This window comes from Natator depressus, chromosome 13 (genome assembly GCF_965152275.1).
Source record: "Natator depressus isolate rNatDep1 chromosome 13, rNatDep2.hap1, whole genome shotgun sequence".
Classification (NCBI taxonomy): domain Eukaryota; kingdom Metazoa; phylum Chordata; order Testudines; family Cheloniidae; genus Natator; species Natator depressus.
In genome coordinates, this window is record NC_134246.1 from 26,084,142 (window position 1) to 26,153,873 (window position 69,732).

The 69,732-nt window shown below is 47.0% G+C and overlaps 1 protein-coding gene and 1 long non-coding RNA gene across 2 annotated transcripts; one reads left to right on the forward strand and one right to left on the reverse strand.

Moving 5' to 3' along the window:
- Positions 1-17,184: 17,184 nt before the first annotated feature.
- On the forward strand, positions 17,185-58,670 carry PIGU (phosphatidylinositol glycan anchor biosynthesis class U). Its single transcript, XM_074969754.1, has 12 exons — positions 17,185-17,370; positions 20,946-21,010; positions 22,376-22,435; positions 23,825-23,887; positions 25,832-25,941; positions 27,919-28,019; positions 30,720-30,817; positions 33,878-34,032; positions 35,207-35,350; positions 40,816-40,940; positions 43,754-43,896; positions 57,795-58,670. The coding sequence occupies exons 1-12, from the start codon at positions 17,241-17,243 to the stop codon at positions 57,906-57,908; spliced, it is 1,308 nt and encodes a 435-aa protein (XP_074825855.1). The 5' UTR covers positions 17,185-17,240; the 3' UTR covers positions 57,909-58,670.
- On the reverse strand, positions 29,807-36,178 carry LOC141997395 (uncharacterized). Its single transcript, XR_012641724.1, has 3 exons — positions 36,064-36,178; positions 35,182-35,561; positions 29,807-30,116 (listed from the first exon to the last, which is right to left on the reverse strand). It is a non-coding gene; the product is annotated as an uncharacterized LOC141997395 (long non-coding RNA).
- Positions 58,671-69,732: the final 11,062 nt, after the last annotated feature.

The window sequence follows — 69,732 nt, forward strand, 5'->3', positions numbered from 1 at the left end:
ATGTTTTCTTCTTCAACTCTGCCACGGGATGGGGTGGGGTAGAGGCAAGGGCTGCATCATGCTTGCCAGCTGCCATTTTAAGGTGGCGAATGGGGCTCAGGGAGAGGGTGGCGTACGTCGGGCAGGACAGCTGTGGAAATGCAAAAGGCAAATAGGTACATCATGGGCATGTGCCTTCCGCAGCATGGGCCTGAAAACAGTCGGTAGATGGGGCTTTAGCTTGAGACAGAGGTCGATTGCCTGGCCGTGAGTAGACACCATTTAAGAAAGGGGCATGGGTGGGAGAATGGACAGCGTGGGCTGAAGGAGGGAGGCAGGGATCTTGGACTCAGAAAGCCTTCTAGCTCATACCCATCTACAATGGCTGCAGCTGGGGGGGGCACCTGGGACAGAAGCTAGCAAACCAGTGCTGCATCATCATAATAAATTCAAACGTAAATAGTAAATTATTAAAATCTTTCATGCCGAGGGTCACTCCATAGGATCAGCATCCTCAGTCCCCATCTGGTTTTCTACCTGGGAATTGGGGCTGGTTGTTATGAGGCAGGGATTGGGCTCACCTTCTACCTGGCTGGCATCAGGGTCCTGAGTCTCAAACAGAGCCTGGCTTTCCAGGGAGATCTCTTCACTGGCCCCCTAGTGTGTATGCCCCAATGAGTCTTGTTGGTCATCCTCTGATGGGGGAAGGCAACCACAAGACTCCACAAGCGGCATGGGTGGTCCAGTTGTGTAAAATCTGGTGCAGCTCCCCCCAAAATAGACAGGTGACACGTCCCCTGCTGGACATCTCCCAGTTAGCCCTCATTTTCATGTTGGTGCTGCTGAACTGTTTGCTCGTCATCCAGCCATGTGGAGCAGCCCGGTTGTGGCCCCTCATGGATGTCTGCCTAGGTATGCCCACAAAAAGGTCTTTATTGAGGGGGCTGGTCACAAAAGTGTCCTGCACCTATGCTTCTCCTCGGGGTCTCAGCGCGGCTCAAGGTGGCTGCTCGAGGCATGTTGCTGGGCTTCTGGAGTATTATCACAGAAATCGTGATAAAACTAGAATCCAGGAGCAGATGGACAAAAATCTGGCTCTGCACCATCTTATAAACAGGAGAGGGGACATCTGGTCAACTTGATCCCAGAGCAAGGGAGGACGTAGAGGTAAATAGACACATCTGTAATCGCTGCCTGCAGAGCAGCATGGGATAGCCATTGGAGGACTGCCAAAGCAGTGCTCGGCAGCCTTGCACGCACACAAACTATAGACCAGATTAACTCACTTCACAGCCAAGTTAGTTCACTTTGAAAGAGGCCTCTAGAGCTTGCGATAAATGTGGGGTCAGTGCACTGCAATGAATTGGGTCATGTGAACGCAAATATTTTCAAAGTGTATTAATTTGGACAAGACGTGGATTAACCCCTCCCACCCCACCTTCCTGGCAAACTCTCAGTTACTGTTCTGCGAGCCAGGGTGTGACTCCACCGCACACCAACATGCCTGCTACAGCTGAGCTGCTCTCCGGGACTTTCACTGTGCTGGAGCAGGGTCTACGCAGGACGTCACTGGGCAGGAAGCTGGCCCGCAGTAGATTCACACCCTGGCTTGCAGCACAGCAACTTGCCATGTAGACAAGCCCCCTGTCTCTCTTTGCTTTGCTGTAGAGCTCCCCCTCTTCCTCATGCCTGGAAGTTTCCTGCTGGAGTATTAAATAAACAGCCCACACATCCTCCCATCTTATGCCCTCCACTTATTTTCCTTTTAAAAGACGAATGCATACTTAACACCAAATGATAGATCCAGACAAATCACCAGCTTCCTCGCTCCTCTATGTCTGGGCATTTTGTGACCTTGAGAAGGGTTGGTCTCGGCTCTCAAAGGTGTAGCCTCCCATTCTGTAGGTTTAGTTCAGTTTGGAAGGGTCCCCTCGCTATGGCTGTGGGGTGAGTACCATTGCTAGTGAAAGCTCATGGCAGCTGGGTTTGGAACCAGCTGAAGGAGCTTCCTACTCCTGCTCTACTGATCACTTTGATCAGCCGCACCCATGGATGGCTGCTACTTCAACCATTCTATATCCGCTCTGGCTTGGACCAGGGGACTGCTATCCCCAATGACAATAGCTGGAAGTGTCCCATATTGTCCGTCCTCCAGTTCTGTCAGGATTGGATCTCTTGGCTTAAGCTTGGCTATGCTTTGGGCTGCACTCTGGTGGTTTTAAGATGAGACTAAGACCTGTGGGATTTGGCATCTTTCTGCATTGTATTCTTTGAGGCGGGACAATCGGAGGAAGATTTCTCTCTCAAGGTGGCACCGTGGTTCTGGTCCGGCGGCCGGTAAGAAGAAGAGCTGCGCTTTCTCTGGTTGCTGAGGTGAGGTGAGGAGGGGCGCACAGCTCAGCGGAGCTAGGACTGAGTCTTTTTGTTGTAGAAGTCTCTTAGCGTGCTCTCTGCATCAGCCCATTCCCTTAGGGGGACTGGGAGGAATTGCGTTTCTGACAAAGGGGTTTTCACTGCCATGCATCTGTCTTCCAGCCAGGATGGCATGAAAGCTTGGAGGCCACATCTGGGCCCACTAAAAAGGATCAGCTATTGTTTCTGCCTTTTCTCTGCAGCAGGAGATATGGCTCCATTCAAAATTTCCCTTGCTGTTTTTGGACCTCCTCCCCACGCTCATAGCCCTGGTCTCTCTCTCCTCTCCCCCTGCACCTCTTCAATTTTGGGCTATAGTTTAGACACTATGCAAAATAAGGGCCAGATCCTGCAAAGAAAGCAGCCATTGCTCAGCTTGGGGTTAAAAGCAACACACATACGGCTTGCAGGCTCGGCCCTGAAGACCTATTGTACTGCATCATTTCAAAGAAAATCGTTGGCTCCCGGAGTTTCTCTCTGTATTAATGTCATTGCCAATTGTGCATCCACCTGGGGTCCACATGGCCTCCACAGTGCTCTCAATGGCAACGATGTCCGGTATCTAGAGAGAGACCTGGGCCAGTCAATCAGGCTTATTGATCAGGGACTTGATATGGCTCTACACAAAGAGAAGATGTACCACTAGTGCTAACGTTTTTCCGAGGAGCTGTTTTGTCCACTCCAACCCAGCAGGGCTTGAAGCATTCATCAGTGCTGTGGTCCCACCGAGGTGGTGGGTCATCATTGAAAGGTCCAGATGAGATAAAAGCCCCTTGTGATGGGAAGGCAGCACTCCAAAGCCATGGCAGGGCATTCAAAGGGGCTGTCCTTGGCTATTACTGCTGCCAGGAAGCCTTTTTTCCCCAGTGGCAACTAGCCAATTTTCAAAAATTTGATTCCCTTTCATAGCAGGTAACAGTTTCCTCCAGGCTGGATGAGGAGCAGGCTGTACAGAGGCTGGATGGAGATCACAATAACGCTCAAGCACGCTGCATGAAGGATCAAGTTTCAGCTTTCAACAGGTGGATGCCTTGTCTATGCTGATGAACACTGGACCCAAAATTCAGCATTGCAGCCCACCTGTGGGAGCAGTAGGGGAAACTGTAGCACAGGCAGGGCTCAGGCATACTGACCACTAGGCTATGAATAAGAATTTACCGCAACCAAGGGTTCATTAAACACCATGGTGCCGTTGTGGGAGCACTGAGGATGCACTGCAGATGGAGAATTAGCAGGGTGCTAATTAAGTGACTAGGTGAGAATTTGAAAGATGGCAGAGAGGCTGGTATTGTGATGTGAGCGCTTGTCAGAGCAGAACACTGAGAACACATTCAAGATGTGTGGGTGGGCTGAGGATGAGCCTGTGTGGCATTGAGGCAGCTTGAAGTTTTGTTAGCCTCCAACTGGGTATATGGTTCCAGAGGCGTTCTGATTTCCCTCCGCATTTCTTTTCCTTCCCATGGGAGATACAGCTCTGTCTGTCGCAGGCATGTGTTCCCATCCTGGCTTGTGAACACTATGGAAAAGGAACTTTTAGTTTTAACAGATGCAGTGCCTGCTTCTCTTCCATCAGCCAACTTCCCTTGGCATCAAATAAGAGCCCCACTGTGGCCAACGCTGAATTCCTTCTGAAGAAGAAAAAGATCCTATGTAGCTTAAAACCTTCATTTATGGTGGAATGGCACACACATCCCAGACATACCTTAACCTTAACCTTCCCTTCCGTTTCTGCTCCCTACATCCAGTGCCGTGCAGTGGATGACCCTCCACCTGAATAAAGGTTTCTACAACCCGGGGGCTGTATATCAGTGGTGAGCATAGTAGTTGCCATGCATGGTAATCTGCACTCAGGTACCGTGCTGCTGGGAGATCAGATAGACAGACAGACAAACAGTTCTGGGAACCTTCTGGATGAAAGATGCTATGGGAAGATAAAGTATTGTTACAACACTGGGATGACAGTCCTATAAATAACAAGGAGTCCTTGTGGCACCTTAGAGACTAGCAAATTTATTTGGGCATAAGCTTTTGTGGGCTAAAACTCACTTCATCAGATGCATGGAGTGAAAAATACAGTAATCAGTATACATATACAGCACACGAAAAGATGGAAGTTGCCTTACCAAGTGGGGGGGGCCAGTGCTAACCAGGCCAATTCAATTAAGGTGAAAGTAGCCTATTCTCAACAGTTGGCAAGAAGGGGTGAATATCAAGAGAGGGAAAATTACTTTTGTAGTGCTAACGAGGCCAATGCAATCAAGGTGAACATCGCTCATTTCCAACAGTTGACAAGAAGGTGTGAGTATCAGCAGAGGGAAAATTACTTTTTGTAGTGACCCATCCACTCCGTCTTTATTCAGGCCTAATTTGATGGTGTCCAGTTTGCAAATTAATTCCAGCTCTGCAGTTTCTCGTTGAAGTCTGTTTTTGATTTTTTGTTGTTGAAGAATTGCCATGTTGAAGTCTGTTATTGAATGTCCAGGGAGATTGAAGTGCTCTCTTACTGGTTTTTGAATGTTACAATTCTTGATGTCTGATTTGTGTCCATTTATTCTTTTGCGTAGAGACTGTCCAGTTTGGCCAACATCCATGGCAGAGGGGCATTGCTGGCACATGATGGCATATATCACATTGGTAGATGTGCAGGTGAATGAGCCCCTGATGGTGTGGCTGATGTGGTTAGGTACTATGATGGTGTCCCCTGAATAGATATGTGGACAGAGCTGGCCACAGGGTTTGTTGCAGGGATTGGTTCCTGGGTTAGTGTTTTTGTTGTGTGGTGTGTAGTTGCTGGTGAGGTACCCCAGAAGGGTACCCAGAAGTCACCTACTACAGGAGAGGCCCAACAAAGAAAGTAACAGAACGCCACTAGCCATCACCTTCAGCCCCCAACTAAAACCTCTCCAGCGCATTTTCAAGGATCTACAACCTATCCTGAAGGACGATCCCTTACTCTCACAGACTGTGGGAGACAGGCCAGTCCTCGCTTACAGGCAACCCCCCAACCTGAAGCAAATACTCACCAGCAACTACACACCACACAACAAAAGCACTAACCCAGTTTTTTATGTTTTTGTTAAAAAAAAAAGTTACACTCTGAATAAACTGCCTATTATGTAAATGGATTGCACAATACTGACCTGAAAGAGAATTATTCATGCACTGGGTAGTGTGGTTAAGAAGCGAGAGAGAGATGAATAGCATATTGAAAAGGTGTATTTGTGTTTGCAGGCTATTTAGATTACTCATACTTCGGTACTCCGCTCAATACCTTTCTTTTTCCATCCATCCCTTCCACTCACGTAATGCCTGAAAAACTAATTACATTTTGCTAATCGTTGAAGAATATCTTGATGCTCTGTTCATTGACTTTAATGGTGTAAGATCAGGACCTAACTAATGGGCTGATTAATTAGTCCTTCATAGCAGAATAATATAACCCCTGCTGTGATAGACTCAGGCCAGTTGGGTACAGCAGAGTATTCGAAGGCAGATATACTGGACACTGGATAAGCAGTTTTCTGTTCCCTGACTGACCAGAGCAGGGGCTGCTTCAGGCTATGGTGGACACAGGACTCCAATTAGCCTGCAAAGAGTCAGTTGAAGCAGTTAGGCTAATGTGAACACCTGACTCTAATTAAGGCCCCTCTGATACTATAAAAGGGCTCACTCCAGTCAGGCCAAAGAGAGCCAGGGAACCAGAAGAGAGGAAGTGCAGCTGAAGGGCTGGGTAATGAAGACACCCTCAAAGCACTGGAAAGGGAGCCCTAAGGTAAGGGTGAAGAAGGTGTTAAGAGAGAGAAGAGGGGGAGCTGTGGGGAAGTGGTCCAGGGAAATGTAACAACTCTGGCAGTGAAAGGTTGGCTGCCAACAGCTGCTACCAGTAGGGTCCCTGGGCCGGAACCCGGAGTAGAGGGTGGGCCCAGGTTCCCCCCAACCTGCCACTACAGAAACACCGTCTGGGAGGGGAAGACAGGCCCCTGTCAGGACAGGAAGCTAAACTGTTCTTGAATATAGCTCGTAGGGACAACAGAGACTGTGGGAGTTCTCTCACCAACCTTCTTGCCAGCTTATGATGAAAAGGGCCCAGTAGACTGTACCCTGGCCCTAGAGAGAGAAGGGCTACGTAGAGGGTCACAGTGAGCCTCTGAGGCTAGCATAAATTGCCTGGAAGTGCGGGACCCATGGGGACAAGGTCGGAACTCTGCCACACTGCACACACGCACAATGCAGGGAATGCACGACTTTGATAGCAGACCACTATAACTGCCCAAAGTGCATACAAGGACTGCACAGTAACAGTGTATTTTCATTTGGAACAGAAGAGTAACGAAACGTAACTTTTCGGAAAGATTCAGATTCAAACACTGAGTCGTGCCCTGGGATCACAACACCATGACCATCTTGCAAAATGTTTTTTTGAAAACCCTGGAGCAAGAATGTAATAGAAATGAAAACTCATCCTGTTCCAATCTGATTACCAGTGGGATTCCGGAACATGAGTGTGTGCTGTAACTTGCAGCCTTACCCTGAGCTGATTGCGTCTACCTCGGACACGTGCCTTACAGCTCTTGCTCTCGTTTACCCTTCACTTGTGGAACTGGTAGGGCAGTACAGTATTACTGCCTCAACTGGCACGCGCGCGTGTGTGTGTGACTTCGTTACCTGGAAAGGTGCCAATGGCTGTCCTCAGGTGAGTCTTTGATCCAGAGACACTCACAGACTTACTCAGTGAATGTGCCCCGGGCTCTGACAAATCCTAAGGGTACATCCACACTTTGAGATGGGGAGTGTAATTTCCAGCTCGAGGAGACAGGCCTGCGCTAGCTCTGATGGAGCTAGAGTGCTAAAAGCAGTGCACTGTAAGCGTCGAAAAGCGGCGGGTCCCAAACGCTTGCCTGGTGTCTCAGATGGGGATGTACTCCGGGCAGCCACCACCGCCCATGCTGTGCTCTATTTTTAGTGCATTAGAGCTAAACCTAGTGTGACATTTGAGATTTACCTGGGCCATTAAGGGGTTCAATCAACAGTGGCCTTGCAACTCTGGGTGCCTAGAGTGCTACACTGCTGTGGCTCACCGCCCTGACACCTATTGCTATCTGACACGCATGGAGCTCTCAGCAAGGCTTCCACTGCCCAGTTGCTCTTTGCGGGGGGACCTCAACAACCCTTCCATCCCCGAGATGTTCCCACAACATGTCCTTCTGCAGTGCACGTCCTCTCTCACTGTAGTGCTCCCAAAACCTTATCCAGGTCACGGCTCCTTTAAAGAGACGGTACGCAGCAGCCTTTTAGCTTAACTGGGGGTTAAAACACCCGCCCCTTCAATCATAGCACTGAGCTGGCTTACCGTAAAAGTCAAAGATGTTTGTTAACAAAAGGGCATAGTTTTAACGGGTACCGAGTAGAAGGAATAAGGATAGAGATGGTTACAAACAAACGAAAGTGAAAATATGCTACTAAGGCTGAAACTCAACCAAAAGAACTAGTGTCTTTTGTTCACAGACGTTTCCTCACCATAGTCAATCTTCCAGCATGGCTGGGTAGTCGTTAGCCAGGATCCAAAGGTAGAGTTCACAGTTCTTGGGTTTTTTTGTCTCCTTAGGGGATGGATAACTTTGAGGTTCTCTCCCCATCTCTGTATAGTCCAGTAAACCTTAGAAATGTGTTATCTGGGATACACTTCAGACGAAAGTTCCTTTCCTCTGCTGGGTGTAGACACCATGCTGGCTTCTCCTCCACTTGTGATTGGGGAGATTGGTCATCAATGCAGATGACCTTCCTGCAATCTCCAATACAAATGAATAGCCCGCTGTTCTTGGCCACATCTCACTTGGGGTGTCGGCCCTTTTCCTTTGCCTAGTTTAAACACATTTTAGTCACATATTTCCAGCACATCTGTATAATTCTTTGTAGGTTAACTGTACACACACCATGCAAGAATATGAATGATCAGTCAGTTATTGGTTTTCCAATGCTATATTACACGTCGCGTTTCGGTTAAATATCATGACCACAGTGTGTGAGGTGCACTGAGATGGTCAGACCAGCTGAGACTCGCTGCTACATACCAGGGAACTCCTTGCCTTCTGGCATTAGGGTGCCCTCAGGGTCACAGCCAGTATGTCTCCTTTAGCTGGAAATCACACCTCCAGCCCAAAGTGTTCACATACCACACAGAAGGAGCAATCAAGCCCCTTTATGTTGATGAGACAGCTACAAACAATGGAGGGACTACCCAAGGCAGACAGCAGGTTACAACCTACAAGGACAAAGCTAAAAAGTACAGGCCACCGACTTTCCAATGTGCCGGGGGGTGCTCGACCTTCCGGCTCTGCTCCAGGCCCTGCTGCCACCCCGCCTCTTCTCACCCCTGCTCCACCCCCTTCCCCAGAGCGCGACGGGTCCTCACTGCTCCCCCTCCCTCCCAACCTCCTGCACGCAGCAAAACAACTGATCGCGGTGGGTGGGAGGTACAGGCTGGGATGGGGAGGTGTTGATCTGCAGGGCCCCCCAGCAGGCATGAAGCGCTGAGGGGGGTGGGAGGGAGCTGATAGGGGGGCTGCCAATGGGTGCTCAGCACCCACCATTTTTTCCCTGTGGTTGCTCCAGCCCCGGAGCACCCACAGAGTTGGCGCCTACGCTAAAAAGTTCAGCGTAAACACAGCCCAACTGCATTCACAATGGTGATGTGAAGCCCTGTGCACCGCTGCGGGCACTTTTGTGTGTGGTTGTGTGGTGCATTACAGGCATGCTCGGCAGTGTTCACCAGTGCTGGCAATACCAGAGTACTCCCGTTTACACAAAGCTATTGGATTAACTAACTAATTCCTAACGAGGCTATAGTGAATAGCCTTGCCTACAAGAGCTTTAAACTGAGATCTTCCATTGGTGGTAGAGTTAGGGGGAGCCTAAATGTAGACCAGCCACTGGCATTTTGTCTGGGCCTGCAAGCACTTCCAGCATTCCAGCCACTGATGGTAGTAAAATGATTTTAACAAAAAGCTCAGTACATACCTAGCCAATCTGTGAAACTGCTCAAATGCTTTGGGACCTTGGGATGAAAGGCACCATTTTAATGTCCATTTTTAATAATACTGTAACATTCGTAGGTAGCAAACTTTCTGCATCAGAAAGGTACACAACAGATTCTTCGGGAGATGAAGCACAAAATAACATCTCCAAATGAGGGAGTTTTAAGGAGGAAGAAGTTGAACTTTCCTGTACATCTGTGGCAGGAAACTGGGGCAATTCCCAAAGTCTTGTGAAAAGAACCATGGGTCTTTAATAACTGCAAGGGACCAAGGTGTTGGTTAGCCCTGGGATCTCCTACTGGAGGAGTATCTGAGCAAACCTATGCTCCAGAAATAATGGCTGCATTTGTCATGAATTACTATTTTGACCTTTATCTCTAGTTGGCTTTTGTGCTCCAATTAAAGAAACTGCTAGGGGCATGATTTTCCATCTGACTCATGGGCTCGTCTCTGGGTTATTTCTATTCCCCCTCATCTCTCAGGGGCGAGTCAGTCTGTGCTTCTGCGCAGTGCACATGGTATATCTGAGGCTGTCAAAATCAACATCAATGTGGTGGGTTTAATCATGACGCTGTATTCTGGCTATCCAGCAAAGTAGGGTTCTTTGGCGATTGCTATCCAGGAAGCTGGTTCAGAATTGTGTTATTCAGTTAGCGACCAGGTCTAGAAAGGACAAATGTGAGTCTGATCAGAAATCTCGGGGGAACATGGTTCACAAATGTGAGCAAGGTGCTGTGCTGCAAACAAAACAGTCAGCATTTTCTACTCGCTCTTTACAGAATAAATCAAATCTGACTCCTAGGATATGTCAGCCCTGATCCATCCTTGGGGCCATTTAGTCCAGTATGCTGCTTCCAGCAGTGCCCATGCAATACCCAATGCTAATAGGAGGCAAACTCTACAAATTGCTTCCACCGCCATCATGATGCTCCAAGCCATCTCTGGTCCTTGGGAGGAACGTTTCCTGCCTGACTGAGTGAACTGTGTTCCCCCTGATGCATGAGAATGGATAATCCTTATTATTGTCTGGCCAGATTGTATCTGCCATTGTACAGGCACAAAAGGGGGAATGTAACCAGGATACAGGGAGCCATCTGCTCTTTGTACACCCATGTGGGAAGCAGACGGACTATGGGGCAGATGGGTGAGCTCCGTTAGAAGTGCTCCATGCCCCAAATGGGGAGTGGCTGGAGGTTTGCAGGTCCCTGCCTACCATATTATTATTACTATTTGTATTGTGGTAGCATCTAGGGGCTCTGATCATGAATGAGGGCCTCTCTGTTCTAGGCGCTGTACAAACACAGAACAAACAGATGGTCCCTGCCTCAAAGAGCTAACAATCTACCTTCTACACCCATTAACCCTTGTTGGCTCATGGTGGGGAGAAAGCATTCAGCACCCTTTTAAAGGCTCTTACCTGTGCTGACTTTGTCCCAGAAGCATTCTGCCTTTCTCAGCAACTGCAGAGGCGCAGAAATGGTGCATTTCTCCCTCTCCATCCCCACAAGTGGCCACAGTTCTACAATCTAGATCTCAGATTGTATAACTACAGTACGAATATTGTGGTCAGGATTTATAAATGCAGCCACATTATTTGACCGAGAATTCCACAGGACGACTGGATGGTATGAAAATAAGTATTTTCTTTGACTGATTCAGTATTTACCACCATGTGAAGTATGTCTCTGTTTTCTAACATATGAGTAAAACAGAGGGGCTGAGGTTTTTACCCTGTCTTTCATGTTTTTTTAATAGATTACTTAAGTCCCTTCTTCTTCTTGTTTCCAGACTAAATGATTGGTCTCCTAAGTTTTGGCAAAAGTACCAGAAAATGTAATCCAAAGAACATTCTTAACAAATATCCAGGAACATCTAACATCAGAGTTTTCCATTTGCTAGTTATAAGCCTCTAAATTAAGAAAATATATCTTACTTATTAATAAAGGGCAAACTACCCACCTTTATACATCGCTTCACAAAACACTGAGATCCAATCCTAAATCACCAGTGGTCTGTGGAAGGATGTAACAGTGCTTGGGTTTTGAGGAGATCTGAATAAAAATTGTGCTCTTTAGAATCATTTCCTTCAAACATGAAAAGGCTTGAGTACCTTGATTCAGCAAAGAAATAAAGGACATAATTTCCAAACCCCATACTGTCTCTGCAATCTAGAGATGACAGGAATTAAATGGATTACAGTGGCTGGCTGCCTGGCTGGCTGTAGCTTAGAGATCTCCTCTATGGAAGGTCTGCAGAATAAGGACACGATGCCACCTGTCATCAAAGCAGCAGCCATACACAAAGCTCTTCCAGCCCAGGTTTATCCTACAGGCAGGTTGTTTATCAGCATCTGAAGGATAAACTAGAAAGGGTGGGTTTGGGGTTTTTACCCTTATAGATTCATTTTCTGCGTGAGGCCCCTCCACCAATTTTGGAATGAACTGTTTTTTTTTCCCCCACTTCCTTGTTGAGATTTTGGTGCCCCTGGAAAGAACTTGCACTGCTTTTACCAATCTAACCCAACACTACCCGGAGACTCAGATGGGTTTACAGACTGGGGGGGTATCCCACTCAGAAACTGTATTTACATGTAAGACCAAAATGTTTCTGGATGTGTGAGAGAGAAACACAATGGGCTATGCCTAGCAGTACCCATACCAGCACCTGGACAGCAGACCATGGAACCTCTTGGACAATGGTTCCCAAGACTCTAAGCCCAAAGGCCACAGTTCCAGATGCACTCACATACTGGTGAATGAAGGGCTGGATGGAAATCCATGGTTGCTGCCTGGCAGAGCTGAACCCTGAGATGGCCTTGTCCTGAGCTGAGGGAAGCTATGTCCTTACTGGAATGAGCTTTCATGCCCAGGGTGAAAAGGGAAACTCAGCCAAACAGGTTTCGTTTGTCTCTGTGACCAGCCACTCATCTCTTGTTGACCTCAATACTTTTCCTCCTTTCTGGGACCTCTGAAGGGCACCTAGTCTGCAATGGTCTCTCAACCTGTGCAGAGAGCAGTTCAGTGCTCTTACCCCACCTGAGGTATATGCCCCAGAGTCTTGTTGGGTGCAATGGGGCCAGGAGGCAGACAGACGGCAGCTGGAAGCTGATTCCTCTGAGAATCTTGTTGAACATTAAGAATAGGGAGGGTATGTCTACACTATGAAATTAGGTCGAATTTATAGAAGTCGGTTTTGTAAAAAGCGTTTTTATAAAGTCAATTCTGTGTGTCCCCACACAAATGCTCTAAGTGCATTTAGTCGGTGGAGTGCGTCCACAGTACCAAGGCAACCGTCGACTTCCAGAGCATTGCACTGTGGTTAGCTATCCCACAATTCCCGCAGTCTCTGCCGCTCATTTAAATTCTGGGTAGAAATCCCAATGCCTGATGGGGCAAAAACATTGTCGTGGGTGGTTCTGGGTACATATCATCAGGCTCCCCCTTCCCTCCCTCCCTCCGTGAAAGGAGCTGTTCAACTATAGGCTGAGCAAGTGCAGAATGGTGGTAGAATGTGCATTTGGGCGTTTAAAAGTGCGCTGGCACAGTCTACTGAGTCGTTTAGACGTCAGCGAAACCAATATTCCCATTGTTATTACTGCTTGCTGTGCGCTCCACAATATCTGTGATAGTAAGGGGGAAACATTTATGGCGGATGGGAGGTTGAGGCAAATCGCCTGGCTGCTGATTATGTGCAGCCTCACACCGGGGCGGTTAGAAGAGTACAGGAGGGTGCGATGCACATCAGAGAAGCTTTGAAAACCAGTTTCAGGAATGGCCAGGCTATGGTGTGAAAGTTCTGTTTGTTTCTCCTTGATGGAACCCCCTCCCGCAGGTTCACTCTACTTTCCTGTAAGCTAAGCACCCTCCCCTCCCCACTTCGATCACTGCTTGCAGAGGCAATAAAGTCATTATTGCTTCACATTCATGCATTCTTTATTTATTCATCACACAAATAGGGGGATAACTGCCAAGGTAGCTCGGGAGGGGTGGTGGAGGAGGGAAGGACAAGGCCACACAGCACTTTAAAACTTATTGAATGCCAGCCTTTTGTTGCTTGGGCAATCCTCTGCGGTGGAGTGGCTGGGTGGCCAGAGGGGGCCCCCCCCCACTGCGTTCTTGGGCATCTGGGTGAGGAGGCTATGGAACTTGGGGAGGAGGGCGGTTGGTTACACAGGGGCTGTAGCGGCGGTCTGTGGTCCTACTGCCTTTCCTGCAGCTCAACGATATGCTGGAGTATATGAGTTTGATCCTCCAGAAGCCTGAGCATTGACTCCTGCCTTCTTTCAGCAAGCTGACGCCACCTACCATCTTCAGCCCGCCACCTCTCCTCGCAGTCATATTGTGTTTTCCTGCACTCTGAGATTGTCTGCCTCCACATATTTTGCTGTGCTCTGTCAGTGTGGGAGGACAGCATGAGGTCAGAGAATATTTCATCACGAGTGTGGTTTTTTTTGCCTTCTAATCTTCGCTAGCCTCTGGGAAGGAGAAACATATGCAGCTGGTGGAGGGAAAAAAAGGGAGAGTGGTAGTTAAAAAGACACATTTTATAGAACAATGGGTACACTCTTTCATTGTAAACCTTGCTGTTAACATTACATAGCACATATGCTTTCATTACAAGGTCGCATTTTGCCTCTTATTGAGGGTATGCCGGTTTGGTGTGAGAGATCACTCCCGCAGGGCCGGGCAACAGAATTCGGCTTGCAGGCAGCCATGGTAAGCCACAGTCTTTTGGCTTCTTTAACCTTCATAACATGTGGAAATGGTTTCAAACAGCAGCACCCTCATTTCCCATACGAAGTAGCCGCTGGGTTGGCCATTTAAAATGGGTTGGCAATTTAAAAGGAGGGGCTGCAGTTTCCAGGTTAACGTGCAGCAGAAACCCAACTAACCCCCTCCCCCACACCCAATTCTCTGGGATGATGGCTTCACCCCTCCCCCCACCATGTGGCTAACAGTGGGGAAGATTTCTGTTCAGCCACAGGCAAACAGCCCAGCAGGAACGGGCACCTCTGAATGTCTGCTTACTAAAACCACCCTATTTCAACCAGGTGACCATGAATGATATCACTCTTCTGAGGGTAACACAGAGAGATAAGGAACGGATGTTGTTTGAATGCCAGCAAACACCGGGACCATCCGCTGCAATGCTTTGTTCTGCAATTATTCCCGACTACGTGCTACTGGCCTGGTGTGGTAAAGTGTCCTACCAAGGAGGACGGAATAAGACTGCCCTCCCCAGAAACCTTTTGCAAAGGCTTTGGGAGTACATCCAGGAGAGCTTTATGGAGATGACCCTGGAGGATTTCCGCTTCATCCCCAGACACGTTAGCAGACTTTTCCAGTAGCTTTACTGGCCGCGAATGCCAGGGCAAATTAATCATTAAACACTCTTGCTTTTAAACCATGTATTATATTTACAAAGGTACACTCACCAGAGGTCCCTTCTCCGCCTTCAGGGTCCAGGAGCCCGCCTTGGGTAGTTTGGGGGGTACTGGCTCCAGGTCAGGGTGACAAACAGATCCTGGCTGTTGGGGAAACCGGTTTCTCCGCTTCCTTGCTGTGAGCTATCATCTTCCTCGCCCTCAAAACCCGCTTCCGTGTTGCCTTGGACAGAGTCAAAGCACAGGGTTGGGGTAGTGGTGGCTGCACCCCCTAGAATGGCATGCAGCTCATCATAGAAGCGGCATGTCTGGGGCTCTGAATCGGAGCGGCCGTTTGCCTCTCTGGTTTTTTGGTAGGCTTGCCTGAGCTCCTTAATTTTCACACAGCACTGCTGCGGGTCCCTGTTATAGCCTCTGTCCTTCATGCCACTGGAGATTTTTTCAAATATTTTGGCATTTCGTCTTTTCGAACGGCGTTCTGCCAGCACAGATTCGTCTCCCCATACAGTGATCAGATCCCGTACCTCCCGTTCGAACCATGCTGGAGCTCTTCAGCAATTCTGGGACTGCATGGTCACCTGTGCAGGTGAGCTCGCCACTCTGGCCAAACAGGAAATGAGATTCAAAAGTTCGCGGGCCTTTTCCTGTCTACCTGGCCAGTGCATCTGAGTTGAGAGCGCTGTCCAGAGCGGTCACAACTGAGCACTCTGGGATTGCTCCCGGAGGCCAATACCGTCGAATTGCATCCACAGTACCCCAAATTCGACCCGGCAAGGCCGATTTCAGCGCTAATCCCCTCGTCGGCATGGAGTAAAGAAATCGATTGTAAGAGCCCTTTAAGTCAAAAAAAAAAAAGGGCTTCGTTGTGTGGACAGGTGCAGGGTTAAATTGAGGTAACGCTACTAAATTTGACCTAGATTCATAGTGTAGACCAGGCCTTAGGGTTGCCAGGTGTCCGGTTTTTGACCAGAACGCCTGGTTGAAAAGGGACCCTGGTGGCCGCTAATGGGCACATTCAAAGTCTGGTCAGAGGCACAGAGGGGCTAAGGCAGGCTCCTTGGATCCGCGCAGTACCCAGAAGCGGCGACATGTCCCTAGGTGTAGGAGCGGCCAGGGATTTCCTTGTGCTGCCCCCGCCCTGAGAGCCAGCTCCACGGCTTGCCAGCTCCCATTGATCAGGAACCACAGCCAATGGGAGCTGCGGGGGCGCCGCCTGTGGGCAAGGGCAGGGTGCAGAGCCTCCCTGACAGCCCCTGGGCCTAGGAACCAGAGGACGTCGCCACTTCCAGGAGCCACCTCAGGTAAGTGCCACCTGGAGCCCGCCCCGCACCACAAACCCCCTCTCGCACTCCAACTCCCTCCTGGAGCCTGCACCCCAACTGCCTACCTGAGCCCCCTCCCACACCCAAACTCCCTCCAAGAGCCCACACCCCATCCTGCAACCCCTCATGCGCCCCAACCACCTGCCCCAGCCCGGAACCCCCTCCTGCACTTTGAACCCCTCATCTCTGGCCCCACACCAGAGCCAGCACCCCTGCCCCAGCCCTGAGCCCCCTCCTTCACCCTAAATGTCTCATCCCCCTCCCCACCGCAGAGCCCGCACCCCCAGCCAGAGCCCTCACCCCCCCCCCATCCCAATCTCCTGCTCCAGCCTAGAGCCCCCTCCTATACCCTGATCCTCTCATTTCTGGTCCTACCCCAGAGCCTGCACCCCCAGCCGGAGCCCTTGTCTCCTCCCGTTCCTCTGCCCCAGCCCCGTGAAAATGAGCAAGTGAGTGAAGGTAGGGGAAAGTGAGTGACAGAGGGATGGGGCGAGCAGGGGGAGGGACCTTGGAGACGGGACGGGGGCTCAGGGCAGGGCTTGGGGCAATGGTGTTTGGTTTTCTGCAAAGAGAAAGTTGGCAACCCTACTGAGAGTGCTCCATCCAGAGAGGGGGAGCAGTGGTTGTGGCCATGGCAAAGGGGAGAGCCACCCACCAGGCTGCTGCAATGAGAAGCCAGGAAGAGGGCTAGAAGAGGGCTAGAAGAGAGCAGAACCATGGGTAGACCCCTGCATGGATACGAAATGTGTATCTGCATCCGATCTGCAAGCACAGTCCACAGACAGGTTTGCAGGGCTCTAACCAGGGGCATTCTCCCTAGAAGCCCCTTGAGGCTGAAGGGCTCCTCTCTTGCCCTAAATGTTGCAACCGCACTCAGCAGGGATTGGAAGCAGCTGGTCTGGCGATCCATCCACTAATTCGCATCCCTCCTAGGCTTGTCCCATTGCACTGTCCGTAGCTTGCACGATGTCTCGGGAAGCGGAAGGCGACTGAGTAGCAGAGGATCTTGGGAGTTGTAGTCTTTTGTACGAGACTGACCCATAGGCGCCCCGCTCCTTAGCCCAAGCTGGGAACTACAACCCGCGCCGAGGTCGTTGTTCCCCCGCTAAGATGGCAGCTCCCTTGGTGCTGGGGATTCTGGTGGCCGTCACGGTCCGTGCCGTGCTGTATCGCTCCAGCCTGGCCGGGTTCATCTCCGAGCGGGTCGAGGTGGCGTCCCCTTTAAACGCCTGGAAGCGAGGTGAGACCTGCGGGGCAGCAGCCCCCCTCCTCCCTCCGGCGGAGCACCACCCCCCTCCTCCCCCCGGCCCGGGGGAGCACCGCCCCGCGCGCCCCCCCGCACCCCCCCCTCCCCGGCCCCGGGGGAGCACCGGCCCCCCGCACCCCCTCCTCCCCCCGGCCCGGGGGAGCACCGCCCCGCGCGCCCCCCCCGCACCCCCCCCTCCCCGGCCCCGGGGGAGCACCGGCCCCCCGCACCCCCTCCTCCCCCCGGCCCCGGGGGAGCACCGCCCCGCGCGCCCCCCCCGGCCCCGGGGGAGCACCGCCCCGCGCGCCCCCCCCGGCCCCGGGGGAGCCCCGCACCCCTCCTCCCCCCGGCCCCGAGGGAGCAGCCCCCCAGCACCCGGCACAGCCTTCCCCCGCCCCGGGCTGGATGAATGGGCTGTGAGAGGTTGCCCCGGCCGGAGGCGAGCCCGGCACAGCCGTGAGCCTCCCTGACAGGAGTGTCGGTTAACACGCGGTCCTGAGCGTGCAGCGCTTTGCAGACAAGCAGCGTGACAGGCCCCTGCCAGCAGGACTTCCTGGGCCGGGGGCGTTGGGGCTAAGCTGCGAGGGGCTAGAGCCCCGCAAGATGCGGCTCTCTCGAGCTGGAAACCGGCGCCTGTGTTTGTCGCTGGGTGCAAACCCTTGGCGTGGGAGTAGAGACGGGATCAAAGTACCCCCTGTAGGCAGGAGGCCGAGGCTCTTTGCAGAAGCCCTTGGACTGGAGCTGGCAGTCGCAAAGGTGGGGGGAGACAAGAAATCTCAGAGTAATTTCCTTGTTTCTGGTTCTTCTTATGAAACCCGATTCAGTGGCTAAAAGAGGCTTGATGCCGTCTCTTCTTTTCTGGTCTGGAACAGCTTGTGAGCCCCACCCCAGAATAGGTCCGTGTTTAGAGAGCTCTCCTGGAGGTGGGAGACCCTGTTCAAGTCTTTTCTCCCTCTTTGGTTACAGGGAGGGGAGGAAAATTGAACCTGGGTCTCCCACATCCCACTAGGCTTAAAGTGATAAGGTGGGCAGCACCACCACCTCCTGCTATCTTGTGTGGTGCATGATAGGTGCCTAACTCAGGGAAAGCCTATATTACAAAATTAAGTTGATTTAAGTTACATTGAGATATGGTCGCCCTGGGCTGACAGCCGGAGCCTGGGTGATGTAAACAATACAGTGTCTACGCTGATGCTGCATCGACCTCACTACATTGACCTAAGCACTATGCCTCTTGCGGAGGTGGAGTTATTAGGCTGGTGTAGTGGGTGACTTACATCAGTGGGAGCAACATTGTAGCATAGACGCTTACAGAGTTGTTGACCTAACTCTACAGTGTAGGCCAGGGCTTGTTCTCGGAAGAAACGGCTTAGACACCTAAGCCGCCTGACTCCAGGAGAGCGGTTCCTAGTTGTGGATCACTAGCAGAAAGAGGTAGCTAACTCTGGCTGAGAGAGGAGAGTTTTAGTATATGCCCCTCTTCTTGTCCTCTTCCATTGGCTAGCCAAGGCAGGAAGCCACAAAGCGTGCTGGCTTTTATGGATTGCATTCTATAGGTGCCTGTCTCTTTCCATTCGGAGCCTAGGTGCCTAACTGAGGCTTTGTGGATCCCACTGTTGTTCCAGTGGTTTTCTAGGTGCCTGAAAGTTAGGCGCCACAACTCTCAGCATTGCAACACTTAAGTCCCTTTGTGGATCTGAGCCCATATTCTTCAAGATTTTACAACTAGTAGATTTCGTCCTCTCACACCTATTTTTTATTCATGTATTAGAAGAGTAAAACAAGCTTTCCTAGCTGGCTTTTTAACATTGAATGAAATAACCTTTGAACTAAACGAGTTGAATGATCTGAAATGAAGAAAATAGTCTCTGTACCTGTGGAAGAGACCAATGCTGTCCAAAGCTGGTTTAGCACTTCACCAAACTGGTTCCAGGTGCTTGGCCAGTGACTTCCACCAGTTCAGTGGTTTGACTTTCTTTAAAGCATCAGCAGCAATCATGTACAGCTTAATATTATTTTTCTTTAATTTTAAGAGTACAGTAAGTTTAGGCCTTAACAAGTTGTCTTAACTTCATATTTAATTTTAAATTGCTTTATTTTTCAAAGCAAAAATATATTTACTTTTATATAAAAAAGTCAGTTTTTTAATTACTAATTTTTTTTTTCATCCACCATGTCCTGGGCCCAGCCTAGAGGTCATTGAGAGCACAGGAGAGACCGTCTCAATTCCAGTGCCCATGTTGCAGCATCCCTTCCAACAAAGAAGGTTGTGCTAAGCTCCATGCTGGAGCATGCTCAATGCAGATGGAATCTTTGAGAAATTTAACTGTGAAGCTCTAGCAAGTCCTTACTGAACATGTGTGATCTATGATCTTTCAAAAGCTTATAACTTGGCCAAATTTTCACTGGTTCAGCAAAAGACACATCCCTGCCACTAAGGCTCTGCTGCTAAATTTCAAGACCGTGCACTAAAGCATGGGGATAAGAACAACCACACTGAGTCAGACCAGTGATCCATCTAGCCCAGTATCCTGTCTTCTAACAGTGGCCAGTGCCAGATGCTTTAGAGGGAATGAACAGAATAGGGCCATTTTGAGTGATTCCGTCCCCTCTCATCCAGTCCCAGCTTCTGCAAGTTGGAGGTTTAGGGACACCCGGAAAATGGGATTTCATCCTTGATTTTCTTTGCTAATAGCCGTTGATAAGAACACAGAGTTTCTCAAAGAAAAGGTCACCAGAATTTTTTAATGTGGGCAAAACTACATATTTTTTTCAGAAGCCCCACTCTTGGAAACAGCTGAACCATTTTAGCTGAAATTTCCTTAAAACATTCAGCCTGAGGTATGCACCCATTAAGGAAAATTTCAGCCTGAATGCTTGAAGTTTGGCCGAGTTGTAAGCAACTGGAAACAGGGTCTTATAATTGGAAGTGGTGGGCAGCCTTAAAAATAGGCAGTGCTACCAGCCCCCCCTATAATAATTATTAATATAATTTTGTTGTATTGTGTGCATCTGGTTCAGGACTGTAAAAAGTGACCTTCAAGGCTGTCCCATGTCTCTCTAACCAAACACAGTAGTTTCATTCAAAAATGTAGTTTCCCTTCAAGATGTGCAACTTACTAATGGCTTGATGCCTGCTTAGGGAATGGAAGCTTTTATCAGCATGGACTAGGTATTAGTTTTGTGGGTGTGGCTGTTATTTCAGAAGAAATGTAATGTGAGAAAATCAGAGACAGTAGCATGCCTTATCAATCAGACACATGAGAATTCTGTGTACAGTTAATTGAAAAACATCCCAACTGTAATATTTTTAACTGCCTGAAACAAATCATTACATCATAGCAGGTGGTGTCAGTTTTGACAAATTTGCGTGGTAGAAATAAACCAGAAAACACCTAATTCTAGTTGCTCTGTCAGTTTTGTATGATTTTGTGTGATCCGTTCAGACAGAGATTCATTTTGAAATTCTTATGATCACAGATATTTTAAAAGCTATAATTCTGCCATTTGTGAGATTTGCTATGTCTCCAGTCCACAGAATCCTAATGTGGATATCTTGTGTGTTTCAGTTGTTGAAGGGCTAGCTTTGCTGGATTTGGGTGTCTCACCCTATTCTGGAGATGTCTTCCATGAAGTAAGTGAACGTGTTTCATTTTTCTAGGATAATAATTCATATTATTTTATCTTATATACTTACACAGTGCCTTTAAATGTCCGGCTATGTGTGCGTGTACTACTGTGTGAATTTCAAAAAATAAATAACTTGATTTATAAACTTCAGAATCATGTAGTTGTCTGTGTAACAAATATATGCATTGAGTAGCCCTGCTACAAAGTACCGTTCATGACAGCACAGCTGGCTGCTGCAAAATTGATTGACATTGTAACTGGTGATTATTACTGCATATGCAAAATTAAGACCAGGGGACTTCATTAGCTGCAAATATTCTGTTCACATGCAAATTTTCCTAGTAGAAAAGAGATCATAGAAATGCAGATATCAGTGTTATTGGCAGTCTGAACAGAATTGTTCTGGACAGAATTATTTTCATTTTCTAAACTTAATGCACTAGTGTATCAAGATAAGAAACAAACATCAGGTTATGACTCAATTCACAGGCGTCATCAACATATCGGCGTTGGGTTATCCGTGATCATGCATGTGCTGTGTGTCATCCAGGCTAGCACTAGTAACACTGGTACGGTTATTGGGTGGTGTGCTCCTGCATGTCCCTCCTACATTTTGCAGTAAGATCAATGCCACCTTTGACATCCTGGTGCTCTTCCTGCTCCTCCATGTGAGGGCCTTTATCCTTCAAGCACTTATGCATCTGAGAAAATTTGTGCACATGGGTAGTTGTATGTGGACATTGCAGCTGGGAGGTATGATTCCTAGCATGGGCAGACAGACTCACGCTAGCTCAGCTCAAGCTAACATGCTAAAAATAGCATTGTGGATGTTGTGGCATGGGCAGCGGCTTCAGCTAGCTGCTTGAACTTGGACCAGTGGATTGGGTGGGCTTGGATGCGGGCGGCTAGTCTGAGCTGCCACCTACGCAACAACATCCACGCTGCTATTTTTAGCATGCTAGCTCAGGGTGAGCTAGCGCAAGTCTGTCTACCCATGCTGGGAATCACACATCCCAGCTGCAGTGTAGATACACCAGCAAAGCTCATATGCATAAAAGTGTAAATGCTTGCAAGATCAAGGCTATGGTCAGCTGGAGGAGAAGGGTTCAGAAATAAACCTGTGGTGCCAGCATCAATGTAGTGACACCCTATAAACTGATTAATTCATTGCCTTCTTGGGGCAAACATTTTCTTTCCTTTTTAATGGCCTGATTTTGTGAATGCTACTGAGTATAGCTCTTAATGTTGTGAATAGTCTTAGTGAAGTAATTCGTACTTCTCATGGTACTAAGAGTTTGCAGGATTGGGGCCTGAGTTTGTAGGGGATTGATAAAATTTGACTGTGTCTTTCTCTTTCACTCTCTCTTAGACCCCATTAATAATATACTTGTTTCATTTCCTGATTGAATATTCTGAATTGGTGTTCATGGTAAGTGTTGCTTCAATCTTCTTTTTTTAAAAAACAAAATAACCTGTTCCAGGAATGCCCTTCTTTTTAAAAGCAAAAATATATTTAATTTTTTTAAATTATTGATTTTTATCCACCAAATCCTAAGCCCAGCTGAGGGATCATTGAGGTCAGTGAAGTGTTGAGAGTGCGCAGTTCCCACAGCTTCCATTCACATCAGTGAGAATTAAGGGCAATCGGCAGCTTTGTAGATTAGGCCCCTAATGAGCCCAAGAGCTATTTAGAAAGAAAGACATGTCTATACATAAGCATGCTCAGTTTGCACCTCCCTCTCCCTCCAAATACTAATCTTCATTAGAACTTCCTGCCTGGATAAATGTCATCAAGGGGAAAAACAGGGACTTGACACAAACCCCTAACGCTGACCTGAAAAGATAGGGGAGGGAGTTTTGTGCCCTATAGCAGTGGTTTTCAACATTTTTTCATTTGCAGATCCCTAAAAAATTTCAAATGGAGGTTTGGACCCCTTTGGAAATTTTAGATATGGTCTGGAGACTCCCAGGTTGAAAACCACTGTCCTAAATAAATAGGGTACAAACTCTGGTTTTCCATTGCAAGTGACTTTTAGTGAAGTATGTAGAGATTATACTTTCAAATTGTGGGCTTCTTATAGAAGTCAATGGCAATGCTCTGGGGAGTTTAGTGGGAGTAGGAGCAGGTTCTGTCTGAGCACATTAGAGTTAAAAACACTCATGTGTGACGGTAAATTATTTTGTCTATTCCATAATACAAATAAACAAAAATCACCTAGCTAATTGCATCTGTTCTCTACAGCTCTGATGACAAAGGCAATCTAGCACCTCTCACAAGGGCTAAAAATTGATTATAACACATGTATGGCAACCATTTCAAATTATTTGCTATGAGCCCTAGACAATTGATACTGTTATCTGGTGAGCAGTGGGTCAATTCAGGAGGCTGCTCTTCTGGTTCATTGGTGAACATGTTCTTAGCCACATGTGCAGTGTCTAACATGCTGTCTCTGCTGTGGCTAGATCAGTGGTTCTGTAACTCTCTTATCTTTTGGGCCACTTGATGAGAGACCTCCTATTTTGTGAACAGTTTCTCCTCTTCCAGTCCCCCACTTCTTGCTTCTCAAAATATTCACTTCTCTGTACCCACCAGGAAGGACTTAAAGAAACACTGCTACTCCATTGGCCATAGCTTAAGACCCGCAGGGCTAGAATCTGCAAAGATGTTTCCACCTCACACCCTGAACTATTACCAATAGTAACTCTGGTGAATGTTCAGTTCAGAGTATTGGTGCAATATGGCATGTGGTGGTTGCATTTGCTACTGTTTTCCTTGTTTGAGTGACCAGTCAGTCTTTGCTTGCTTTCCTTTCCTTAGATAACTGATGTGCTAACTGCTGTTGCCCTCTACTTGGCCGTCCAGGACTTCAACAAAGTTGTGGTAAGCAGACTTGCAGAATCTGCCGATCCTTGTTCTCTCGACCAGTGCAAGTGTATTTCATTAAATGAAAATGTGAAGCAAGTCCTGGTCTACTCAGACAATGCGCTTATCAATATCTACTGATTAGCAATAGCTACGAAATCAGCAAAAAGGTCAGCAAACATGGATGCAGAATGTGGATGAGTCACCATGGACCCTGTTAACTTCTGCTGTTACATGTGTTTCACGGGGGTGGCTTTTAAGCATGATGTAGGTATTGTGGTGTTACTCAAGTTAACGTAATGGCTGTGCAGTCATAGTTTTAATGATTATCTCTCACATGCATACCTCCTTTCATCTGAAAGGATCTTCAAGCATTTGAGAAACTGATATTGAAAGTATACCTTGGGATCAGGTCAACCATAAATGAAATGCAGCCACTTCTGGGGTGAAACATGGCAGCTGGTTGACCATACACAGTGATGAGATGCAACAGTTTAAGACAGGAATTGAGGACTCCTTTTCAGTTGTAGTGAGAATTTCAGGTGTGCAAAACTAATTACTGCTGTAGGGATTTGGCAGGACAGTGGAGCTCTCAGTCTTAGGCCTGTTCCCACTACAGCTTTTAACCAGTTACTCACATGGTTGGCTTTGTCTCCACACGCAGCATGGTTAATTTACAGACCAAAAAGTACCTAACAGTAAATATAAGGTTTATTAGCTGTAAAGAAGGTTGTAGTTTGAGTTCACATAATCCAGAATGGTGGAGGACCGATAATTCTGCTGCACTGGGCAAGAAATCTGACACCGAAGTGATTTAATCCCTATCATTCCCTTCAAAATATTAATAAATGGAATTTGAAGCTAGTGGCTCTCCCTGAGGAAGGTGTGCTTTCTTTCATAAATCACTTAATTGAGGCAATCTTTGCAAATAGGAGACTCTGTGTCTGTAACGGCAGCACAGTGTTCCCTAGTATCATGCTGGGACATTGATTCATTACCAATTTAAAGGAAGGTTACTACCATTTTCTGCAGCACCTATGTGTTCATTGGAGGTCTCTCATCTAAGCAGGGACCTGGCCTAACCTTGCTTAGCTTGGGAGAGCTGAAGAAATAATAGCACAGGGTGATATGGCTCCTGGTGTCTAAAAATCCTCACCAGTACAGCAGTTCTTCAGACTCTCTGTGGGAAGTTTCAGTAGATTTACAGATCACCTTCTTCACTTCTCTGGAGAACATATATATTTTAGTGGGGGAGATATGAAACATATTTTGGGTGCCCAGAGGAGATCTCTAACAGATGCTCTGAAGCAACGGGCATACACAGAGAGGCACAATCCTGAGTATAGCGTAGTGAATGGCTTTGTTTGTGTAGAACTTAGATGTTACATTGGGGGTTTTGTAAAGTTCACCATTCTTTGGTGACAATGCAGGCTTTAGAGAGTGCACAAAAGCTGCCATGTTGCATTTGAAAACACACTGGGCATTCAAAATGTACATCAAAATGACTCTTAATAACTGATTCAATAACTCCCTTGTTGCACACGCAAATCGAGCAAATATCACTATTGCTGTTACTTAGGGCAACAAAATAAACTAAACTGGAAGCTATTTTGGAACTATGAGCTGAAAAAGCATTAGGAAATTGTCCAGGAAGTGCGAACACTTCGTTTTTATTTGAGCTCCTATATCTCTCCAGTGCCTCTTCTGATTTCCCTGACTTGACAGAAAAATCCAAGTCTGGCATTCAGTCATGTCTCTGCAACTTCAAGCAGAATGGTTTGGGTCAGGCAAAGTCAGTAGGGAGGGGAGTCAAAATTGGGCTTGTTAAGCATACCTTTGTCCTAAGTATCAGGTGACTAGCATCTCTACATAGACATCATGGTGATGGACATGGTTGAAGACCCTAGATAGATACAGTGTATTTCCATGTCTGACAGCTTTCGGTCATTCTCTCTTGTTCAGTTTAAAAAACAGAAACTTCTAATAGAACTGGATCAGTATGCATCAGATGTGGCTGAACTCATCCGGACCCCGATGGAAATGCACTACATCCCCCTCAAGGTAGCACTGTTGTAAGTATTGCTTCTTGTAAGCAGATGCAAGAAACTTAGATTCCAAATCATCCCATGTTTTAATTTTTCTATTTAGGGGTTTCAGCATTTTAGTCAAGTATTCTCTTTAGTTACTTTCTCTTTCTAGGTACACAGAAAAAATGTGCCAAGCACTGTATCTCCATAGTCAAGCAACAGACAGCTAATGCTTCTCCAAATTTGTTTCACATAGTAAAATAAATTTTTTCAACCCGTTTCTATTGGGGTTGACAATGTACAGTCTCTAATATGGAGAGATTGTAGTGTCTCTGTTGTTTAGGTTTCTGTTAAAAGCCCAATTTTTCCTATCTTCTAACTTCTTCAAAACTAAACCAGTGCATCCAAAATGTCTGTTGTGTTCCCCTTCCAGAAGAGAGCTTTTTTTTTTTTTTTTTTTTTTGGGTGAAAGTTTAGGGGTAATTGGGCAAGGTATTCCCAGGGCATGACTGTTTGTTTGAAAACCCAGAAATTATTTTTAAGGGTCTGGGGTACTCGGTTTTCACCTAGTCATCTTTAATAACATTCCTCTGAGACATTATAAAAAACCCCATTATTCAGACCACATGCTCTAAGTTTTTGGAGTAAGTAAAACTCTAATTAAAACACAGTATAGGAGGCAAGTACTTAAAATGAAAAGAAACAAATCTATCTTTCTTGATCTGAATAAATCAGATAAACCTGGAGTCTGGAATTAATCAAAAGGGATCTGCCTCTTGGCTTTCCCTTACTATTGATGTCCTTTGATCAGAAGAAGGTTTTTCATAAAAGAAACATTAATGATTCTTTCCTGTCCTGATATGAATTGTATAGGTCAGTAAACCACCAACTCCCCCGGGGTGAGAAAGCTGAAACTTTCCTCTTTTTTTTTTTTTTCTTAACAAGGCCTATGAAAAGGCCAACCTTGGACTGTGAGAACCCAGTAGTATGATAAATATTCATAGGAGAGAACAGCTGGCAAATCATAATCCCCTCTCCTGTCTCCAAGGACTGACTTGTTACAATGGATTTTGGTTGATCTGCTGTCTAGTTTATTGATTCAATAAACTATCAGAGTGTTTCTTTGCTCCTTGGAGCCCAGATAAATTAGACCGCTGCATCATTCATTTCAAATTTTCAGAGAGGAGCTGGTATCTTTAAAATATGGTTGCATTCTGAAGAGTGACTCTCAAAGAGCATTGTGGGTTCTGTGTTTGCTATCTCTCGGTGATTACAGCTCAGATGTGCTCAGTTTACAAGTAAAAATTTTAAACTGCTAGCCCTGCAGAGTTACCCTGGGATCTGAGCATCAGCCTGGGTTCTCTGCTTCTCGCACATCCCACCTGCAATAAAGGTTTGTCAGATCAAATTAGGCCCTGCTGGGCACCTGTGCAGTCACATTGCCTTCAGTGGGGTTGCACAGGTGTAACAGACTTGGACATAGGAAACAGTTCTGTTTATGCACAAGAAGGAATAGAATCCATCTTGCTGTCTGTTTAGCCGTGTTGGCTCCTCAGGGCTAACAGGAGTAAAAAATGCAGCAGGAACTTATTTCAATCACTAAAGTCAGCATATGTGACTTTGAATACAAAGGGGGAGCAGACCAGCTGAGTAACAAGGGCCATTTTTATTTGATCACGTTTCAGAACAGAATTGCATTTTAAATGGGCTCTTTTCCTTCTGCCATCTCCTACTTCCCACTCTGCTCTCCCACAATCACCCCATCCTTCGCCATGACATGAAGTCCTGTTTACATACAAATGCAGCATCTGATTTTGCACCATTTGAAAGGCATCAATTCAGCTGCATCCCTTTGAGGTTGAGAGGAAACCATACAATGTAAACGTTTTAAATAATCAAAAAGAAACAGCACATCATTTCCATTTTCCTTTGATATTTCTCCCTTTGCTTTGGTATTTTTCTTTTTTTTTCTTTTTTTTTGTTTAATGGCATGAGTGTAATTGAGTTTTTATTCTTTTTCAGTTATCTCTTAAATCCGTACACAGTGATGTCTTGTGTTGCAAAGTCCACCTGTGCCATCAACAATACTGTCATTGCATTCTTCATTTTGGCTACAATAAAAGGTAATGCACTGGGACAATCTTGCCCCGGCTCACATCTTTCTATAAATATTTGAACTGTGAGCTATTGGAAATGCAATTAATACTAGACACATCACAGACTGGGTCAAGGCAATGTCAAAGGTCTGCTTTGAATCACTGAAGCAAAAGGCAAATACATAGTTAAGTACAAGGTCTGTCATCCCAATATGTGTAAAAAGTCTCTGGTCTTGTGAGGTGTGTCTACACTACACGCTCAGCTCAGGCTCGGACTCACGTTTGAGCTGAAGCCATCCTTCCATCCACACAGACACACACACAGTCTGACTCGGGTCAGCAAGGACTTGGGACCCTGGGTCCTAACACCCTGGTAGGTGTGGGAGGGTCGGAGCCCGAGTCCTGCAGTGACTCGAGTCCAACCCCTGTCATTTTGCAGTGTGGACACAGCTCAAGCCACAGTCTCCAGTCAAAAGGTCTGCATGGTGCACTGTGGACCCATTGGAACAGCTATTAGATTCAAGTCCAGCAATTGCAGTTATTTACAATCAGTGTGGCCGCTCAAGCACAGCCTGGGAAATGAGTCCACAAGCCTGGATCTCAGTGACACAAGTTTACAATGCAATAAAGACATTCCCTAAATATTGATTGATTCTTATGGCTGGTGCCCTCTCTTGGACAACTTTGATTATTTTTCTATTTAGAAACCAGTCTGCCTCTGTCTTTTATATTTTGGGGAGGAGGTGGGGCACTGTTGCTTCCTTTTTTTTTCTTTTCTTCTTCTTAAGGATATTTGCATGAGAGTTCACCTGTTTCTGTTGTCTAACTCTCACCTGCAATCATAACCTTGTTTGATATCGGCAAATTGTGGTGTTACGGACATCTGTAGCTTCAGAGGAAAGAGAAGCAGCAGGAGCAGATGAACTCTAAGGTAGCTGCCAGCCTAGTGTAATCTATTCTATATCTTCTACTATTTAAAAAAATTAGGGACACTGGCATAATGTTCCTTTAATCTCATAGTTGAAGCTAAATTTCTCTTTCTAGTCTAAGTCAGCATCAGCAGAGCATCTGGGCGGCTCTATAATATTCGCATAAGAAGATAGGGATTTCTCTAGTGGCCCAGACCAGTGATCAGTCTATTCTGTTATCTTGTGTCAAATAGTGGCCAGTAGCAGATGCCTCAGAGGAAGAAGGGACAAACTTCAGAATAAACAATTACAAGCTAATATACCTGTAAGGGAAGGTTCTTCCTACACCCCTATTTGGTTAGTGGTTGGACTATGCCATTGAAGCAGGGGAGTTTATATTTGAAACTACATTTGCAAAAATAAGTGAACAAGATCCACTTTGGTGTATTGCTCTATAATTGTTCACCTACTTAGCGATACAAAAGTTGAATAATTCCCAGTGAGCTGCTCTATAGCAGTGTTTCCCAACGACTGGTCCATGGACTGACGCCAGTCCTTCAGAGCTCCCGGACATATTTTAGAAAGATGACAAGCCAGTCCCCAGTATCGAAAGGTTAAGAAACACTGCTCTGTAGTAATTGTCCCATGTGCTTGTTTCCTGAATCAGTATGTGGCAACCTCTAGTGTTGAAAATGTGTTCAGGGGGAGACTCAGATTATGGGTAAAAGATTTTCTTGGGAGTTTTTGATATAACGATAGATTTCTGCATAGCAAGCCTTTGCACATAGATATCTCTAATCTAATACTCACTGAAGCAGAGGACATGTAGGTTTCTGTCTAGGAGAATGTAGTTGTGAAAGGGAGAGGATTCTTCATTTTAGAGATCCCAGTGAAGGGTCTGTGCTGCTCATTCTCTTAAAGAGGATGGAAGTGAAGGAGAGAAGCTTATTTGTGTTTGTGATGCAGAGTGAACTAGTGTGATCGACTGGTTAGCCCTTTGGACTGAGCCACGACTCCTGCTTTCCAGTCCTTTCTTTGCCACTAACTTTGAACAAATTAATTAGGCCAAAATGTTCAGAAGTAGCTCCTGGTCAGAGGTGCTTTCTTTTATTGGTGTCCAACTGGAGATGCCTTGGGCCTGATCTGAGCACCCACAATTTCAGTTGAAGTTGATGAGCAGTGCAGGTACTCAGCAGTTAGCTCAGCCCGGAGATATCTGAAATTGGGCAACCAAAAATGTAGGCATTCAAAATTGGAGGTCACTTTTAATATTTTTAATTCAGCTCTGTGCCTAAATTTCCACATCTGTAAAATAGGGCTAATGCTACTTCCCTACCCTGACTTGTGAGGCTCAAGTAATGTTTGCAGAGCACTCTGAGACATTCCAGTGAAAACGGGCTCTCAAGTGCACATTGTTAATAGAACAGCTGCTTCATGCAGAAATGACTCCAGACTACACATTCTTCCACATAAATAGTGACTGACCTCTATGTATGAGACTTGGGTTATATGAATCTCTCTAGGTAAATTATAGGGATATAAACCACTTGCATCAATTATTGTTCCATGCTATTGGCTGTTTGTCAGAGCCCTTCTTCTTGTCTCAATGTCCCTGTAATACAGAGAGGGACAAGCTCCAGAACACACTGAAATAGTTATTTTTACCCCTTCTAATTGCTTGTGGTGTTCCGATGATCACAGCTGGTACTGTGCAGTACTTCCCCCAATTTGAGCGGTGACTCGATATTTAAAGGACTCTTTGAATATGACCCTCTTTATGATCATGGTTTATTAACTGAGGTTTGTTTCTTCCCTGCAGGTAGTAACCTCCTCAGTGCTATATTCCTGGCTTTAGCAACATATCAGTCATTGTATCCTCTCACCTTGTTTGCACCAGCATTGCTGTATCTTCTACAGGTAAATAGTCTCTTAAGAGTAACTGTATTGGCTGTAACCTCTGACATCCTATGCAGGGCCAGTTCCTATCAGCCAGCAATGGTGGTCCTGTGTCTAGGTGGAGAGAGGAGATTGTTGCTGTGAGATTCAGTGGCCAGTTCTCAAGATCTGGAAGGAAAAAAAAAAAATCTCATCCTTCCCCAGGCCAGTGGAGGTTTAACATCTTGCAGGAGTCGCATGGATAGGAGGAGGAAAGCAGAAACTCATTTACTCCCTGCCTGCAAATTTGCAGGCAGTTCTCCTTACTGAAACACAAAGCTGTGTTTGGTGTTACGTGACCACCAAAGAGAATTTTGGAGCAGCAGAGTTTCTTCTATAGTGACTCAGCCTCAGTGCCATAAGGTATAGTGACAGTCCTTTTGCCTGAATCATCCAGGCCCAACAATGCGCTGCAAAAGGCAGTGATGATGTCTAACTTGCCCCACAGTGCCAGGCATACACTTACGGTACTTGCAAACATCTGATTTCCCCAGCCTCATTCCTCCTCCATTAACAGAATGTTGATCAGATTGCACCAGGGATTCTGAAGAAGATGGTATCCTTAATTATTCATGGATGCCCAAAGTACTGCAAGACGAACACTGAGCCGCAAAGCAGATTAATTCATCAATAGGCCAAGAGCCACCTTCCCAAGACTGGAAAGGGGTATTAAAGTGAAGGCAACTCTTTGCTAATGAAGTAAAAGACAAATGCATTCTGATAGCTACTGCAGAGAGCACAAAGCTGTGGAATAGAGAGGATGATGTAAAGAGACTATTCATGTTCACTGGAAGAAATGATAATTCACTGGAAATGGGTGTCTACCTACTAATCTAATCTGTTTCTCTAGGTCAGGGGCAGGCAAACTTTTTGGCCTTACGGCCGCATCAGGTTTTGGAAATTGTATGGAGGGCTGGTCCCCAAACAGCCAGGCGTGGCCTGGCCCCCCTCCCCTCCCCACCCCTCCCGGGACTCCTGCCAGACAGACACAGACAGACACACACACACACACACAGACACACACACATGCTCCCTGTCCCCTGACTGCCCCCGCCCTTGACTGCCCCATGCCTCCCCATCCAACCCCTCCTCTCATTCCTGACTGCCCCCCCCCCGGGACCCCTGCCCCATCCACACACACACACCCCACCCGCTCCCTGACCCCTGACTGCCCCCACTGCCCCATCCAACCCTTCCTCTCATTCCTGACTGCCCCCATTCAACCCCCCTGTTCCCTGCCCTCTGACCGCCCCAACCCCATCCACACCCACGCCCCCTGACCACCCCCCTGAACTCCCCTGCCCTCTATTCAACCCCCCCTGCCCCCTTACCGTGCTGCCTGGAGCACCGGTGGCTGGTGGCGCAGCTGCACCAGGACAGGCAGCAGCGCCGCCTGGCTGGAGCCAGCCACGCACTGCGCAGCACAGAGCACCGGCTCAGGCCACGGCTCTGCAGCTGCGCTGCCCCAGGAGCTCACAGCCCCGCCGCCCAGAGCATTGCGCCGGTGGCGCAGTGAGCTGAGGCTGCGAGGGGTGGGGCGGGGCTAGTCTCCCAGGCCAGGAGCTCAGGGGCCGGGCAGGAGGGTCCTGCGGGCCACAGTTTGCCCACCTCTGCTCTAGGTGCTCCTACCGTACCCATCACCATGGTATTCAGTATCTCCCTTTCCTTTCCCTTTGTCTGGGGTTTCAGGTGGCTTGATACCTGTCTTAAGTCTTCTGCTGATGTTGTGAGAGGTGACTTGACCAAGAGCCTAAATCATAAAGGGCCATATGGAAACTGATCAGTTGCTCATTTCATCTAGCTGGGAAAGCAAGGGGATGCTCCAAGGAAAGGCTTTGGATGCTAGTGAAAGGACTCTTACCCAGCATCTGTACAGAGATTTATCAGTAGTGTCTGAAAAAATCTTGCCAGGTCCCAGATGACTGTCCGTCATACATTTCTACTGACATGACTCCCTCTGTGATTCTACAGTGGATGTTCATTACAGATTTCCCTGAAGCCCATTTTCAATTTCTTTAACTTTGAAAGAAAATGGAGAAGAGTCACTTACAGACTCTTCCTCCTTCCCCCTGTGTAAATGTCTTTCATTTTTCTCCAAAACATCCAGAAAATTTCATTGTTGTTTTAAATCTTCGCTGTAATGGAGCATCTACAAAGTCAAAACTATTTGTTAAATCTGAAAAGAGACCCTGCTGTTCTTTGGGGAGCAGTGAGTTCCCTGCATATGGTCCCAGTTATGCACTTCTCTTTATTTTAAGCAAAACATCTGCATGGCAGTTGCAGAGCATAAGCGTAGTGTTTCCAGAGATGGTGACCTGGGATGATACGCGAACATCTAATGACTTTGGATTTATAAGGGGACTTTCAAAAGCATTCAGAGCTGCCAAAGGATGTTCTGTTTATCAGGATTTCTTGTTGCACTTCACTGCCTCCCTTGTGAGGTTTGTACAGAATTAAATGGGTGCTCTCCTGCACTTTCTGTCTGTCCTGCCAAGAAGTCTGTGTAAATTGGCTTGAGATGTTCCGGAAAGTTTTCTGATGTTAAATCTGCCATGGTTCAGAGGGACAGAGCACCCTTCCATCAGAGCCCTTTACAGCCATGAGTCAGAATAGCCTCTCAGGACCCTGGCAAGGCATGTACAGTACAAATGTGGATGTCAAATGGCAAAGCAGCTTCACTGATTTAGAGCTGCTGAATTCTGGTAGAGCTTCTGTCAGAGGTGACCCAGATTTCCAAACCTGGCGTGCCTGCTTGGCTGCACAGTTACCAAAATTCTGCACATACATCAGGGAATCACACACACCGCATGGCCCCTTATGGTTACTTGAATGCGAAATTACCTGACTTTTCAGGCACAGTTCTGAAAGTACTGGACAGTGTGTGTGATTTGATTGGCCAAGGCAGAGCACACTGGAGCAGAGTGTGCTGAATGCTGCTACTCCCATTGTAGCAGGGCCAGTATTTGCTGCTTTCTGTCAGGTCTTGTTAATAGAAATCCACAGGATGTCCTCTTATTTTCCTTGTTTGTGTTTTGTTTCCAGAGTCAGTTCATACCAGTGAAACTGAAAAGCAAAGGCTTCTGGTTGTACACCACGCAATATACAACGCTGTATCTCTGTAGCTTGGTGGTGATTGTCTGCCTTTCGTTCTTCCTCCTCAACTCCTGGGACTTTATCCCATCTGTGTATGGTTTCATGTAAGTAGTTGTAATTTGTTTTCTGGGAATGCCCATACTATGATAGGCATTATCCATGCATACCAGAGACCCATTCCTGTCCCAAAGAGCTTTTAGTCTCAGGAAAAATGTACCAGCAATGCAAGGGAAACAAACACACACACTAATAACAAAAATATATAACCCAAGTTCCATTAAACCATCACAGCAAGAACTAAAGCAGTGGCACTTAACTAGGGGTACGTGTACCCCTGAGTGTACAGCGGTCTTCCAAGGGGACGTCAACTCATCTAGTCATTTGCCTAATTTTACAACAGGCTACATAAAAAGCACTAGCAAAGTCAGTTCAAACTAAAATTTCATACAGACAGTGACTTGTTTATACTGCTCTATGTACTATACACTGAAATATAAGTACAATGTTTATATTCCAGTTGATTTATTTTATCATTATGTGGTAAAAATGAGAGTAAACAATTTTTCAGTAACCGTGTGCTGTGACACTTTTGTATTTTGATGTCTGATTTTGTAAGCAAGTAGTTTTTAAGTGAGGTGAAACTTGGGGTACACAAGACAAATCAGACTCCTGCAAGGGGTACAGTCGTCTGGAAAGGTTGAGAGCCACTGAACTAGAGAAGACTAACTAGGTGGGGAGAAGGTACTGGAGTTTCTTCAGTCTCCCTTTAATTAACTAGAAGTTTCTTGGCATGTGCTTTGGATTAGCCAAATTGACCAGTAGGTGTCACTGTTGGTGGACTCCACAGGAGTAAAGCTGTAAGTGTGTTTAACTGTATAAAATGGCCTTAAAGAGACATTAAGGAAAAAGTTAGATGATGACGTTTAAATATCTTGGGGATCATAGATGTTCAATAAGTGGATACAGCCTTTTTCTTGTACACTCTGCCTCAGTTTCATGTGTCACCTTCAGTTTTGTACTGCTGCGATGAACTTTCTCAGACTAGTTAAAGATGCAACTAGTGCTGACAGCTAGAAGGACTGACACCAACTATGGAGGGTGATTTCCCTCCCTGAGTTTTCTCCCCTTTGGTTTCCTCACAATGCATTGTAAGACATAGCACTCCACCACCACCTCTCCTTCCAGTGGCACACACAGATTCAATAATTTCATAGAAGCAAGTAAGTCAAATACCAACTGCTTTAAAATGTTACCTTGATTATTCTCTTTAAATTTCAGCCTTTCCGTTCCAGATCTGACTCCCAACATTGGCCTCTTCTGGTACTTCTTTGCAGAGATGTTTGAACACTTCAGTCTGTTCTTCGTGTGTGTATTTCAGATCAATGTCTTCTTCTACACCATTCCTTTAGCAGTAAAGCTAAAGTAAGTGTATTTATTTGCTATCCCTTTTGTCTCTGTGATCTGCCAACCTAAGGAGTCACTACTATCCTGTCTCTGTTGGCAGGAGTGGGAATGATAGAGGCTTTCTCTTCTTGATATACTTCCTACACCAAAAATGATTTCAGCCCACAAAGCCCGCTGTTATGTTACTGTCCAGTAAAGACCCGTGTAGGTCAGTGTCGGACATCTGGAGCTGTGAAATGAAAAAGAGCAGAATTAGGTTTTATATCAGCTCTTTCCTTCTCACTTCCTAAAGTGACGGTGCTCTTCTCTCAAGGAGGGAAGGGTGTTAAGTCTTTGGTGTACTGAAAATGTACCTCATATCCTTTAAAAACCCTGCATTTTTTACTTGTTCCCTAGAATAGTGGGATGCAGCCTTTTCTGTAGAGAAGCACATTGCTTCATGTAACACTGGAATGTACAAGATACTCAAACATTCCAGGGAGGTAATACTGCAGAATGGTTAGAGCAAGGGACTGGTTGCCAGGACTTCATGGATTCTGTTCCTGGCTCTGAATCAGCTCTGTGGCCTGGAACAATTTTGCTACCTCGTCCCATGCCTTAGTTTCCCTATTGATAAAAAGGGGATAAGAATATACCACCTTCAAGGCAGAAGCTGTGTGCGGCTCAGTCCATTAATGTTTGTAAAGTGCTTTCATGAAATGCTCTGTGCAAGGACAAGATCGTCTTAATACCTGGTTTTCTGAGGAAGGTGCTGCCCTCGTTGCCTGTGTCAAGGCTTGGGACTGTTGCTGCTCCTGTAAGGGGAATCGTGGAAGCTCCCACACTTCTCCCCTCCTAGCATGCACTGTCCTCTTCTGCTATGGAGCTATGAAGATTGTTTCATTGCAGATTGCCCTAGAAGTGCAGGCAGTTTTCTGAGGTAATAGCTGATGTGTGTTCCCTGCCTCTGTTGGAGCCATGCCATTCCCTCCCTGTCTGCCAGTGTGGAAGGCTAAGAATAGTGTGTGATCATGGGTGGTGACAGGCAAACACAACCGTGCCCTGCGAATTCAGAGTGAGGAAACATCTCCATATCTCTTGGCTGTAAGGCATTAGCATCACTGTGGGGCCATAGGTGCTGGAGCCGGGGGGAGGAGTGGGGAGTGCCGGTGCCCCTCCACTTTTGAGCACTTAAGCTTGGCAGGGGCACAAGTGGGGACCCTGAGGGTCCAGGCCCCCCACTTGGCCTGGATCAGAGCTGGGTGGCGTAATGGCAAAGTCCCTTCCCTGCTGGCATGACAGAGGGCAGCTGGGCCAAATTACAGTGAGTGGCGTTGTGACCTGGCGCATAAGAGTCACAACTCCAGTTGTTCCCCCCCACTTTTGCAGTCTTTCCAGCATCCCTATGCAGGGCTTCCCAGGACCAGCGTTTCCCAAGACCAGAGGTGGGCAAACTATGGCCCACGGGCCACATCTGGCCAGTGGGACCCTCCTGCCCGGCCCCCTGAGCTCCTGGTCCGGGAGGCTAGCCCCCGGCCCCTCCCTTGCTGTCCCCCCCCATTCCCCCGCAGCCTCAGCTCACTGCGCCGCTGGCGCAATGCTCTGGGCGGTGGGGCTGCAAGCTCCTGGGGCAGCGCAGCTGCACAGCCCAGTCTGACCTGGCGCTCTGTGCTGCGCGGTGCGTGGCTAGCTCCGGGCAGCGCGGCTGCCTGTCCTGGTGCAGCCGTGCCACCAGCCACCGGTGCTCCAGGCAGCGCTGTAAGGAGCAGGGAGTGGGGGTGTGTGGTCAGGGGGCGTGGGTGTGGATGGGGTCGGGGCGGTCAGAGGGCGGGGAACAGGGAGGTTGAATGGGGGCAGTCAGGGGCAGGGGTTCCAGGAATAGTCAGGGGACAGGGAGAAGGGGTGGTTGGATGGGGCAGAGGTCCCAGGGGGGCAGTCAGGAATGAGAGGATGGGGCAGCAGGGAGCAGTCAGGGGCAGGGGTTCTGGGGGCAGTCAGGGGACAGGGAGCCGGGGGGTGTGGATGGGGCAGGGGTCTGGGGGGGGGGCATCAGGGAACGGGGGGTGGATGGGGCAGGAGTCCCGGAGGGGGCCATCAGGGAACAGGGGGGTTGGATGGGGCAGGAGTCTGGGGGAGGGGGCATCAGGGGGTGAGAAGCAGGGGATGGGGGCAGGGGCCAGGTCATGCCTGGCTGTTTGGAAAGACACAGCCTCCCCTAACCGGCCCTCCATACAATTTCCTGATGTGGCCCTCAGGCCAAAAAGTTTGCCCGCCCCTGCCCAAGAGGTTGCTGCGGTGAACCAGACTTCTCCAGGATATTTCACAACATCCTCTCCCCTTCTTCACCAGTACTAAGAATAGCTGTGCTGGGCCCGTTCTTACAGCTGTCTGGGAACTGGCTGCTGTCTGTGCTTTAGGAGTCCTCTCTCTTTAAGAACATGTCAGTCCAGTTTCAGCCTTGCTTTTTGAATGTTGTATAAACAGCTCTAAAGACCAAAAAAAAAGCTCTCATTGTGCCTGAAGCATGCAAGGTTCCAGTGCCATAGTCTGAAAGTCAAATATGAAGGTCATTCTGGAACATTCAGTGTCTCTCTTCTTTATTTTAATTTTTTTTTTCAGTACTGCAAAGCCAGTTCGTTTGAATTAAAAATAGGGCTGTCATGAGATTAAAATATAATTGTGATTAACCGCACAATTAAAAATTAATCATGCAATTAATCGCACTGTTAAACAATAATAGAATACCATTTATTTAAATATTTTTGGATGTTTTGTACATTTTCAAATATATTGATTTCAATTACAACAATGAATACAAATTGTACAGTGCTCACTTTATATTTATTTTTTTATTACAAGTATTTGCACTGTAAAAAAACAAAAGAAATAGTATTTTTTCAATTCACCTAATACAAGTACTGTAGTGCAATCTCTTTATCATGAAAGTTGAACTTACAAATGTAGAATTGTGTACAAAAAAAAACTGCATTCAAAAATAAAACGATGTAAAATTTTAGAGCCTGCAAGCCCACTCAGTCCTATTTCTTGTTCAGCCAATTGCTCAGACAAACAAGATTGTTTACATTTGCAGGAGATAATGCTGCCCACGTCTTGTTTACAGTGTCACCTGAAAGTGAGAACAGGCATTCTCATGGCACTGTTGTAGCCGGCATTGTAAGATATTTACTTGCCAGATGCACTAAATATTCATATCCCTTCCTGCTTCAACAACCATTCCAGGGGACATGTATCCATGCTGGTGACGGGTTTTGCTGGATAACAATCCAAAGCAGTGTGGACCAACGCATGTTCATTTTCATTATCTGAGTCAGATGCCACCAGTAGAAGGTTGATTTTCTTTTTTGGTGGTTCGGGTTCTGTAGTTTCCACATCGGAGTGTTGCTCTTTTAAGACTTCTGAAAGCATGCTCCACACCTTGTCCCTCTCAGATTTTGAAAGGCACTTCAGATTCTTAAACCTTGTGTCAAATGCTGTGTCTATCCTTAGAAATCTCACATTGGTACCTTCTTTGCGTTTTGTCAAATCTGCTGTGAACGTGTTCTTAAAACGAACATGTGCTGGGTCATCATCCGAGACTGCTGTAACATGAACTGTATGGCAAAATGCAGGTAAAACAGAACAGGGGACGTACAATTCTCCCTCAAGGAGTTCAGTCACAAATTTCATTAACGCTATTTTTTTTAATGAGCATCATCAGCATGGAAGCATGTCCTCTAGAATGGTGGCCGAAGCATGAAGGAGCATATGAATGTTTAGCATATCTGGCACATAAATACCTTGGAATGCTGGCTACAAACGTGTCATGCCAAATGTCTGTTCTCACTTTGTGGTGACATTGTAAATAAGACGAGGGCAACATTATCGCCTGTAAATGTAAACAAACTTTTGTCTGAGCGATTGGTTGAACAAGAAGTAGGACTGAGTGGACTTGTAGGCTCTGAAGTTTTACATTGTTTTGTTTTTGAGTGCAGTTATGTAACAACAAAAAAATCTGCATTTTTAAGTTCCACTTTCATGACAAAGAGATTGCACTACAGAACTTGTATGAGGTGAATTGAAAAATACTGTTTCTTTTGTTTATCATTTTTACAGTGCAAATATTTGTATTCAAAAATAATATACACTAATTTCAATTACAACACAGAGTAGAATATATATGAAAATGTAGAATAATATGCAAAATATTTAAATAATTTCAATTGGTATTCTATTGTTTTAACAGTGTGATTAAAACAGCGATTAATCGTGATTAATTTTTAATCGTGTGAGTTAACTGCAGTTAATCAGCAGCCCTAATTAAAAACAAACTGTGCTTTAGAGCCTGATGCTTTCTACATACTCTAGCCCTCTGTCTCATGCTTGTAAGGGAGACCAGGTGAGTGAGGTAATATCTCTCATTGGAACAAGCTCTGTTGGTGAGAGAGAGAAGCTTTTGAACCACGCAGTGCTCTTCTTCAGGTCCGACACGGCTACAACTACTTATGCTTGTAAAACAGGCAGAAAGCTGCACTGTGGAGATCCTTGTAAATATGTCTCTTATACGTGTACCAAATGCTTGCACTGTCATAAGTTCAATATATAGGTCATTATTTTCGCCTACAGCCTTTGACTGTGACACATACTTTCATTCATGGAGGAAGAGGTCTATTTGTGGAATGTGAATTGTAAAATACCCATACATATGCTTGTGTTGGAGTAGTTATGCAGGAAGCTGGCTGAATATTTCTGATTGAGGAGATGCTGAATTCTTACCCTAATACATATTGACCCATAGGTAGGGTTATGTCATACAGTAGTCAAAAACCTGGACTTGGGAGGCAGCTGGAGGGGATGCTTGATCACAGCTGGCAGTTAAGATGGATCATGCTGTGGATTGGACAGCAGGACACTCAAAGCCAGTTCTGTAAAGTCCTTCATTGCAAAAGTAAAGTAAAAGGTTCAGGAAAGTTACTAAAGGGTTGTGATAAGAACTGTGCCATTCTGTTTGAGAGCAGCCCAGTAACTGTCTGGATTTCAGATGGGACTGTTACGATGACTTGGAATGTATTCAGCTGCTGTTCTCTTATGCCACAGGGTGAATCTGTCAGGCAGTGAGCTTCTCAAAACAGTCCTTGTGGGGCAAAAGCATCTCAGAGTGAAGTAGCATTGGTTGCTCTTCCTACCACAACAGAAGGCAGCACTTGAAAGGCCTGGACACAACAGGATGATTGTGTAAATATGTGCAATGTGTATGTGCCCAAAGTATCCATGTGTAGGTACACAAATGCCCTTGGAATACTCCTCTGCAAGTTGACTCAATGCTTGCAGCCCAGCGCACTGGGAGATTTGCTGGGGAAGCAGATCAAGAGTGTGGAAGCTTGTAGGAGTCTGGCCACAGTATGTTCATGTGTCCCTGCCAATCCTGGGCACCAGCTTTCAGAGACAAATGCTGCTGCTCCTCCAGTACCTGTTATGTCCAGTCACTGCCTTTTTCCTTTCTCTAGGGAGCACCCCATCTTCTTCTTGTTTGTTCAGCTTGCCATCATTTCTATCTTCAAGTCCTACCCAACCGTGGGAGACGTAGCGCTGTACATGGCCTTCCTTCCGCTCTGGAGCCACCTTTACAGATGTAAGTTCTTTGTGTTTGATTCTTCCCTCCCTCCATTCTTCCACAGTCCCTGCGGCACTCTCAATCCAAACCTTGGTTTGTTGACATGGCTGAGGTGAGGGGCTTAGGTCAGCTCTACACTCCAGACTTACATCGGTATAACAGCATCACTCGGGAGCATGCAAAATCCACACTCCTGAGCAATGTAGTTATACCGACCTAACCTCCAGGGTTGAGAGTGCTATGTCGGCAGGAGAGCTTCTCCCATTGACATAACTACTGCCTCTCACGGAGGTGAGTTAACTACGCCAACGGGAGAAGCTCTCCCATCAGAGTAGAAGCATCTTCACTTAAGCGCTACAGCGGTGCAACTGCGCCAGTGCAGTGTTTTAAGAGTAGACCTGCCCCAAAACTCTTCATTGCAGGATGAAGATAGGAAAACCAGAAGAGGTCTGGGGCTATGCAATACAACTGCATGCCACAGGGGGCACTGTCCCTCTTGGACTGTCCATTGCTTGGAAGGAAACAAGTCTGATCAATACAAACCATGAACTTTGTGGGGAGAGTTTCTGACTTCTGTGAGCGACTTTCCCTCCTTCCTTGCCCAGGTTGTTCTGAGGATTAATTGCTTGTCTGTAAAGCTCTTTGAGATCCTTGCATGAAGGATGCTTCATGAGTGCAAAGTATTTATCATCATATCATTGATATAAAGTACAGGCACCCTTTGAATTGGGTTGGGAGTGTCTCTAATCTCAGTTTATGGCTCTGGTAATCTGAGCACCAGTCCTACAGTTAATCCAGTCACTAGAACTCTCCATTCTAACACTTAGTTCTGTGTTTTGTACAGTGCCTGGAACATTGGTGTCCTGGTCCAGGATGAGGGCTCCTAGGTGCTACAGTAATACAAATGATAATTCACAGTTGTCAGTTTGTTGTGTGAGAGATATCACACTCAAAATGTGTGCTGACTGGATCACCCCATTTAGCCAAGCCATTTGCTTAGCCTCTCTTAGACCACAAAGACCCTTTCTAGCCCCTGAGCATTGGACTTGGTATAACGGTCAGGTAGCTTTCAGCTCATTTTCACAGGCTCCTATTCCATGACGTACCACCTCAGGATGACTTTCAATGTCTGCTGAGATAATGTTTCAGCAGCTAATGAGCCTGGCAGTGTAACATTCCAGGAAAATTTGTGTTGCTTCCTGGAGTGACTGGTTTGGGGTGGCTACGGCAGTCAGTACCAGCCAACCCTGCCTGGCTGTTCTTTGGATTGTGTCAATCCATTGCTAACCCAAACATGACCTCAATTTCCTTAATAAGCAATTTCAGCCTTAAGACAAAAGGGCCTAGTTAGGCCTGGAAATGTGAAACCTCCCATCTTTGTTTCCCTTTGGCTTTTGTAATCCAAAACTAGGGGGGTTGGTTCACAAGACTCACACCCTCGCCTCGCCTCTCCGCTCCAGTTATTTCTATGAAGCTTTTGAAATCATTACAAGTTATGTTGTTTGAAAATCCAAGCTAATCCTAAAACCTCAAAAAGGAACAAGAAGAAGAATGAAGAGGATTGAAAGGTTATGTAGTCAGGGCTTCATTATAGTGACCCATGGCTGGTTCTCTGTAGCAGCACTAGCTACTAGTAGGTGGGGCTTTTTACCTCCTTTGAGGACAGCTGCTCCTCCAGTCTTGGAATTACTATAGCAGAGGATAAAACAGCCTTGATAATATAGCCCAGTAACTCCATCAGTTAGACTTGATCCCTTAGGCAGCCAGGCCTGATAGACCGAGGCAGCACGTTTCCAAAACATCTTGGTTCAGCGTGGGTGAGCTGGGAGCTCCAGGCACATATAGCCAAGGGACCATGGCTACCCGAGAAGGACAATCATGGTTCAGTACCTCACTGGAGGCTTTTAAGAACAGGTTAGACAAACACTGGTCAGGAATGGTCTAGTTATTACGTAGTCCTGCCTTAAGTGCAGAAGGGTGGATTACATGGCCTGTTGAAGTCCTTTCCAGTCCTACACTTCTATGATTCTATTATCCTGCAATGTCCTATTATAGTTATGAAAAGGGAATTAATATATTAAGGGGAGAATGGTCTGCATCCTTTATGACAACATTGGCAGCCAGTTGGAAAGCTCCCCTGGGTTCCAGGCTAATCCAAAGTGATTTGGGTACCTTCAATAATTGATCACTTCGGCTCTCCTGTAGGCAAGCACAGTAACCTGATTGGATGCTGGGGTGAGGTGCAATATCCCTCTCAGAGAATGAGCTTTAATGGCTCTTGAATAACCCAGAGACACTGCCCCTGCTGCTGTTGAGGGGTCTCTCGCTTTTGCTGTCATCAGAGCAGCACTTGCTGGAAACCAGGAAGTAGAAGCAAGAGCCGCAAAAGGGGGGATTCAATCTAAAATTAAACAGGCAAAATTATTTTCTTTTAAAGAAAAATCCCAGTTGTTTTATTATCCGCAATAGTGGGATTCAGAGTAACAGCCATGTTAGTCTGTATTCGCAAAAAGAAAAGGAGTACTTGTGGCACCTTAGAGACTAACCAATTTATCTGAGCAGTAGCTCACGAAAGCCTATGCTCAGATAAATTGGTTAGTCTCTAAGGTGCCACAAGTACTCCTTTTCTTTTTGCGAATAGTGGGATTATTATAGCAAATATTTATCATTACGAAAGGTTGTGCTGGTGGAGAGAAACACCCTCTAATTAGTGCCTCCAAGTTGCTGGGTGGTGCTGTAGACATGCTAAGCACCATCCTCAGATGACGTGAGGTCAGCTGCTTGTTAGTATCTCAACTACACTGTTATAATATCCTTGTTTTTTCTTACAGTCCTTCGGAACATCTTTATCCTCTCCTGCGTGCTCATTGTCTGCTCCCTGCTGTTCCCAGTGCTCTGGCATCTCTGGATTTACGCAGGAAGCGCCAATTCCAATTTTTATTACGCCATCACGTTGACATTCAATGTAGGGCAGGTTAGTAAAATGAGGCAATTGGCAACACTTGTGCAGCACAGCTGGGTGCCTGGTTACATGACTGTCAAATAAGCGATATCTGGCTCTCAACTAGGGGTCCGGGGCCCCCTGGGGGGCCATGAGCAGGTTTCAAGGGATCCTCCAAAATAAACCAGAAACAGGGCCAGCATTAGACTCGCTGGGGCTCGGGACAGAAAGCCGAAGCCCAAGCTGTGGGGGGCTGAAGCCAAAGCCCGAGCAACTCCGCTTTGCAGGGCGTCCTGTGGTGCGGGGCCTCAGGTAGTTGCTCTGCTTGCTACCCCTAGTGCCAGCCCTGGCTTTTAAGCTACTGGATATGCATAAAAACAGTTGTGGTAGAGGTGGGCCGTGGAGGCTTTTATAGTGTGTTGGGGGACCTCAGAAAGAAAAAGGTTGAGAACCCTGTGTTACAGAATATGGTCCATTTTGTGCATCCTGCACTGATTGTAGCAAGCATCCTGACTTTCTTGTCAAGCTGAGATCGTCACTGCCAAGAGCTTAGTCACGAGGCTCTAACACATTAAGAAGAAGCAGAACTATTCTGTCTGATTACTTGAACCATATCTTAATGTTCTGTCCAGTTTATGCTGCAAAATATACAGCCTGTAGCTTGGAAACAGAGGAAGGATCCCAGGTGCCTGGTTTGGAAGCTGGCAGATTTGTAAAACAGCAGTAAAAACTTCTATTTAAGTTAACATCCTACAAAGGAAAGTTAATACCCAAAAGCACCCAGATAATCTTCTTTCCTCCTCTTGAGCTCAAGTTCTGCAAGGTGCTGGTCATCCCCAGCTATCATTGACTTCACTGAGATTGAACATGCTCAGCACCTCATGGGATTGAGACCCTTGTCCACAATTTCGGCAGCCTGCTAATTTCTTTTTCCTCTTTGTAAACTAGTATTTACCAGCAATAGACAGATCCCCCAAACTTCATCCACACTTCTCCCATTTACAGCTTGAGTGCAGAAAACTTAAAGGAGTAACTAAGCCATTCCATATTGCTGATCTTCACCGAGCCTTGCGTCAATTTCACATGCAGAACAATTAGACTTTGTTCGCCCTTTGAAGAAACTGAATGTTCTTTTCATGTTAAAAATTAGACCACCTCTAACATTTTGGCACTCTGGGTGTGTGTGCGTCACCTTGTACTAGACAGGCAAGCTTACTGAGAGGCCAGAAATGAGCCATTTGTGCAGTTAAAACACAGTAGATTTATAAAGGGCGAAAGTTCTGAAATGTGAAAGCAAACAGTGGTAAGAGTGGGGGTAATAGCTATAAAGATACTGATCAAAAAAGCATAATCAGTGGGTCATAGGAGAAATCAGGGGCAGATGGTGGTTCTTTAGCTCTCTAAATATGCACATTGCTAATGTATGAGGGGGTCAGTAAAACTGCAATTTCATGTAGCTTTGTAAATGGAAAGAAAATGCACAGAGGGTTGTGTTCTCAGTCTTACTGGATCACTTCAGACTTCCATAGTTTCTTGTGCAATTTCTATGCTCAGAAGTTTTGGCTGTCTGTTCTCCCAAACACCTTTCTGAACACCTGTCAGAAACAACCAATCCCTAGTTCAGTAAGCAGTTTCACCTCTTGTGCAGAGGAGTAAGTCTGCAAGGAAAGGCTGTCCAAATCAGCAGAGATGATTGGTCTGGAGAGAGGACCACAAGGTTGAAAGTCATGAATTCCTGAATTTTGTTCCTAATTGTTCCTCTGTCTGTAACTTTAGGCAAGTCATTTCCATTCTTTCTGCCTCCGTTTCCCCCTCTGTAAAATGGGAATAATACTTACCTGTCTCACAGGGGTGTTGCGGGGACTGACTTAAATTAACAGTTGGGAAGCACTTTGTGATCCTGGATGAAAGTTGATGTGGACATACAGAGCAGGAGTATTTGCCTGCTAGCTGGAAGGATCATCAGGTTTAAGACAGGAATCAGTGGCCTACATTGACTAATTTATCTTTCTTTCTAGTGGGCTGGGGAGACACAACAGAAGGGTTGGCAGGCCTCCTTCTTATGCTCCTACTAGTGCTTCTGTCCAAAAACAAGCCCAAACACAGGTGTGTGGCCTGAGTCAGCACCAGTGTCCACCTGCTGCTGTTAGACGTGGATAGCACTTAGTGATGCTAAGGATGGTGATTTAATTATGCTGATGTCTTAACGGTCCCAACTGGGACTGAAAATTAACAGTTGATTGATGATCACTGTAGGAAGCACATTTGTCTGCTGAGTGGCAGACTCCAGCTGCACACGTTAACGTGCCCACCATTCCTACTGCTGAAGTGTAGCCTACAGGTCCAGTGGGACCTCCAGTGAAACAATGGTAGGCAGCAATCTTCTCACATCCAGTGAGATTCTGCTTGTTTGTAACACAGCACCATGAGGGAAATTGTCCCTATTGCTGGAAGGGATGGGTTTAGTTTGTGGAAAGACCCATATCTCTGCTGGAGTCAGGGAGTTGGATTGCCTCAACAATGTTCCCAATACCTGACATAGCAAGTTAGCGCATTATTAAAAGTGATGACTCACTAAAAGCAAGATTTCAGAGTAGCAGCTGTGTTAGTCTGTATTCGCAAAAAGAAAAGGAGTACTTGTGGCACCTTAGAGACTAACAAATTTATTTGAGCATGCTCGGGGGTCGCAAAGTTATGCGACCCCCGAGCATGCTCAAATAAATTTGTTAGTCTCTAAGGTGCCACAAGTACTCCTTTTCTAAAAGCAAGATGTTTCCTTTGCCCTTCAGGTCACAAACAGATGATAGAGTGGTTCTCTAGCTGTCACTAAGCCCTCAGAGCTGCAGAAGGAGTGCTGTCTGCGTGCCTCCCTTTTTTCCCCTCCCACACATGTTTCTGTCCAGTGGATCCCTGTAGTCTCCCCATCTGACTTGACCTACCTTACCCCGCAATCTCCTGTGCGCTGGGATGCAGGGACCCTCTGCTACTGTGCTTAGTGGAAGGTAGAATGTGTGGAACCCTGTATGTGAACTCCCTGATCCTCCATGCAGACGGAGCCACATCAGTTCCATTGCACCCAGGCCCTAAGCACTCATGATAGGGTAGGAGTTGCCCCAGTGAGCGGTTGTACCTTCCTGTCTCTGTCGCCTTTTTTACAATGGCAAAGGCACGCTCGCTTCCCTTTTCAGTTCACTCTCATTCTCTCGGTAACTTTTCCATTTTTATTCTTGGTTCTAAACGTTGGGTTCTTTACACTGCATTCCTCATGCAGCTGGAAGGTACACACAGTGGGGCTTGCTGAGCTTTCTGCCAGTGTGAACCGTTCATCCTAGAAATCTTTAAGAAATGCTGCAATGTCTCCCTTTTTGGGACAGGAATATGCTGACTTGGCAGTAACTTCAGCGTTTTTCCTGGGGTTAATAGTCACGTGAACTGCTTCCCTCAGGTCATTAATCTCTAGGAATTGCCATGCAATAGCATGAGTATTGCAAGCTGAAAGCAGAGATCTCTTTACTGATGATGTTGGTTCAGTTGGAATGTATAGAGTATTACTAGATAATAAATGCCCTATACATTGTTAATTTAATTAAGTATTACAGGTTTGAATATAATTAAGTAAGGGGACCTTAAGTAACTTAGCTTGATTCGATTTATAAAGCGATGGTTAACGCAAAAGAGAAGTATATATTACCAAGTTTGTAGAACCATGCCTTGCAACCTGATGAGTTTTTTTTAAATACTGTCTTGGTTTTGTCTATTATACCCAGCTTGTTTAAGTTTCATTACTGTAGGTTTTTTTCCCCCAGCCTGCAAATATTTTATTTTAGTATATTTCCTAACTCATTACATTTATAAATGTCTAACTACATGACTGAACATCTGTGATTTGTCCTTCACATTTGGCTAACTCATACCTCTGTTATTGTGGTTAGTATGTTTAAAAATACGTATTAGTCTTAGGAAATATGACAAAGGTTGTCATAAGCCAGTACTTTTCCACTCTTAACATTACTACAAAGCATCATAGGACTCTTGCTTACAAACATGCTATAAAGCCTCTGGGAGAGCCTTGCCTACAAGTCAACAACATTCACCAGTCGGGTACCTTGAATCTTCACTTGGCATTCTGTTCAGCAGAATGTGATGTGATGTGTAGCATCCCTAACTTGTTAGAGAGGCATCCACAGTCTTGGCTGCTTTTATGACTTGACATCATGAGCGGGGATTTTCTGTTGCAGATAGCATAAGAGCTACAGAGACCAGCTTCCCCGCTGTTAGCGAGCACTGCCCAGTGTCACATGCCACATATTGGCACATAGTCCTTCTCCCACATAGATCCCTGAATGTTGTATCCCTTCGCATGACCATCACCCCTTTCTGTGATTCTTTCCCTGTGGCAGAGTCTGGTGGGAGACTCAGTCAGCAGAAGACCCTCTGCAGTGCTCATCCTCAGTCTTGTCACTTTTCAGTAGAGCTGAGTGAAATGCTTCAGACACAACTTGTTTTTTCCCCAAAGAATGCGGTTTCAGGTCAGATTGGCAGTTCATTTCAGCTGAAATTAAAAAAGGAAAAGTTCCAGAAATGTCAGAACAAATTGTATCAAAACAAAACATTTCATTTTGTGGGGCTAGATTCACAAGAGGAATAAGGTGCCATTCACAAAATGGAGGAGGGGAGGAGCTGCCATCACTTCCCCCCCACCACTAGCCCTGTAGTTAGGGCTCTCACTGGGGATGTGGGAGACCCACGTTTGAAACCTGCTCTGGAGTTGTAGGGACTTGAACCCAGGCTTCCCCCAGGTTAGTGCCCTAACCCCTAGACTATCGGGTATCCTGGGGTGGGGTTCTCTCTGGCTGTCCTGTTGAAGCTGTTCCACTTTGTATAAAATTCTTGAATGGCTAATGTGCCAGACAGGGGGAGAGAGTGACCCCATATCCTGGTGGTTAGGGTACTTCCCTAGGGGGAGACCCCTCTCCCATCCCAGGTGAGTGCCAATCCTACTGGGCTATTGGGCATAAGGGGATGCCACCACCATCTAGGCCTTCATTTCCTTTCCCTTTATAAAAACAAAGTTTAAAATACCCAAAACGTTTTTGTCTGATCCAAAATGGAATTTTTCTGACTTTTTTTCAATTCACTGAAAATTCTGAAAAAGTTTGTTTTGAGTTCAACCCTATTCCTGGAATTGACAGCGAATTGAAAAATTAGTTACTCTCACAGCTTTTCTTGTCAGGTCTGCTTTAAAAGGCAGGAAGGGTAGCACCAAAGCAGTCTTGACTGCGACCTCAGCATTCCTGTTGGCTTTGCAAGGACTCCCTTCCTGTCTTGACTTTCAGGTTCTCCCAGTTGCAGTTTCAAAACTGGCGCATCCCTGGGCTTTAATAATTCTGGCCTTCAGTGCTGTCCTGCAGATAGTATGTTGCAGTCATCAGAGGGCTGTTAATGACTGACCAAGCTGCATTCTGGCCAACCATCGTCTTAAAGTTCCAAAACACAAACACACAGTACCCATTAAAGCTTTAAACAGAAATAATTGCTGTCCTGAAATGAGCAGTTCCTTGGAAATCTATCCTTTTATTTATATTTTGGGAGGGTGCTGTGTCTGCAAGGTATCTAGAATTATTTTGCTGTTACATTCAAGAAAACAAATTGGAATCCGTTTTTCTGTCTGGCACCTTCAGTTTGATTAAGTGATGTGTAGGGTCATGCAGCAGACAATATCACTTTGTGCTGTGATGTTGTTAGAAGGTCAGGCCAGGTCAGTGCTTGAATAGGAGACCTCCAAGGGATGCCTAGGTGCTGCAGGTAGTGATGCTAGAGATGTGGGCCATGGTAACACTGCTTCTTTCTGAGTGAGTGCAGAACCAATACATCAGCATGGTACTAGGCTGTTGCAGGTGCTGTTGAGGTCCTGGCCACTTGTGATCATTAAAGTTTGCATGGAAATCTTTGGAGGGGGAATGGTCGTAAAAGTGACTTGGCCACATTCCAGCATGGGTAATTATGTTCTGCTCTCTTTAATTCCCTTGCAGTTTCAGCAAGACAAAGAATTCTTCTTCACTTGCTAACCGGTTGTATAGCTTTGCTGCATGTTGTTAAACAGCTTCCTTGTTTCACCCTGCATCTTATCACCACTTCACTAGTGGATGGAGTTATCCCTTGTATATAGTCTCCGTCTCCATTTCAGTTTGCAGCATGCCTGGGGAGCCAACAGGATGAAAAATAATGTGATAGTAATGCAAGAGCATGAATTGTCTGTGTGTGACCTTTGTTTGCTGAGCTGCCAAAAACCCTTTTACCCCTCCAGAGTGTTGCTGTGTAAACCTTTCTTGAGATCCTTGTGCACAGATTTCCTAGCCGGTGATACAGCAAGCCAGCAAAGCTTGAGTTGAAGGCAACTAATTATTTGCCCACTGATGTGGTCTGGGGGGAGCGGTGGTTTTCTGTCATTTAATAGTTATCTTGAGTTGTTTACATGTAGACTTACAAATGCAGCTGGCCAGTTTGGAAACATCCCCCTCCTCAGCAAGATGCATTACCAAGAATAACAGCAGTTACATAAAAAATAATACCTAGGGTGGTCATAAAGCTATAAATACTACATATCTGCATCCATTGAGGTCAATGGCAAAAGGGCCATTATGAGACTTTTGTACAGGCCTTATGAGACTTAAGTACAATTTCAAAAGCACCTAAGTTACTTAAGAGCCAGAGTCTCAGAGAAGATCAACAGGACTTGGGCGCTTTTAAAAATATTTCGTTAGTCATCTCATCACCCAGGAAGTATGTGTTTGTCATATGAGAATCATCTATCTTACAAAGTTATTTCCTTAACAAAGGAGGATCTTCAGTTTATATTGCATTAAATCCATTGATCAAATGCATTTTAACACAAAATAGAGTACAAAGTTAATCTTTGTTTTGTGAAGATTCTTTCATCTGTGTCTTAAAATACTTTTCAGAGTGTAAATAACAAGACAGAGAAAAATCAGATATATTAAGCAAGGAGAAAAGATCCATTTTCAGGTAGGTTATGGAAGTGGAGGAGTTATGAGTTATGTTAGAGTATAAGTGGATGAGACGTTGAGGTACAGGACTCCAAGGGCTGCACAGGAGAAGGTTCTTGTGTCAACAGCGGCAAGATTGTGTAAAGACAAGATTTGCACAGCTTTCCTTTTGTTATGTTTGTATTTCTTTAACTGTTCTTCAATCAGTTGAATGCATTTTGTGCCTTAAAGTGAAATACAGTAGGGCTTAGACCACTTTAATCCAAACTCTGCAGATTGCTGGGAGATTTCAGTTTTGAGGAGAAGCCAGAAAAGATGACGGATTTTTTTATTATTTATTTATTTATATCTGGAGCGAGTTTTAGGCTAAAGTTGGGATGGGGGGGAGATTGGAACCTTCCCCACAAGTAGCAGCCTCTCACACTCTGTCTAGCTGAAGGAGCAATGGTTGGTTGCTGTGCGTCTCAGAATCATACGGGCTCCTAAAACCTCTACTGGATTGTATTCATTTTCTAAAGGAAGAACAAGAGCAATCTCTAAGCAAAAACCCTAAGGCTAAATTCAAACAAAACATTGGAAGCAGTTTAAAGCTTTTGCTGTCCTGCTCAAGATACATTAGAAGTTGCTTATTACCCGCGTTCACATCACATCTGTTCCCCAGGGTGCTGTCCTCTTTTAACCCGTGGGCTTTTAGTGTAAGGTGCGTGCAGCAGTTTTTCACAAGCTGCAGCGTATCAGTACAAAGTTTAAAGGGTGTGGGAAATAAACCACCTCTTTGTAAGATCCCGTAACTCTTGGCTGTTTTAACAAGAGTTAACATGTCGCTGTAATGTCACAGGCGGACTTCTTTGGGAGCCTTCCCAAAAAGGAGCTGTGACTAGCACTTTGGTTACTGTCCGTGAGAGTGACATGTCACCGAGGTCCATAAAGGGAAGGAATGAAAATAGGGATTCCCAAAGGGTTGTTTCTTGTGCCTTTGTTTTTGGCATTTGTGATGTCTTCATTCACACTGGCAGGGAAGCCAGGGCATCTGCAGCTTGACTTGGCCAGAGCTGGTTATCTGAAGTGACTGGCCTCACTTCTCAGAAAGGCGAAGGGCTGCGAGGAATAGCAAAGGAGCAAAAGGTTGGGATTCAGGAAGCCCTGAGATCTAGCCTTGGCTCTGTCATGGGCGTTTTAAAGAATTTATGTGAGAGCAACATGTAACTGCCCCAGTCAGGGCATTGTACAGTCACAGTGTACTGAGGAGTTACTGTAGCCAAATTGCTTCATCTCTTTGTGCCTTAGAGTCTTCATCTGTAGACGATGGATAACAACATTCACCCACCTCACTGGAGAATGGTGGGGGCTGATATTCCGACAGCGCCTTGGCCATGGACAGGGCCATGGGTCTGTTACTGAGCAACTGGTCTTGGATTACTTTTACCATTATTTTGTGAGCTTCAGTCTCCTCTTGGGCCTGCCTTTTCCAGGGAGAAGCCCTCCCCCCTACTTGGGGTTGAGGGTTGCAGGGAGTTGGCCCACCCTGGGACTCTACCTGTTCTGTCCTTCTGTCAGGGCAGCAGTATTGTTGTTTTAACCATTACTCACGTGCTAATCAATGCCAGATTAGCGCTATTGTTGCATGCAAAAAGCTGTATTAATGCAACACTGTGGCTTAGATTATAAAGGCACAGAAATCAAGAAATCAAAGTTATGTTCCCTGCAGCAGTCATAACTCAGACCCCTTCTGTGCATTAAAAAGGTTCCATTAAAATCAGCACTTCCCAAGAAATACCGTACCATGGTGTCTAAGATACCCCGCTTACCTCCTGTTCTAAGTATACTGCTGTGTGGTAACTGATTATCGACTTTCTAAGATGGCCACTGTATAAAATTTGTATTCTAGGTAGTGGTGACTCTAGGGCTTCTAATATAGCTGTGCTGTTCCTGTGGGAAGTATCCCTGCATGCTCCATGAGGGGGTGAAATCTGAAGGGAGGCAGGTGAGACGTGCCTGTGTGATAGGGGACTGTGCTATTAGAGTAAAAGATTACCCACCCTGTGGCCATGTGCCCCCCCCACCCTCCCATCTGAGCTTTGCAGTGCCAGTCCCTCCTTGGGGCTGGTAGCCTTTTCGCTGTGCTGTCACACATGGGAGATTCAGCCCCAGAGCAATCTGACCTTGAACTTAATGTGTGCTCATCAGAGCACCCACTCACTTGTGTATTTATTTCAGCAGACAGCCTGGTCGGTGCACATTAAAATGCACTGTCACTAGTAATAGTACCTAGCTCTAATGTATCGCTTTTCGTTAGTAGATCGCAAAGCATTTTAAAAATGAGGTCAGTTTCGTTATCCCTATTTTACAGATGGGGAAACTGAGGCACAGAGCAGTGAAATGACTTGCCCAAGGTCACCCAGCTGCCCTTTGGCAGAGGCAGGAATAGATCCTAGGCCTCCTGAGTCCCAGTCCAGAGTTCTGGCCACTAGGCAACACTGCCTCCCTCACCAACAATTCTGCCACACCTCTGGGACTCCTTAGGGCGCCAGCAAAACTACACATATAACCTGTGATGGAAACCAGTTACAACACAATTGTCCCCGTTCTGTTTCGCCGTGTGGACTGGCCCTTACAGTCGGTCTGCCCTGTCATTAATAGCAAGAGGATGCTGCAGGCAGAGAGGTGTATTGCCCCATAGAGCACCATGTTACACTTCCAAGGATAGCTGAGAGGTAGAAATGCCATCCAGGGACTCTCAGCTCTCTAGCACGGAGATGTTTTCTCATTGCACGTATGATGCCGCTCTCAGAGTTGTTTGTCTGCAGCAGAGCTGTGTGTTCACAGGAGCGCTCGTGCTTTTAACAGTTGGAAGATGTGAATATTTCAGTCACGGGCCAAAACAAGTCTTTCAGCAAATGAGTGATTGTGAGTGATTTGTGGACTAACCTGGTGGTTCAGGACAAGGCAGATTTATAGACCATATTATACATTACTGTGGTGCCTCTGTATGAGGCTGTTGAAGCGTTTTCCAGATGTTAATGAGTTGATCCTCACAATCTCATGGCTGAGGTGATTAACCTCATATGGAGAATCTGGGGAACGCAGGGGCTGTGACTTGCCTAGGTTCTGAGTTCTAGTCCTGGCTCTGCCACTGGCTTGGTGTGGGGTCTGGAGAAAGCCACTTAACTTCTGTTTCCCCAACTGTGAAATGGGACTGTTCTGAGGCTTCATTAATGTCTGTACAGCACCCTGCAAGAGAAGAGTATCGTATAAGTGCTAGGCATTCCTGTCATCACTGAAATTACCCTGTGGGGAAAACCTGAGGTGGCTGTTACTGGCAGCTCTGGAGAGAGTGGGACCAGTTGTCGTGTGCGTCTCTCTTTTCCTAGAATATTGCAGTGTCTGACAGGTCACCCTTGTGGCCAGTAGGACTGCAAACCCTTCCTGAGTCACTTTTCTTCCTTCCTCTGCCCAGGTATTTCTTAGCAAGATGCTAGGAGAGGGAGATGGCCTAAATATAAACACGTGTGGCTTCCCTGCTCAGGACTTTAACCAATTGAAAATCCCCAGCTCTCAAGGCTTAAACAAGTGGAGTTTGACAGAAACTCCCCCCCATAAGACGTTGCAGTGCGAAGGGTGGTATTTTGGTTTTTACGCTTTCTTCTGAAGCATCCAGCTTTGCCCATTATTAGAGATGGGATGCCACATGAGACGGAGCATTAGCTTCTTCCAGTGCAGCGAGTCTGGGGTGTTGGGATTCCCTCCGAGATCTTTTTCAGCTTATTCAGACACCTTGTCCAGTTCCGGGAGAAAACTTCATCCAGTTCACTGGGATCCAAAAAAACTCAGTTTGACTCCAGATTTCATCACTCAGGTGTCTTTATTTGGAATACAGCAAAACTGCTCTGAGATGATCAGACTCAAGCATAATGAGTACATAAGAACAGCCATGCTGCGTCAGATCAATTGTCCATCTAGCCCAGTATCCTGTCTTCTGACAGTGGCCAATGCCAGGTGCTTCAGAGGGAATGAACAGAACAGGTAATCATCAAGCAATCCATCCCCAGTCACCCATTCCCAGCTTCTGGCAACAGGGGCTAGGGACACCATCCCTGCCCATCCTGGCTAATAGCCATTGATGGACGTATCCATCAATGGGTATAGGGTGTACCACACATCCAAAGTTACACAGAAATCCTTTCCCTTCATATACATTTACACATCTCATTGCATTTACTATATATTACATCACACATTTTTGGACTGGCATGTTTACTTTGCAGGAACCAGTCCCTGTTCAGCATGGTCTGTTCATGCATGTCCACATTCGACCTACTCCTTACCTCATCTTTACATCCATAACTAATCTTGTCCATTGTTAGTAAATGGTTCCCTGGGTGTTCTCCCTCTTATCTTCGCTGGCTCAGACAGTGTGTGTGTTTCAACCTAATGATCTGTTTACCTCCTTAATTCTGTCCTCCAAGAAATGAGGCCTCCTTCCAGGAGTTAATTACTCATGTCAGGCCAGGCCTTAGCTACATGGGTCTCCTAAAAGTTCCATACAGCTGGAGATGTTTGTGGTGACAATGGATGGGAATTATTTCCCCATCTGTGCTAGAGAAAATAAATATTCCAGAAAGAAACCCCCTGGAAAGAGGGTGTGTATTTACTACACATAAGGTCCAGGCTTGTGTCTTGGCATGTCCATTGCATAAGCAAGGCTGCCAGTCGAAGGGAAGATTAGTGGAAGCTTTGTGCTGGTGCAGCTAATGAGTAGATTACCTTCCTGGAATGTGTTGCAGCCATGGGGGATCACCTGTTGTCAGCATCCTTCATGCAAGGGAACACTGATTTCCCCTGGAAGCAGAGAACACTAACTACAGGTGTCTTTGCCACTGCCTTGCATGGGACTTAGAACCTCTTTTGCTTGAGGTTGTTGACACCTCCTGTGTGGCTGTGCCATTATTGAGAGCGGCATGTCCAACAAGCTGTGCCATAGCCTCTGCTTGAAGGAATCAGCCTTGACTGGGAACAGCGTCATCCTTTTCACAGCAAGCAGTTGTGTGTCGCAGGGTGTTAGAGATGAGCTCCTTAAGCTGCAGATCTCTTCAGTGATAAAGAGTCAGGGTGGGGAAGGGGATGCAGAAGATGTAGGATCTGGAAGCAGAATTGTTTTCCAGATCAAAAGGCTTTTACAGCCTTCCGTGGAAGTGTTGACTCATCTTTGTGAAGTGAGCACTGCGAGAGAGAGCGGGAGATCTGAGCCTGTGACCGGAAGCCAGGAACTTGTGCTCAAATACCATGGCGAGGGGTGTATGCTCTTGACAGACTCCTGAACACAGCTTTGACACAGCTTCTGTCTGTGGCTATAGGCAAGACACACAAGCCATCTATGCCTCAAACACAGCCGTGTGTAAAGTATGTACCTCCCGTAGGTGTGTGGGGAATGTTAAGTCCATGATTGCAACATGTCGTTGCAGTGAGGTGCTGCTGGGGGCCTCGGATCAAAGGGTAGCTGTGCTCCTGTTGGCACTGCAGCCTGACAGCAGCTGCACCTGGCTGCTGCTTTCTCTTCTCCTTGGGCACAGCCAGCCTTCTCTATCCTTCTTCCACACCCCACTTCAGGCACTGCCTCCCAGCTCCTTCTCTCCCAGCCTTGCCCCAGCTCTCTGCTGCCTTGGGCTTTCCCCTTCCGTCTCCGCCAGCCCCACTGACCACCCAAACTTCCACAATCCCCTGCACTTCCCACTCCATCAGACCCGCCCCAGCCCTCCCATCTGCAGCCACATGACCTGCCCCACCACCAAGCTGCCTCCTGCTGACAGTGCAGCTCCCTTCGTACCTCTCACACCCGGCCCATCACCCCATTCCCTTGATCCAGTCAGCACCCAGAAGGGCCGTCAGGTGAAATTCCATCTTGAATGAATTCACTGAGTAGCATAATGAATGCTCGGGAAGTGTTTTGCAGCTGTGACACGCTGTTGTTCGGTTGTTATAGTGATTGCTACCCCTGTACAGTGCTATAAAGGCCTCCAGCTCCAGAATGGGTCAGGGTCACTGGTGAATGTGACTGCTTTGTTCCCAGGCGGACTGCATCCAAGTGCTGATGGGCAGATATGGGGACAATGGTATCAGTGGATGAATGGCAAGTGGGTAAATAATAAATAGTGTTTTAAGAATGACCAAACTTTGGCACTCACCAAAAGCCAGTCCCTGTTGTGGGAGCTGCCCGGGTTGGCAGTTACAGAAAACAAGCCCTCCCTAAACGCTGGAGTTCAGGCCTTCCCCACGGAACCGTTCATTGAGTCAGCTCTTGAGTTTTCACAAACAACGGTGCCTTGTACAGTACACTTGTACAGGACCCAGCACAATGGGGCCTCACTGCAAAATACAGATTCATTTGGGAGGGAGGGTAGTTGTTAGTGGCCGGGACTCCTGTGGTCTCTTTCCCACTCTGCCACTGACTTGCTATACTAACCTGGGCAAGTCATGTAGGCCCAAATTTTGAAAGGTGTATAGGCATTGCTTCACTCAGTATGCAACACCTAAATACCTTTAAAAAGCTGGGCCTTAGTCTTCCTGTAATTTACCCGTCAGTACAATGTGTATTGGTAACATTGAAGTTCCAAAAGCCTCTATCTCGTTTCCTTTTGTGTTAGACCCTGAGCATTTGTGGCTTTTCTTCTAGTCCTTCCTAGGCTCTTGTCCTCTCTGAATAAAACAGTAACTCAGAAGTGATCAGACTTTAAACTAAAGACCATTAGAAGTAATCAGCATGGGGTTCTGAGTTGGGAGAGGTCGGATTGGGTTGTCACTGCTTTCCTGAATGAGAGACGAGGTTGGGAATGATATGGGAAAGAGAGCTTTGCATCAGTGGTCTGTAAAACTAGCTAGTCTTTGGTATGAAGTGTCACTTACACCCTGTACATTTCACTTCTGCAGATCCTGCTCATCTCTGATTATTTCTACGCCTTCCTCCGGCGAGAGTACTACCTCACTCACGGACTATACTTGACAAGGAAAGACGGGACGGAGGCCATGCTGGTTCTGAAATAATCACCCTGCCCTGCATGACTTGGGGAATGGACTTCTATACGAAACACGCAAAGCTTGGGGTGGGTGGGGAGGGTTCCCTGAGAGTGGTCTGACTGGTGGGATGTTACCTACTGCGGAGGAAGAAAGGGCTGAGGTTTGGATGGGATTACCCTCTTTGGCAGTGACGTTGAGTTCAGAGCCAAGACCATAAGAACTGGCCAAAACCTGCTGCTGCTAGGGCCACGTGGCCTCTGTCGAAGCACCTCCCTTCCTCCTTCAGCTGTGCTTTCTGCTACAACACCAACCATCAGTCCTGGGCAGTCCCAGCGGGTTGCTGGGCTGACGTCAGGGCTGCATCTCAGGCCCAGAGAGTTAAGGCCATAAACCCTTTAATTTATTATCATCACTTGTGGGGAAAACCACTGGAGATGTAGGTTTCTCTTTCTGGAACTGAATGCCACTGGAAATCTCTTCGTAGACTGCTTTTGTTCCTCCTCCTTCATTGCTTTCCTCAGTAATGCTCCTGCTTGGCATGCAGCAAGCTCTGGGGACTTGGCTTTGACTGACTTAGACACTTGTTTCTTCATTCTGTCGTTGCATCTGGAAATCAGAGTGTCTCTTAAACAGTGGACAGCTCCTGCAGTGAATAGAGGATCCAGGGGACAACCCATTGGCTTTCCATAGCAGAGAGAAAGTGATAGCATGAACCATCTGGGAGGGATGTACAGTAAAATCACCAAACTGAAACACAAACCACCAGGAAGAGGGGGAAGGGAAGTGAGTGCAGGGAGAGGGAGGGTTGGGGATAGTCTGGGGGTTTCACTTTAAGGGAAAAGGGAGACCATCCCTTTGGAAGCTGGACAGCAGCATTGGGAGGTTTCAGGGGAAGGGACAAAATAATAGAAATAACATCACTTATTGAATCCATGCAGAGCATGGCTGCATGTGGAATACAGTGTCACCCCACCCCCTCTTTTATTATTTGGGGCTTGTGTTTAGATCCTTGAGCTGCCCCGCTCTGGGATTTTGGGAGAGAGGCCAGGAGGGAGAATTCCTCTCTCTAGAAATACAAATCCAAACCAGAAGAAGCCTCTTAGTACTTTGGGGTGCCTGGGCTCCAAATGGGCTGCAGCCACTTAGCAAGGAGAGACATTTACCCAAAGTGTTATTCCCTCGCACCTAGAGCAGCATTAAAATGGGGCTACTCTCAGAAAAGTGACTATGCAAAAACGGCATCTCGCTCCCCAGCGCTGGTCCCTGTGTGCCAGAGCCACCCGCTTTAGGGACCAAGATAAGTTTTGCTGCTGCTCTTAACTCTTCAGACCTGACACAGCTCCAAGAAACCAAGCAGGATCCGAGCCAGGGTCCTTGGCACTGGCGCCGGCAACACAAGACAGAGAGAGCCCAGCTCACCTCTCAGAACCCAAGGGGACGTGAAGGGCTGCTCATTCGAAACCCCCTTTCATCGTTTTGCTTTTACACCGAGCACGTTAAGCAGAGAATGATTGAGACCACGGTCATGCACACCCCTGCCCAGGCCCCTTTTGCAGAGTCACTCCGCTGGACGTGGTGCCCTTTCTCCTACACTTTCTGTCTTGTCAGGCAGGTGTTCAAATGGCTTTTTGTAAGAAAACTACAAACTCTTGCCTTACTGCGCTGCTGTTGGCACTTGGGCAGGTGGGTTTGGGCCGAGTCCAACCTGCTGTACACAACACCCAGTTGCTCCCGCGTGGGAATTCCCCCGGAAGAGACAGGCTCCTGGCCCCAGCTGCAGGAGGGCGCTCAGAACCAGCTCTCCCCTCGGCTGTCAGGTGTTTGGGACACATCACGAAGTGGATAATAAATCATACAAGTTTCAAATGCTTCCCGAGTGCTCTGTGCAGCAGTGATGCTGTGGGGACGAGGGGCTCCTTACCCTCTGCCCCAGGCCATTGTTTTGGGCTTGTGCTTGGAGGAAAACTCCAGGGTCCCGCGGTTTAAATAAATCCAGGACTCTTCTTGTTCCAAGGTCTGAATTGCCTTAAATTGTGCTTAATGTAATTCTAGGTAAGGAGCCCAGAGGCTGCTCTATCTGGCAGGAAGGGAGCAGGACCAACGGTTTGGTTCTGTGCACTTCCAGGAGTGGGGCAAGCAGGTGGCTTTGGGCTAGATTCCCAGCCGGTATAACCATGTGCAAGCCAATGGTGCCAGCACAGGTGCTTAGGCCAACTGAATTTGCACCCTTGAAAGTTGTCTGAAACTCAGCCTTCCAAGTCATCAGCTTTTCCTGCTCTGCGAGGGCGAGCGGGTTAGTCCTGCCCAAATGGCCGCCTCCAAAGGCCAAGTCAGAGCAAGTGATGGCAGGAGATACTGCCGTGGCAACGGGGTGTCCGAGAGTGCTCTTTGGGGGTGAGACTTGGGCACTATTAGAATGACAAGTTGAGTGAGGGGATAGCCTTTATTGGAGCAAGTTCTGCTGGGGAGGGGGAGACAAGCTTTCAAGCCACACAGAGCTCTGCTAAAGCCATTCGTTAATGTAACTGACAGTCTGGCTTCCCTGCCTAGTTGAAATGTGTCCCAGTTTTACCATGGGTCTCCCTCTTCCCCCCTTCCCCCTTTCATCCTCTTAATCCTAATCTCGGCTGGCACGCGGGAGCCCTGGAGCTGCAGTGTCCTGCCATGGGCAGTTGTCATGGCAGCAGCCACTTTCTCTCCCATGTGTTGCAGGGTCTCAGTGTGGGATAAATGAGGTTTGTTTTGTTCCAAAGCGGATTGCCTGGCACGGGCTTCTTCTCCTCATGAGGCACCTCCCCCTGACCTGTGGAAGGCAGGATCCTGAGTTCAGACCCAGCTCTCTGGCGGATTATATAAAACCTAGGGTCATTGGCTGACCCTTTGCTGATGCTTTTTTAGAAAACATTTCTGCCCATCCTGGATATCCTTGAGGTTTGCAGAATTAGACACACAGGGAAGCCTAGCAGCCTCGATCTCTTTCTGTCGGATTACCCAGAATGGGCATGTTTCCTCCAAGAACTGGGCCCCATCTGGGCTGGAGGGAGTCTGGCTGGTGAGTCGTGGGTATGAAACAGAGCTTACATGTGTGTCTATTGGGGTCAAAATCAGAAACACCCACCTTTTTCCCCTCAGAATGGCTGAAATCTTAACTGAGATCACTCCAGGCCTGCGGCTGGGGTCACATTTTCGCAGACTTGGCTTGATTGCTTTAAACCCCCACCGTATTGCAGAAAAGGCTCTGTGCAGCCTGTCGGATGCTGGAGCTGGCCAGCTGAATGTTTGAGTGGCAGCTCCAATGTGTGGGGCACAAACTGCCCTCTGGCTGGGACTCCCCCATCATGGAACGAGTAATGGATTTTCTCTTGCAATGACATTTTTGCTGCTTTCAGCTCCATGGCCTTATACTAGCTGGTCTTATTCTGGGCAGCTACATTAGCTTCCAGCATTGGAGGGTGGATTTTGAATCTCACTTGCAATCTGGTCCTCACATCTACATCTTGTGTAATTTCAGAAAGTGAGTGATTTAACATTGGTGCTTGAGGGTCCCAAACTGCTCTAGGGATCACCAGTGGCCTGCAGAGAGCTGGCTTGGGGCATGGCACTATTTGCCTTCTAGCTTGGAGCTTTATACTGATGCCCATCACTATAATCTCTGGGCATCTTCTATGTTAAATCAATAACCTATTAAACCAGGGATCAGCAACCTTTGGTACGCGGCCCGCCGGGGTAAGCCCCCTGGCGGGCCGGACGATTTGTTTACCTGCCGTGTCCGCACGTTCGGCTGATCGCGGCTCTCACTGGCCGCAGTTCGCCGTTCCAGGCCAAGGGGGGCTGTGGGAAGCAGTGTGGGCTGAGGAATGTGCTGGCTGCCCTCCCGCAGCCCCCATTGGCCTGGAGCGGCGAACCGCGGTCAGTGGGAGCCGCGATCAGATGTCAAGTCCACTAGGAGACTACAAGTCATATCCAAAATAGCTAGAGCTGAGAGTTTGCCTGCTCTCCCCTGCATCCTTGTGGGTTCAGCTATAAGGCTGTTCTGCTCTGAAAAAACAGTAACCCAATCTTTCCTCACTGGCAATATTACCAGGTTACCACATACAAGCTTAGGAACGCTTTCTTCCTCAGTTTCAGTTAAGTCCAGAACCACCTCTGGGACAACTGAAATATCCTCAACCTTCATAGGCTAAGGCACCTTCTGTCTGCTCCACAGACAAAGGGCTGGAGGTGCGTTCGCCTTCATTAGGCACACAATTGGAAACAGTTTTTCCTTCAACAAATAAATTCTTGCTTTCCACAAACAGTGGCTCATCAGATGGAGCTACTTTAAGCACATCACTTTTACCTGGTTCAGGCTCACTTTTACAAATTTCACTTGCCAGCAATCCATCACCCACCAGAAATCTACCCTTACCTTCCTCAGTTAGGGCTTCAAACTGACCATCAACATTAATGTGCTCCAAAGAAGTGTTTCCCAGAGATTCTTTCTGTGCATCATCTAGTCCTAGACTCACTTCTGAGACACTAGACAGACATTCAGAAATTTCTTCACCATATAAACTGCTTTTCTGACTGGACAAACAGCTATTTTCCACAATCCCAAGGCTAGAGAAACTCTCTTCCTTGTTATAGCATACCTGGTTAAACACATGTAACTTCTTAGAGTCAAACACCCCCACCCCTACCCCTTTCACAAATTTCCCTGTCTGTTACAGACAATACAGAGGATTCACATTTATACCTTTTCTGGGACTCGGTTATGACCTTACTCTGATTAAACATCGCTTTAATGTCATTCCCAATAAAAAGATCTGTAGGCAGTAACTTCCTTACACCAACTATAACTCTAATACCATTCCATTCAATGTGGATTTCAGCTAAAGGCACACTCGCAGTAAACTCATAGAGGATTACAATATTCACACTCTTCTCTGGTAAATAATCTTCCTCTCTGACAAAATCTGCTTTAACTAGAGTGATGTTAGAAGCTTTTACCATTGATTTTTACACTCTTTAGGAATTTCCTATTACCACCCCCATACATAGGATTGGCACCATTTATGGGGTTACCGCCTCCTGAGCTCACAGTAACAGCATTTACATAAAAGGTGGCAGTGTTGGGGTATATTTGGTTACCCTCTTTCTGGTCAAGGTCCATTGGCAGATTTTTCAGTTCTTGATCAGTGGCTTTCTTCTTAAAGGATAAAGCCTTCTGTGAGCACAAATCTTCTGGGGCTTGCAGTTGTTATAAGGTCTTTTGTATTCATAGCTTCATATGATCGTGGATCACTCATTGTGACTAACTTTAACCTTTAACCCTCTCTGTTTGAAATTTAAAATTTGGAATAACTTGGAGTTCTGATCCAAAACCCAAGCGATCTGGTTTTGTGGATCCTGCCGACTATGCCAATGTGACTGGGGGTGCCCTGGGCAGCCCTTACTGGTAATGTCAAGGTCAGGGCAGGCTGCAAAAGGGGGAGCAGATACCCACCAGCCTTGGGAGTAACACTGAAGTTAAACCTCCCAATCAGTCACAAACTGCTTCTGATCCCCCACACTGGTTATCCAAAAGCAAAAAAAAAAAAAAAACCCACCACCTAGTCCCCTTTATTGCATTCCAGTCTCTGGCTCCCAATCAGCACCTAGGTCCAGTACACTGAGAAGTTACTTTAAACTCTGCTACAAAATGTTCTTCTGACCCCAAAGGGTCAGCCACGTCACCAGATCAGTATAGGTTTGGATCTTGCCCAAAATACCACACCGCAGCCAATTCTTATTAACTAAACTAAAATTTATTAAAAAACAAAAGAGAGAGAGAATGGTTAAAAGATGGATATACATACAGACATAAGTTCAATTAATTGAGGTTTAGATTCATAGAGAGGGTGAGCTTTGTAGTTGCAAAGAGTGCCTTTAGAATTCAGTTCATAAGTTATAGTCCAATGTCCAAATATCATATTCAGGGCTGTCAAGGTTCCTTCCCCTCTCTGAACTCTAGGGTACAGATGTGGGGACCTGCATGAAAACCCCCTAAGCTTATTTTTACCAGCTTAGGTTAAAACTTCCCCAAGGTACAAACTATTTTACCTTTTGCCCTTGGACTTTATTGCTGCCACCACCAAGTGTCTAACAAACATATAACAGGGAGAGAGCCCGCTTGGAAACGGCCTTCCCCCCAAAAATCCTCCCCAAACCCTACACCCCCTTTCCTGGGGAAGGCTTGATAAAAATCCTCACCAATTTGCATAGGTGAACACAGACCCAAACCCTTGGATCTTAAGAACAATGAAAAAGCAATCAGGTTCTTAAAAGAAGAATTTTAATAGAAGAAAAAGTAAAAGAATCACCTCTGTAAAAGCAGGATGGTAAATACCTTACAGGGTAATCAGATTCAAAACATAGAGAATCCCTCTAGGCAAAACCTTAAGTTACAAAAAGACACAAAAACAGGAATATCCATTCCATTCAGCACAGCTATTTTATCAGCCATTTAAACAAAACAGAATCTAACGCATATCTAGCTAGATTACTTACTAAGTTCTAAGACTCCATTCCTTTTCTGTTCCCAGCAAAAGCATCACACAGACAGAGAGAGCCTTCGTTTCTCCCCCCTCCAGCTTTTAAAATATCTTGTCTCCTCATTGGTCATTTTGGTCAGGTGCCAGCGAGGTTATCCTAGCTTCTTAACCCTTTACAGGTGAAAGGGTTTTTCCTCTGGCCAAGAGAGATTTTAAAGGTGTTTACCCTTCCCTTTATATTTATGACAAGGGTGTAACAGCATAACTGGGACCTCAGTCTTGCCACTCAGACTTCCCCTGCTGAAGCTTAAGCAGATCTGAGATGACAGAATCAGGGCCCCAGGATCTTTTATACAATTTCATGTCCTCTTTGACAAGTTGGGAGGTCCATTGGGAACAAAAGGTAATTAGGATGACTTTGAAGGAGGTCCATCACCAGTACTTAGCTATAGAATTAACATAAGGCAATTTGCTTGTTCCTCTACCATTCACAGATTATTTGCTGTACATCTCAAAGAGAGATGAACACAGAGATATCCCGTGTTTACAATTCATTTAAATGCTAGGATGTTCTTTTGATCTCTGAATGATCAGAATACAGCATAGACAGGGACTGTTAATTACAGTGTCGACCCTACTCATACATATGTAAATACACAAAACCACAAACATCATCTTCCCCCATGTCTTTTGAGGGTTCTTTATTTTTCAGGATGTTTAACCCTTTCTAGCCATGCATCATAGAAGGGCAACAAAAATTATTAAGAGTGTGGACCAGCTTCTGTCGGAAGAGAGATTAAAAAGATGGGGACTTTTCAGCTTGGAAAAGAGACGACTAAGGGGGCGTATGATAGAGAGCTATAAAATCGTGAATGGTGACCAAAAAAGTGACTACGGAAGTGGTGTTTATTCGTTCACATAACACAAGAGCCATGGGTCACCTGATAAAATTCATAGACAGCAGATTTAAAACACACAAAAAGAAGCATTTCTTCACACAATGCAGTCAACCTGTGGAACTTGTTGCCAGGGCATGTTGTAAAGGCCAGACCTATAACTGGGTTAAAAAAAGAACTAGGTCAGTTAACGGAGGATGGGTCCATGACTGGCTGTTGCCAAGATGGTCAGGGATGCAACCCCAGTGTCTCTAGCCTCTGATTGCCAGAAGCTGGGCATGGCCGACAGGATGGGTCACTCAGTGATTACCTGTTCTGTTCATTTCTTCTGAAGCACCTGGCATTGGTCACGGTCGGAAGACAGGACACTGGGCTAGATGGACCTTTGGTCTGACCCAGCATAGCTGTTCTTATGTTCAGGTTTCCAGCTCTTCTGGGAGAGTCTGAACAGAAAGCGATTGCCTAGTTGACACCTGTATGTTTTTAAGTGCATGAAAGCATTATTCCTATTAGAGTCTGTAAATCCCCCTCATTTAGGGTCTACGCATGCTCCTTTGTAAAAACTGCTGTAAAACTCTCTGCCTCTCCCCCCAGCACCCCTTAACCAGTGGGACTGTGTTGTTTTAATGAGGAGACAGCAAGGGAGGGGGGGCACATCGAAACAGCTCAGAGCTGAGAGGGGGACCAGGCCCTGCGAAAGGGTCAGCTGGGCAGCATTAGGCAGCTGGGAATAAAGAGGTGCATTATCGGGGGGTGGTCTAAATGCTCCTAGGGCCGCGTGGGGCTTGCTGTTCTTAAAGCTTATTGCCCTGCACAGATTCCCAGGCCGCTCAGGGCAGGGACTTTTACTCGCCCACTAGGAGCTCTTCCTCCACTGAAACCTAGTGGGGCCAGAAGCATGCCCCATGGGGGCTGCCTGGCAGCTCATTTAGGCTCAGTGAGGCGCAGGCCTGGGTGAAGGGTGCCTCCATCGGCTGCTCCATGAAGGGAGTTTGTCACTTTAGACCAGGGGTCGGCAACCTATGGCACACGTGCGAAAGGCAGCACGTGAGCTGATTTTTAGTGGCTCTCTGCTGCCAGCCGGAGTCCCGGCCGCCGGCCCCGCTCAGCCCGCTGCCAGGCTGGGGTTTTGTCCACTGGCCCCTGCCAGCCGGGCTCCCGCCCGCCGGCCCCGCTCAGCCCACTGCGATGAATGGAACCCCAGGCCGGCAGCAGGCTAAGCAGGGCCGGCGGGCGGGACCCGAGCCTGGCAGCGGGCTGAGCGGGGCCGGTGGGCGGGACCCCGGCTGGCAGGGGCCAGTGGACAGAACTCCAGCCTGGCAGCGGGCTGAGCGGGGCCGGCGGCCGGGACCCCGGCTGGCAGGGGCCAGCAGATGGAACCTGAGACCGGCAGAGGGCCGCACGTGTGCCGCAGGTTGCTGACCCCCTGGTCTAAAGTGACAAACTCCCTTCATAAAAGCAGCCAGGCTGGGGTTCCGTCCGCCAGCCCCTGTAAATGTAAAATGTATTACAGGCATGCGAAACCTTAAATTACAGTAAATAAATGAAGACTTGGCACGCCACTTCTCAAACGTTGCAGACCCCTGCTTTACACTGTGGAGCCCGTCACAGCAGGGATTGTGTTCCGTGCTGTATTTATACAGCACCTGACACTCTTGGGGGAGGGGTCTGACTGGGCCCTTTGGATGCTTTCACAATATAGAGCTTTACTGGAACTTGCCGCCCCCCCCCCCCAAAAAAAAAAAGAAGACGCATGAAGCAACTGCCCTGGCACAGTGAGTCAGATGGGAGAAGTGCTGGCAACTCAAGGGACAGGCCTGGGGGCAGACGTGGCTGCTAGCAGGGGCCACTCAGGCCTTCACACATGCCAGGCATGATGCAGAGCGCCAAGGCTGATGCCCAAGCATGAGGCAGGATGAGGCCCTGGCCAGCCATTTTACTCAATGGTGCCAATTGGGCAGAAAATACTAAATGTCACAGTAAACCACTAAAATAATCTACACAACAAAAAGTAAGAGTGTGGGAAAATCCCTCAGGAGGCTCCTTGGGCAGGCGGGGGAGATTGTACTGTGCCAGGGAGTCGTGGATGGGGCAGTGTCAGGACAAGGGCAGCGCCCTACCACACCTGGCTGGCCAGTTCCCTGGCTGTGATGCAGGGAGCTGCACCCCCAGTGCCCTCAGATGGCGAGTTGGGCCAGGGCGCGGCTTTGTGGCTGGTGGCTGCCAGAGCTGAACTTGCAGATCAGGCTGTACTGTGTGACCCAATGGCTTAGCACAATGGGCTCAAGCAGGTTTCCAATTCCGGGGCCCGCACTCGCCTCATGCACCTGCCACGTGAGCTCAGCCCTTATCCAGCAGGAGCCATGCTCCAAGGGCTCACCCGCCTGCTATGTCCGGCATACACAGCCTATGGGAGTGGGACTGAAGCAAGCAGGGCATCCCTGGCGCACCCTTGAGGGCGACCAGAATGCGCTCAAAGGCACGAAGAATGACGGACACGCACAGGAAGAGAGGCCAGCAAATGGGTAGGGCTGTGTCAAAGTGGCACACAACATGCGCCTGGCAAGGCCGGCCCCTTTGGTAACAAATGGCAGGGTGGGGTGTGTGTGAGAGAGCAAGTGTGACAATTGAGTTGCATGACTATGAGCCAACAATTTTTGGTGCGACTGCTACACCAGCAAAGTAACAGTCACGCAAGGAACCGGTTTTTTTGCCAGTTCTGAAATTTTTGTTTCAAATTTTGTCACCAAATTTGACCCAATCATGCAAATAGTTGTGCACCCCCACCCCCAAAAACAACTTTTTTTGCGGCAGGCAAGGGAGGCAAATGTACAAGGCCCTATACAAATTTTTCACCCCGCGCAATTTACTCGTGCATGGCAGCTTGAACTGTGCGTGATGGTGGGTAACCAGCTTGCCCAACAAATAAGCTGCTTTTAGGGGTTGGTGCATGAACTGATTAAGACGAGGGCCATGAAAGGGTCAGCGATAATGGACCGGCCGGGTCTACCGCGGCCTGAGCCTGGTGATGGGTTGCCTGAAATGCCCCTGCTGGAGCAGAGAGCGGCTGGGTGAGGTAATAATTGTTATTGGCCCAACTTTCAAGCTTACACAGCGCTCTGCTGCCCATCATTGTGAGTTTGAACGCTTGGACCTGGCACCAACAGCAGCTGGTGCAATAAATAGTCCCTCATACCCTGGGGCCATGGCTACGACAACACTCTGAACTCAGTCATATGCTACACCAGATTGCAACCTTACGCCAGTTCAGATGGGTTTCGTATGGCTCATAGTCCAGTATAAATTGAAAAGAGGCTGAAGGCCACTAAACAGCAGGGCACAAGCAAGCCAGTGGATCTATTGGCCCGGGGGCCGGGAGCGAGCGGGAGGGGAAAGTAGGTGGATATGAATGTCAGGGATTGGTGTTAGGACCAGGATTTTTTAACGTCATCATTAATGATGTGGCAGCGAGCATAAACAGCAAGGTAATGAACCACCCAGCCAACATGGACTGCAGAGGGCTCAACGTGCCCGTGAGGAGAGACAGAACACAAGGGAGCAAGAGACAACTATGATTCAGTTTGGGAAGCTGCAGGTCCATATGTGAGGGGAAGAATAACCAGCGCTGTGAGACCTAGCCCATGGGGAGTCTGCTGGTAACTCCTACGTGACACCATAATGCAAGATGGTGGCAAGAGGCCAGTACAGTTTGGGGTTGCACAGGCAGAGTGGCCTATGCTGCAATGCTGTGCTCCGTCACAAGCTGCTGGTTCTCAGCAAGATGCAGGGTGGGTGGGCGGGCTGAGGGCTCGGTGAAAAGGTCAGTGCAGCTGCAGTATTTTCAAGTGGCCGTGGGCCTGGCTGTGCCTTTTAAAAGACTGTATAGCAGGGTGAAGCAGTGACAGTGGGGACAGTCTCTACAAATATATTAACAGTAGGATGGCAGGAGAGGAATTATTTAGGTTGATATAAGCCAGGGCTTGAAAAACACTGGTGGAGAGGGGTCAAACGGGTGAGAAATCATGCCCAGAGCAGTTTTAAGTGGCTAGCCCACGTGGTTGTGAGGAAACCTTTCAAACTACAACCCCGATACAAGGCAGCTGCTCCTGCTCAGGGCTTCCCTTAACAGCACAGTGCAATTGTAAGAGTCACCCCCTCACCCAGCCACTCTATGCCACCATGCAGGACCCCAGGTGAATGTTGCCAGGCCTGAGCACTGAATGAGCATGAGATTGTTCTTTAAAATCTCATGATTTCTAAGCCAGACAGAACCTCACATCTGTTCTTGGCCTTCTGCTTTGGGCCTAACTCACATCTCCCCCCCGCCCCCTGAAGTTTTTCTCCATTGCCCCAAGGGCTAGAAACACACTTTGATTTTCCATTGAGATTCTCACATAATCATATGACTCCTGGAGCTTTAGGACAAAACGCCACTTAGTGCAC

Excerpts from the sequence above, each read along its gene's own strand:
- PIGU (XM_074969754.1), top strand. The coding sequence starts at position 17,241 with ATGGCAGCTCCCTTGGTGCTGGGGATTCTGGTGGCCGTCACGGTCCGT. Across the intron at positions 35,351-40,815 it reads CCTTTAGCAGTAAAGCTAAA|GGAGCACCCCATCTTCTTCT; the intron begins GTAAGTGTATTT and ends TCCTTTCTCTAG. Across the intron at positions 43,897-57,794 it reads TGACATTCAATGTAGGGCAG|ATCCTGCTCATCTCTGATTA; the intron begins GTTAGTAAAATG and ends TCACTTCTGCAG.